The sequence below is a fragment of the Heptranchias perlo genome, chromosome 16 (genome assembly GCF_035084215.1).
Source record: "Heptranchias perlo isolate sHepPer1 chromosome 16, sHepPer1.hap1, whole genome shotgun sequence".
NCBI classification, from domain to species: domain Eukaryota; kingdom Metazoa; phylum Chordata; class Chondrichthyes; order Hexanchiformes; family Hexanchidae; genus Heptranchias; species Heptranchias perlo.
This window is the reverse complement of record NC_090340.1, coordinates 23,766,644-23,829,947: the sequence shown is the minus strand read 5'-3', so window position 1 is coordinate 23,829,947 and position 63,304 is coordinate 23,766,644. Positions and strand designations below refer to the sequence as shown.

Genomic DNA, 63,304 nt, shown 5'->3' with positions numbered 1-63,304 from the left:
GTGCTAGAGGACTGGAGAATTGCAAATGTTACATCCTTGTTCAAAAAAGGGTGCAAAGATAAACCCAGCAACTACAGGCCAGTCAGTTTAACCTCAGTGGTGGGGAAACTTTTAGAAATGATAATCCGGACAGAATTGACAGTCACTTGGACCAGTGTGGATTGATTAGGGAAAGCCAGCATGGATTTGTTAAAGGTAAATGGTGTTTAACTAACTTTATAGAGTTTTTTGATGAAGTAAGAGAGGATTGATGAGGGCAATGCAGTTTATGTGTATATGGACTTTCAAAAGGCATTTGATATAATGTTGCATAATAGGCTTGTCTTCAAGATTGAAGCCCATGGAATAAAAGGGGCAGTAGCAGCATTGATACAGAATTGGCTAAGTAACGGGAAGCAGAGAGTAGTGGTGAATGGTTGTTTTTCGGACTGAAGGGAGGTGTACAGTGGTGTTCCCCAGGGGTCGGTACTAGCATCTGTTTCCTGCCCTTTTGTGTATCAAATGAATCTGGTTTTAACCCTGAAGGTGCCATAACATAAAGATGAAATTAACAAAGAATAGTATTCCATGGGCAAAACACAGCATTTTTTCATTGCTTACCTCCTTTTTCCCCCCTCCTCCCCTCCCTCGCACGGGAGTCTGACACCCCAATTGGAAAAAAAAATTCACTTGCTTCACCCAGCACAAGGGAATGGCCTCCTGAGTCACCATACTCTGTAGGTTGCATGGAACTCAGCCCCAGTCATCTTTAGAATGGTGGAGAGGAGGAGGAGGAGGAGGAGAGGTAGCCAGTTTCATTCACAAGTATATTAATGAATCACTAACAGGAAATCAGCATCACAGCTCTCCCTCTGTCTAGGGGCACAGACAAAAAGAGATGAAGGCATGCATGGTCAGAGAGCTGTACAGCTAGAGTCTGCAAGGATCAGTCCTTGGCCTGGAGCTGGGAGCTAAAATGAAAGGTCAGTTTTTCCAGTTAAAAGTTCCTTAGAAAAAAAGCTAATCCAAAAACAAGTAAGTTAGCTCATGAAAGGGCCAGGGCATGTGGTTTATTATTTTTCCTATATTTTGAGGAGAGAAGCAAGATTGAGTTGAATCTGTTTTGACTGGTACCCTGTATATTCACTTGCTGTCTGTGAAATAGTCTGTGAAATAGATTCATATCTGACCAGATGTTTCTCAGTCTTCCTTTTGAAAAGATTAGGGAAGCACATACAATGGTGCATACAAAAGACGCACTATCCAGTTCAACTGATAAGCAGCCCTATTGTTACATCCCTGGCAATGCTGTCATATAATTAGGTATTGGGCAGTATGACCACTCTCCTGATATGGGAGCGAGAGCAAATGGTATATTTGGACCGTTTCTGGCAGTGATGAGCACCACAGTACCTGAGAGGCAGACTTGAAACTTGTAACAATCTCTAAAGACACGACTGGATTTTGTAGGGTGTGTGCCCTGTTAGGGTGTGGGTAAACCACAGGATTGCAACAAAACACTATTGCAACCCTGCTCCATTATTAATGAACTTTTTAAGCAGCAGAGTATAGATATCATATGCCTCATGTCTGGAGTCAGTCAAGGAAACTGCTCTTATTAACCATGCACCTAGCTATTCGGGCACAGTAGTTGTCACATCCGTGGATGCAGACATCGTGGCCGACACTTTGTTTGAAAAGTTTGCTTGACTCAGGTTCGGGGAAGAGATTTTATCCAACCAGACTTTATATCTCGGCTGGTTGCTTACTTGTGACAACAATGTAAAAACATTTTTTAACATGCAATTTAAAGGATGGCCTTACTAGTTTGGCCAAAAAGCACAGGAGAATCTACAACATGCGCAGGGATACCAGAAAAGCTGATATGACTGCAATGCCAGTCACTGGGAGTATCAGCTAGGTCAAAACATGCTAGCTTTGATGTTAATGATGCTTAACAAACGACCCGTCTTTTAGGTGCAATCATTGGGTAGGGACTAGCTGCAATATATGCAGTTCAGTCATTCAACCCTTTTAAATTTAATACTGCAATTATGGTTGGGTTTCCAGGCCAGTTTATTTGCAGCATTCTCTCTGTTACTTACAATATCTTCATCCCCAGGATAACATTTCTAAACTGAACAAGATCAAAAGAACCACATTGGAAAGAAAGGAAGAACATTTGGCCAAAAATCTACAGTTTTTGCACTGACCCAGCAGAGACTTCAGAATCGTCTAAACTACTTGAACATCATAAACTTCTCGATCGCAATTTCTTCCTCTTACACAAGTTAGATGGCTGAGAGAGACAAAGCGGTAGATTTTCAACATGTTGCTTGGGTGTAAAGCTGGCGTTGAGGATCGGCTAATTTTCATTTCCGCTGATTTCAGCGTTTCTATAACGGGCGGTTGATTAGTAACGCCAGCTTTTATGATCGGCTGGCAGGTTGAACATCTACCCCAATGTGCTTCAGTAGTTTGTTGTACTACTACTACTGAGTCAGTTTTAAATCCTACTGAGCTTGTATGAGGGAATTGGTTCCTGAAGCTTTGTTTTATGATCTTGACCGATTTGCCGCTACAAGGAGCATGTTTGGCCTTTTCAAAGCTCAGATGCTAACCCTCATTTTCTCCCATTTTCCAAATTTGAAACTCTTACTGGATGATATCCAGATTTAAAAGAACAGATCAATTTTACTGATTGCACTATATCTAACTGAAAGATCTAAGTCCCTTACTGAGGTTCAAAGAGAGTGCATGAGATCCATATGGTTGGAATCCTTGGTTTGGCCAGAGCCCCAGCAGAGATGGAGTTGATTGACCTGCAACAGGGTTATGCTTCTGAAGCTTGAAGCTACATTTCTGAGGAAAGAAGCAATGGAATTGTAGAATACTATTCTGTGGCAGTTTACAGTTTTCACGTAAACAGCCAGAAAGATCACTTGTATGTCTGGGTTCCCTTATCTATGACAGGGTTCATTCTCAACAATGAATCTGCACCACTGTAGAATAACAGAGGATCCTGGGACCAGCTGTTCTGAAGAGCAGCATCAGGTTTACAATCAAACCTTAGACACTTATTTTGTTAAAGCAAATGTTGGCACAAAGTTTATAAAAATAATTAATGAACACAGTATACAATAATGCTAAATAAAAAGTGTGCAAAAATAACTTGTGGGTGTAGATTTTTTATTGGTATTTCTTCATGGCATTTATGCTATTGTCAAAAATAAGTTGTAGAATTGTTTTATTGTAGGCCTTGGGATTGTGATCTCAAAAAAAAAAGTTAATGTATGTGCAATAACTCATGGGCAGGCTCTGAATATTCCCCTTGGCACTGCGGTATGAATTTTGGACCTTTTCATGCTATCAGCAACCATCAGAGTCATTCTCGTGAGTCATCTGACCTCCAGTTGTTTCCGGCCGAGCCCTTTTATGCGCAAATGGTCTAGTTCTACTGGAATTTCGGTGTAGATGTAACCAGTGGAAAACAGAATTTTTGCTCTTCATTTCTAACCTTATAACTTGTGAAAAGAGCCAAGATCAGCTCTTTGCTAACGGTTAGAAATGAAGGTTAAAATGTAATCCCATTTGGATAGCGGTTAGCAGGGCTCCACACATGCATGCACGCAAGTAGTTGTGCAGAGATTTACTTGCCTGATCAGAAACTAGTACAAAGCTGGTGGCATAACTCAGCACTGCTAGCTGTACATCACTCTAGGCAGAGACTAGTCTCAAATAAATATCTATAGTATAACAGTCCCGTGATGTACAGAGAAGAAGTCTCCTTTTAGCAGTGTTTCTAGTGTGAAATCCTTTCCTGCCTGAGGTTACTGGGATTAAAATATAGAACAAACTGTTTTTCTGCAGCAACCGTGTCTCCTAGAAGTCATTGCTTATACTTGTAAGAGCTTAACTGTAAATGTGAACGGAAACCAACTCTATCCCACGACAATAGTCCAAAGCACACAAAATCCATTAATCATTTGAATGCAGATCAGGGCGGACTCCAATTTAAGTAACAAGTCAAATAATTTCAAGATTATTCAACTTAACATGCTACGCGACAAACTTTCAGCGTAGTATAAGGACATAAGAAATAGGAGCAGGAGTAGGCCAATCGGCCCCTCGAGCCTGCTCCGCCATTCAATAAGATCATGGCTGATCTGATCCTAACATCAAATCTAAATTCATGTCCAATTTCCTGCCCGCTCCCCGTAACCCCTAATTCCCTTTACTTCTAAGAAACTGTCTATTTCTGTTTTAAATTTATTTAATGATGTAACTTCCACAGCTTCCTGGGGCAGCAAATTCCACAGACCTACTACCCTCTGAGTGAAGAAGTTTCTCCTCATCTCAGTTTTGAAAGAGCAGCCCCTTATTCTAAGATTATGCCCCCTAGTTCTAGTATCACCCATCCTTGGGAACATCCTTACCGCATCCACCCGATCAAGCCCCTTCACAATCTTATATGTTTCAATAAGATCGCCTCTCATTCTTCTGAACTCCAATGAGTAGAGTCCCAATCTACTCAACCTCTCCTCATATGTCCGCCCCCTCATCCCCGGGATTAACCGAGTGAACCTTCTTTGTACTGCCTCGAGAGCAAGTATGTATTTTCTTAAGTATGGAGACCAAAACTGTATGCAGTATTCCAGGTGCGGTCTCACCAATACCTTATATAACTGCAGCAATACCTCCCCGTTTTTATATTCTATCCCCCGAGCAATAAAAGCCAACATTCCGTTGGCCTTCTTGATCACCTGCTGCACCTGCATACTATGCATGCTCTGTAGTGATATCTTCATTACTCTTTTGGAATATGGATTCCATTTTGCTTGGCAGTGAATTTGAGTTTTTGAGGCGGGGTGGGGGGGGGGTGGGATTCTGGCTTCCAATGTTATAACATTTGCTTATTCATGAAGATCAAGCTAACTGATTCATGGGTCACAGATGTGTATTAGACTGTTGGGGAATATGGACGGATGAGGTGGTCTGTTGGTCTCTCTGGCGATGTGCACATATCACAAGATCGCCACAAATTAGTAACTCCGTACTAGACTGTCAGGAATAAAAAGAAAAAATGCCTATACGGCTGCAAGGACGTTAGATTTTTACCTTCTCCCCTCATCCAGCACACCAGTTGAACATTAAAATAACAATGATAAATTAACTTTGTTGCTGTGTGTTCATTAATGGACATCAAGAACCACACGGAGAAAACTTTTGGCAGAGATACCAACCTTCCATGTACAAAGGGAAAGGTCCAAAATGATATTTTCAAATTAATCAGATGGTCCAATTTAATTCATTTTAGATTATCAATAAATCCAGACTTCAACCTGCTTTAAAATCTATACAGAAGTCCTGGAAACAGCAGCCAAGGAAAGCTATGATCAATGAACCCGACAATTAAAGAAATATTTAACTAATTGTCTAATGCATAAGCCCTTTGTTCAAGAAAGTCATGCAGAGAACCAGGAACACATGAAATATTAAACTTCAAACAGTCATTGGAATGGGTTTGTCTCTGTGGTAACGCATAACTTCAAAATCACAATGCTTCAGGTGGCAGTTGATAAGATCTTGTTGCAGTCTTCAAGTGGTGTACAACTATCTGTCAGTGTTAGCATCAGAAACTCCATTTTACTTGGCAATTAATGTAGATTTTTAAAAATCTAGTCTGCAAGGCAATAAAAATCAGCTCGGTGGAATCAATAACATTTACTCCATCAAATTTAATAAATCACTAAATGCAAAATGCGCAATGATGGATTTGTCTGATTTATGGCAATAAATCATAATGTACTTATCCACAGCAGTTTTAACTGCCAGTGACTTATAAATACAACAATGTTAGCACTGACATTTCTTATCCTTAGCATCATAAGGTGGGAACGGTTTCCTGTATTTAAATAAAAAGCAACATAACACTTTTTTTTAGAATTCTGATAGCTAATGTGCCTTCTTAGAATTCAACAGTAAGAAATCAAAATCCTGAATCTATTCAAAAAATGTACTTGTCACAATTGCACGTCAGATGTGTCTTAAGGCAGTGTCAGGGTTGAACAGATATTGGAGTGTAGCTGAGACCAATTATAACATCACCCCTGACAGCTAAGTTCAGGCTGCGCCTCTTGTGCTGTTGCATGGGCAGCCCGGCCTGCATCCTTTCTGTCAATTGTGCAGGCATTGGAGGGGGTGCATGTTCTATTATAGAGAGACAGTACCACCATCTGTGTGCATTCCTGCCATGATATTTGTATTGAGCACTTGTATTAGGCTCAGCCTAACCGCTTACCTGTTGGAAAGCAGACCTAATGTTAGCAATGGGTTCAGTCAAGCCCTCACTGATGATTATCGGTAATTGGTCACCAAGCCTGTCAAAGCCAGAAGAGACAGCCCTCTCCAATCTGGCACTGAAGTAGACTGAGCATCCATGGAAGAAGCACAGATTGCCCTCTATTATAGGGGTCTCTGTTGCAGATTTCCCTGGAGTTACTGCACACTTCATGGTGGGCTGCAGTGAGAAACCATCCTCCGAGGGCCTGTACATCCTGCTGGTGGACTCCTGTACCCAAGCATACAGTGTGATATGGCTCCCAATGCTGCATTAATGTTTGATGCTCTGGATACATCATTCTTTTATAATCAGGACCCATGAGATCTAAACTGTTCAGTCAAGAGAGCAATGTGTTCCTCCTCATTTGATCCTTTGCTGTGTGTCACCCAGTGCACTCGCCTCTGGCGCTCTCTCTTTCTAACAACTCCTAGAGCAGATATCTATGAACTGGTACTTGGGACAGATAGAGGAAGTGAAGTTGCATTCTGTGATATATAGGCAGCATCAGATGCAGTGGGCCCTGTGCCGCTTCCTCCAGCACATCTGCAGGAGGAAGAGAGGTTCAGATGGTTTCCTGACAAGTGGCGCTCATGTCTCTTCAGTAGAAGGAGTGAAATGATGTGGTTCACTGACAGTTAATATGTGGTACAATAGGATGATGAGGAGAAACAGAATGCCATTGTGAAAGTCCAGCTGACACATCCACTCCTCTTTTCGCTCTATCCCAGCTATGGCCTCCCTCCCCAGGATTTGGAACAATTCCTCCTCATGAGGGTCAGAGATCAGAGCTTTGAGGGTTGGAACCATTCACATTTCTTTCCTCCTGTTATGGGTTTCCTTGTCTGTGGGAAAGAAAGCAAAAAGAGACAAATAATTGTTGGTTACCATGACATACAGTAATCCTCAGTTCCTAGCATGCAGCCTATATTGAGTACAATGACATGTGCATGCAATAGAGAGTTACAGGTCAGGTAAGGCTCGTACTGGGGTTAAAGCAGAAAAGGATGTGAGTGAAGGAGCACTTGTGAGCGAAGGCTGCGATTGTAAAGGACACCACACTACTTCATGGGAATTAATCGTAAGCAATTCAAGCACTTTAACACAGGGTGAGGAGACATGCTCAGTATAGTATATTCCTGGAAGATGTAAATGGCTTCTCTTCCCTTACCTGACCTGCTAGGGTCATTAAACTTTTTCCTGTACTGAATAGCCATGCATAGGATGGCTGAGTTCATACTCACTGTCCTGGCCATCTCCTTTCATTGTGAAATCATGTTTCTTATGTGTAGCAAATGATGCGTGTCCCTTTAAGCTGCTGCAGGCCTTAAATTGTACAGCAGCACACTATTTCCCAGAGCTGCCAATCAGGAACATTTCTAACACCCAGAATATTAAAATTAGATTGACTCCAGAAATATTGTAGGGTCAATGCTCGAGACATTGGACTGAGGCAATTCGCATTCTACGCTACTTCCGATTGAGATCGCATGCAATCAGAAAATCTGGACTTTCAATTTTAAAACTAGGTTTAAGTGATATTTAATATAAATATTTTCTAGTGGCCAGATACATGTCAGGAAGATTTTTTATTTGCTTTCTTCTCCCAAGCTTGGCATGTTATGGCATATGTCCCATCCATGATCGGTGGCTGTTGGAATGGTGTGAATGGTACACTTGTCAACCATTTATTTTGCTATTCCAGCACTGGCCTGAAAGTTAAGTTCCCACTTTTACTTTTACAGAAGTCAGCATACTTTTAATAAAAATAACAATGGTAGTACATGCAAGACGCACATGGCACATATCTACATGTGTGACCGTAGTGCCGACCTTTCAAAATAAAGCTTTATAAATAGAAACCACTAACAGAGAAGGGCTATTGTAAAATCTCATTCCAATTTCTCTTAATAATAATAGCCACCACAGTCTAAAGAAACAACAGAATCTTGACTTTTCCTGCCCACTGGCTACATACAGCCACATTAACCAACAAAATGAATTATTGGGACCAGTTAGATTCAAATCAGTACACTAACTAATATGGCTTGCCAAAAGAACAGCTTACATCGAGTCTACAGTGCAGAAACAGGCCATTCAACTCAATTGGTCCATGCTGGCATTTATGCTCCACATGAGCCTCCTCCCACCCCTCTTCATCTAACCCTATCAGCATACCCTTCTATTCCTTTCTCCCTCATGTGCTTATCTAGATTCCCCTTAAATGCATCTATTCTATTTGCCTCAACTACTCCTTGTGGTAGCACGTTCACATTCTTACCATTCTTTGGGTAAAGAAGTGTCTCTTGAATTCCCCATTTAATTTATTAGCGACTATCTTATATTTATGACCTCTAGTTTTGGACTCCCCCACAAGTGGAAACATTTTTTCTACGTCTACCCTATCAAACCCTATCATTACCTTAAAGACTTCTATCAGGTCACCCCTTCAAGGGAATTACCCAATCATCACCATTCTGGCCAGGAATAGTGGTGTCACTAAATGTAGCCTATGTTTCTCATGGACCAAAAAATGAGGCTTGTCTTTTCGTGTGGCACCCCACTGCAACCCAACTCACACACTGTCAACACTCACCTAGCCTGCAAACACAAAACAGGTTGGTCCAAAGATAGGCCGGAGGAATAAAGAGATCAAGTGGGAGGCAGTGTGTTAAAGGTCAGGTGCAAAGCCCAGTTGGAGGAGGCGAGAGGTGTCTACAGCTCAGGAGGCAGACTGTACAAGCCTCCAGGTGAGTGAGTGCCTCCAATGGGAAATCTGACTGTGGGCAATGTATTGAGGGATCAATAGCTATAGGATTCATATTTCTTCAAAGCAGTATCTCAGAGGATATCTGGTGCACACTCCCATGGGATTTAATGATTTCATGAGTGGTTACCAGTATCCAGTTCCTGCTTCCAGTGAGATAGCATGATAGTGCTCCAGGGAGCGTGTTCTCCCTCATGACAACAGCCCTATACATCTGCCTGGTCTGTCCCCTCAGCTGCTGTCAGGTGAGATTGTCTGTTGGCCCAGGCTACTGAGGAGCCAAGCTCACAGTCCATCCCAGAACTCATTGGTACAGAGAGGGCCAACCTCCATCCCAAGATCCTCACAGTAGAGGTCAGTAGCTGTCCATATCAGTTCTTCTGAAACATGTGATGAGTAGCCTTTATCTGTATGTTTAGCTTCATTACTAGATAAACCGGCACTGGAACAGCAAAAATATGCTTTCTGGCTTTGATTCTTTCAATGGCTGATGCCTCCAAGTATAAGTGGTATGATGGGAGAGTGTGACTGGGGTGTTGTATAATGGTGCCCTTGATGATAGCTGTGGTACAATGACAAGAATATGATCTCTCATGACTAAAGGTGTCACAAGTAAGTCTGCTTCCCAGCTCTCTGCCTGCTGCTGTCTGCGATGCTGCTGCACCACCGCCCGAACCCTTCTACCCGGCCCTCCTCCTTGAAGATTTCAATTTGAGGATTTTTTTGCATAGCAAAATTGAGGAGGCTATACAATTCTGAACATTATGCTAGGTGCGTACTGCAGCAAAGCACATGATCTGGCAAGCCACTTGAATCTTCATTTCAGCATGCCAATTGCTTGCTCAATCCTAACACACAAGTGGATATGGGCTTCGTTATAACACACCTCTGCTGGTCCGATGTAATGGTATCAAGATCCAGGGTAGTTTTGGTAACTCCCGTCACCAGTCATCCCATACCTTGCCCTTGAATTTGAAAGTGGGGACAGTAGCTAATGCAGGATAAAAGGAGTTGTAGCTGTTCCTCACATACTTGGCATTAATACATGGGACGTTTTTCCCCACACACCAGTCACATGTTCAAGTAACAAAATGTTCTTTCCGTCGATAAGATGGCGAGAATCATTAGTCAGAGCTCACATCACCATATCTGTGCAGTTGATAGTCCCATCCTACATCTGCATAGCTGCACTATTAAAGGGTGGATGGGGCTCTTATTCCAGCCCTCAATACCCCAGAATTTTTAAACTGGCACAAATGGGGCAGATCTGGTGTCCACCCCAAATTGCAGTTCCTGGGCAGACACAATGCCCTCTTTCTGCCCTCTCACCCCGCCAGAATTTTAATATATTATAGATTATCTGCTATTTTTAGTTCCTTTATGACAGTTTTACCTAGTACACATTCTAAATGTGTTTTGCTCATATTTAAGAAGCAGTGCCATCTAACTAACTGGCAACTTATTTCATTTATGAACCCGATTACAAAATGACTTTTTTTAAAAAACATTCAGGACAGGGCACCAACAAAGAATGGTTCTGTAGATTTTTTTTGTCAAATGCTATTTTATAATACTCAGCACGAGAAATGTACAGAAAGTAACTACTGCAAATATTATGTAATAGAAAGTGTGCATTCTGCAACTGCAAATAGCATCTAGCACTCAGAGTTAACAAAGCTATGCAGTCAATTTATGCATCTGTCCAGCTTTGATTGACATCTCTTTAGGATCAGCACAAAGTATGGGACAGAAACTGAAGGTTTTGCCGAGACATTAACAACATTGTGGTGGTGCGATAAGTAAAGTGAACTAATGTGTTATCCCAAGAGCCACAATCATACTGGTACAAACTGTGATCTGATTTGTTTAGGTGTTTATTTAAGTAAAACAGGAAACAATTACAAAGAAAAATATGAATTATAAACCCACATCATGGCACAAGCTATTCTCTTGCAAAAGAAAACTGGATAATTTTGTTCCATCCTGGGGGAAAAAAAATGGACTAAGTTCCTTGGGTACATATAAAATGGATCATCTTACACTTTTAAATAAAAATAATTCTTAACAAAGTTTAAGTCACATCATATGTTTTTTTTTTACAGTCTGCATTTTCATGCTCTTCAAGCCCACTGGCATTTGTGGTTCTAACTCAAATCTACTATCAAATATTACATTTTCAAATTTAAACTAAATTTGATCTTGATACATTTATATGTCTAAATTAACTTACAAGTATGAAAGTAATATTGATGATAAATCAATCAGCAGAACTTAGAATTCAGTAAATGCAGATGTCATTCTGCATTTACTGAATTTAATCCAGTGGATATTTTGCACAAATAAGAGTCTTTGAAGAATAAGAATCAAGGCTTTAACTTCCTCTGCAAGTTTTGTTGCAACAGTTAAAATAGATACAAAGAAACACTAAACTACGGGATATCATAATTATGCAGGTTATGCACCACTAACTATTTGACTAGTACTAATTCTTGCAATGTTGATGGCTACAATGACTATCGCAAGGGCTTAAATCATGCTTCATGATGAATTCATAACATTGGCATTCAAAGCAGACAAAGCATAAATGACTGTGTGTGTACATATATATATAAAAAATAAAAACTCACACACAAACCAGATCAAATGTCTAGTTAGTATACATAATAGAAGACCACAGTAATAGCTAATAGGTTCTTTATGCCATTGCTTTTTGTTGCACATTCCATGTTTGGTTTAATTTTGTACTGGTAGGCTACAGTTTCTAAAGGCTAGCAGAAAGCTTTGACTTTCATCAGTTTCAATAGGTAGAGATTTGTCAATAAGTGACATCAGGCAGCAATGGAACACAGATTGAGGCTTCATTGGTAGAACATACAAGTAATCTAAAGATATTCATTAAACAAACCGTGGTTTTTAATGTTTAAGCATATTAAAATAACTCAAGGATGCAAAAACATCTGACTTTTTTTTTGAAGGTATAGGATAGTGTGGGGTGGGGGTAATTTTAACATGGAATATCTGCTCCTCCCCTACCCTATCCCCCCCCTCCCCTGTTTGGGTATCCTGAAAAGGTATTGAGGATTCTTCCTAACTGGTAGAAGAAATTTCCAGTCCTAATCTCAATTTCTCTGGATGAATTCTAGTTAGCGAAATTTACCGGAAGAACTTTTGCCCACTGGAAGATCACTCAAACAGAATCCATGAGCAGCTCTGGCACTGACCTATTGAATTCTATTTTGCTTGCAACAGTCTTTGGTACAGTTGTTTACAGCAGATAAAGGAAGAACTACATAGGGAAGGAAGTGAAGATCAATACTAGGAATTTCTCTTGCCCGTCAGGAGATCACCAGCATTTTGGTTCAGACTAGCTGGATGGAGTATGGGGGAACATCTTGGATTGAAACTAGTTCCCATGCACTGTCCTCATTTAAACAGACTTTTAATCTCCAGATTCCAGCCATCACTTTCTGATCAGATTTAAGTTGAATAGAATATTCATTATAATAACCTTTTGCACAAGTGTTAGAGCACTTTTGCTACTTCAAAAAGTGATAATTAAATATTTGCAATATATTGTGAAATGCATTTATCTAGAATTTATTTTCTTAATTTTGAATATTTTTTCTTCAGAATTAAAAGTATGGACATTGCTGTAAATCAGATAGTTTTCCTAGGGATCATTTTAGATTCATCTTAAACAATGTAATTAATGTCAAAGATCCCAGTCTCCTTAGCTGATGTATTGTGTCCAGTGTATGGGGTTTTTTTGCTTGAATTTTTTCATATGGCTATTATGCTTTACAACAGGGTACAGAATGACCAAAGAACTTAGTGATTCTAGCTGGTGACATCATCACATAGCTCCTGGGATAACCGTGAACTTCATGATACAGCTAATACATGGTTATATGTAGAGAGAATAACACATTTCTAAAACTAGTAACTAAACAGACTACTCAATAGACAAGCCTATTTCTCTGATAAGTTCGTAAGTCCTTTTTTTGTTCCTAGGTCTATTGCATATATACAGCCTCAACAAGTTGATAAAGATTGAAACATAACTTGCTAAAACAGCCCAGTTTTTCCCCCAATAATTTAGATTGCACCATCAAAATTGTTTTGAAACATAATTATTGTGAAATTTATCCTGGTTTCCATTGCTGTGAATGCCATTTTGCAAGCTCTCTCTCCCAAAAAGGATCAGCCCGCAAGGACATGAACATTTCTACATAATCATTACTGACTGTAAAAATCAGCTGTACTTCTACAGTTGCCATTTTAAATACAAATGCCCTGGTGTTTAAACCTTGAAGTTATTTTCACCTTTATCATTGATCAGAACCAATGGGATCAAACTCGGCCGGGGGAAGGGGGTGGGGCGGTTTCAATTACAGGCTGGCGATCTGCTCTACCAAATTACCATCCAGGCAACGAAGATTAAAATTCCGACCCCATCATCCATCTCACTATTCCTAGCAAAGTCAACTATGTTTGTGTACTTGTTACCAAATCAGCAACTAATACACTGAGAATTATCAAAACAACTGATTATTGGAGGAAAAATTATCATATTTAGGTTTCTCCCACTTATTTTTGCAAAGCCTTTGGTAAGACTTTCTTGTGCAGGAACCAATTTTTGAAAATGAAATCACTTAATGATGTTGGTAAAATATAGAGAAAAATATACATAATGATAATCTCTTTTCCAGCATAATATCTTGGTTTTGGATTTGTTGAGAGAATAGCATCTGTGATGCTTTCAATCACTGGGCTAAAGTCCTCCGCGGCAGCAGTGATGTATTTCAGGAATAGGTCTTTTGTCTCCAGCATATACTCTTCTCCGTAGTCCTGAAGCACTTCTGAAGAAACACTTCTTATGAGATGGTGGACTTGGTGTTCCCAGTATTCAGCATTACGTGATGCAGCTGAAAGATAGACACAAGGATAGCTAAACAGTATGAACCGACAGAAAAATGTACATTTTTCATTACATGAAAAAATACTGCCTTCTGGCAATGCAAATAAATGAGAAAGATGGGCTCTAGTCTTCATCAATAAATCAGAAAACTATTGTTGATTATGGTCATGAGTAGTGATAGAAAGATTTAGTCCTGAATTCTCTCAGACTTTCTGCTGCCATGCTGCAGTGACTTTGTCAGAAGTGTAATAGAAACCCAGTTTACACACATTAAATGGGGTTTCTGACGCACTTCCAATGAAGTTACAGCAGCACAGCGGCAGAAAGTCTGAGGAAATTCAGGGCCAGAAGCACAAGTTCTACAAGTAATGTAAATGTTAGGAATGGACTAAAATGAAAGTCCATGGATAGGTCCACTGTAGGACATCGGTAGCACTCACACTCACCCTTGTCAATCTGCTTGATTGGCACCACTGCCACTGGATTCAATATCCACCATTGGTGCACTGTATCTGCAGTATGTACCCTTTGCAAGATGCACTGCATCAACTGACCAAGCCAACTTTGACAGCACCTCCCTCCCCTGTGACCTCTACTACCAAGATAAACAAGGGCAGAAATATTACAGGAACACAATCACCAGCAAGTTCTTATTCACCTCGCACACCATCCTGACTTGGATATATATAGCCGTTGCCTCTTCGTTGCTGGGTCAATATTCTGGAATTCCACTACCTAACACCATAGTGACAGTACCATCAGCACAAGGACTGCAGTGGCCCAAGGCGGCAGCAGCCTACCACCATCTCAGGGCAACCATGGATGGACAATAAATGTGGCCTTCCCAACGTCGAGAGAACAAGTAATAAAGTTTAAGGTGGAACTTATCTATACATTACGGTGGATAATCAGGAAAACATTGAGAAATGTTTTCCTTAAAGAGGGCTGCTGGCATTAAGAAATTTCATGTCTCAATGTGCCAGAATGAGTTACAAGGATAGCCCATTGCCACTATACCTTTCTTCTGGAGACCTGTGGTCCAAAATGTCCTCCAAAATTTGGTTCTTAATAAAATTTCAATTATGCATTCATACATGGACAAAGAAAAAAAATCAAAAAGATCCAATATGTTGTATTTTTGGAACAGCCAAATAAAAGAGCTTGGGCATAGGTCTGAGTAAAAGGAAAATAACTACTCTCACCGGCCAACAGAAGCAAAGGAGAACAACCTGCATTTCAAATATTGGCAGTTTTGCTCCATTAGATACAACCGCACATTCAATATAATGCAAATTGACTTTCACTTTCAACTAAGACTTGATTAGGAAATCCTCCATAATACTCTGATTGTAGTGATACTAAAGTCATGCTGGTGGATACTGATGAAGGTCATCGACCTGAAACATTAATTCTTTCTCTCCACAGATGCTGCCTGACCAGATGAGTGTTTACAGCATTTTCTGTTTTTATATCTGAAATAAAAACTTGTTTTAAACAATGGAAATGTGATTTTAACTATGTTTTGTAATGGTCACCTCAGGCAGGACAATTAAAATTTTTGTTCAAGGGTCTGGAGGTACCTTAAATGTTAGAAGCGGGGACCAATTTTCATCCCCGTTTTCAGGTGGGAATGGGGCAGTAACGCAATGAAAATTGTGGCACAGCACTTACTGGCTCATTCCTACCGATGTCTGGACTGCTGCCATTTTGCTGGGGTCCTTTAAATGGGAAGCCCAGGCGCTCGGTGAAAACAGGTGGGCCCCCAATTTGCATGGGCTATGACATCAATAGGACCCGAATGGAATTTTGAGGAACCAATGGATGCAACAAGCGCCGCGCAACCTCCTCCCATTGGTACTTGCAAGAGAGTAGCCTAACCAGCGGTCCTTAAAAGGGGCCACTGATAGCTGTTCAGAGAAAAGTAAGTTTAAGGCATAACATTGATTTCTTGTGCGGTCAGGAGGAGCATTAACTGGTCCTGGCCCCACAAAAATTGAGCTCTGCGGTGCCTGATCCTCCACAGTCCTCCCTTGGGATCAAGTCCCCCAATACCTGCACCGGCTGGCCTCCATGCTGGAACCGCCACATTTTCAGAAGTCAGGTAAGTCAGAAGGGAGATAGCAGAGGCTCTGGCTACAATTCCTCAATCCTCCTTAAATATGCAAATTGTACCATAGGGATGGACAGTCGCCAATATAAAACCTTTGATCAAGAGAAGAATAAACCAGTTAGTCTAGCATCAGTTGTGGGCCAAAGTTTAAAATCCATAATTACTGGTAAAATTAGAGAATGTTTAGAAATGCATGGGTGAATCAAAGGTCAACCCACATGGTCTGTTAAAAGCCAGTCAAGTGTGACAAATTTAATAAGAATTTTTTTTTAAGCGATAAGGTGGGGTAGATTTTCGACCTCAACCCTTGGGCAATAATCCGATGGGATGGCTCACACGCCTTTAACAGAACCCACCTGATTTTCATTCCACTAATTTTAACGAGTGGCCTGACCTGCCCTCTTTGCTCCACCGCCGGACACTGATCTTTCAGCCATTGTCTGCATTTAAAGGTCAACTTCTCCTCTGTATGTTGGTGGTGAACATAATTGCCTATCCCTGCAGCCGTCGGAAGGGAGGGAACATTGGGGAAGTTAGTGGAAAGCAGCTGAGTGGCTTTGGATCAGAGTCTAAATGGAATTTGGCTCTAGGGATTATACTTTACTGTCTTAGGACTAAATCAGCAGATTTCTTTTCAACTGCTGGCACCAAAAATAAGAGACTTGGAAGCAAAACTATTTCTATTAGTTTGCCTCGATCAAGAATTATATAGTGTTATGAATTATGATTATTAAAGTTACTGTTACAAAGTGTGCCCATATATTTCATAAAAATGTACATAGTTGGCTGTATTCATAATTCTTACATTACAGACATTGATCGCTAGCAATATAAAAACTATTGCTATTCTACACTACAATGGGTTTACTCATTTAAAAAAAAAGTAAACAGGCAAATTAAACGACATAAAGTATTTTATAATTTGCCAATAGAAGGGCCTTGAAATAATGAAAACTTGGCGTATGCCATTATTACGGTGCAGAAATAGCAGATTACGGGGCGAGTTTTCTTATACTGTTACAAACTCCACGCCGTAATTTGCTGGGGCATTTGCGTCGGCCCCCACAGCGACCCTCGCCAGCCCACGCGGCGACCCCCGCCAGCCCGTGCGTGCGCGCGGCGACCCCCGCCAGCCCGCCGGCCCCCACGGCGCCCCCCGCCAGCCCGCGCCGGCCCCCTCGGCGACCCTCGCCAGCGTGTGCGTCGGCCCCCCCACAGTTTTCCGTCCACTGGGGAAAAAAAAATCACACCTGTGATTTTCCGATAAGCCGCCCACTGCGTGCCAGGCTCCACCTCAGGAACCGAATCTTGGAAAATTTTCCTCACAGTGTTCAGCATGCGCTCTAACTTTTGATATATGGCCTCAGCGGGTCAGGCTGCCGCTGGTAGTGCAAAGCCAAAGAATGACCCCTTAAAAAGGCGATTTTATATTTTCAAAAATGTTATCACGTCCTACTAACAATTAAATATCACAATTATTTTGATATTTCCTCTGTATGTAGCTTCAAATGAATGAAGCACGCGCAGTGCCCCGTGTGCTTTAATGATAGACATGACAGCCCTTTCCACCAGACACAAAGGACAGGCTCGTTCGGACAGACAAGTGAATACTCTGAGGAGAGCTATTATAGGCGTCTCCCACTGCTGGTGTGAGTGGGTTATGACAACAGCCACTGGTTTGCAACTTTTCATGAAGAAATGGTTGCATTCCAAACCGCAATCCCAAAATAGCAATAAAAATCCTGGAATCCCATGTAGTAAACGCAGAATTTGACTTGCAGTCAATGATTTACAGTGACTGATGACAGTCTTTGGCAGGAGTAAAAAAAATGACTGGAAGTCACCATAATGGTGACTTATTGGTTATTAGACTCTTCCACACAGCTTAAAATTGATTTTGGAACAGCTTGAACTGTTACTGGCCTCCAGGTATTATTTCACATATGAGTGATTGTTTTGATGTCCATGTCCATCATACCTCATGGGATCTGGCATTGAAAGGTCATCTAAATGAATGGAAACATATATAACAAACCACGGGCATCTTGTATCCGGACAGGTCCAATAAATATGCTTATATTGGGGTATGCTTTAAGCAATGGCTCGGTGCTTCAAATTATTCAAATGAAAAATATTAATTATATATTTGCCCAGAAATTTCAGTTTGGCAGCTGCACCGCTGGAAGTGAGTCAGTACCAGGACTTCAACCTGCCCATCTGATGATCTCCTCCCAAATCGCAGGGATGGGATCATTTGCATAAAAGGGGCAGGCACCCATGCCAGTTACAGCACCACTGAGGCAAGCACCCTTGTGGGGGTGATTACCAGAATTTCACAGGGGTCTCGCCAAAGTGTACAAAGAGACAAAAAGGTTTTGTGCTCACTTGCTCCTGGAACAACTTGCTGCTTTCCCAACAGCGATCGATCTTAGAGCGACGGTATTGTGGGCCCCAATTATGGCTGTTGTGTGGCAAGTCCTCCTGCATTAGTTCCATTGAATGTATGCTGGGTGGAACACTCAGGACTTCTGGGGCAGCCCAGGTTCCCAACAGCCCTACTCCCAAATGTGATGTGGGTACGTGTCCCCGTCCTCCCTCTGAAGAGTGGCCTGAAAGGGCAGAAACCCAGATTCTGCCCAGATTATGCCAATTCCACGCCTAAGATAGGTCAGAATTTCTAGCCTATATCCACACACAAGATCACTAAATTGTGTACATAATATATAAAATATTCTAAAGTTGAAAATTCTGTTAGATTTATGAGCAGAAAGATTGAGGGAGTTGCAATGGATTGTCAATTTCAAGTTTCTGTATATAATGGGTAGTAAGCTTTTCAAGATTTCCTGTTTACTTTTACTCCCTCCCTTCCCTGAAGCCACTGACTGATGCAAGCAGCCTTTCAGTGCCTTGCCCATTTGGCCATTCTTCATGTGCAAGCCTGTACAATGAGCCTTTGGCAGGCCATTAAACTATCAGCAACATCACAGCCAAACCCAACACTGTCCATACCCACAGTCCAAAAATCATACTTGACAGCCGGGGTTACTAAGATAGCAACAGGAGCAGGAGCCCTGGGACGCTGAGGTCAATTGTAGCACTTCTCTTACTGCCCCAGCTGAGAAAAGCTAATGGAGCACAGATCACTGATCAAATCTTGGACCTAGGAACATAGCAAACCTCGAGCCTGCTCTGCCATTCAATTAGATCATGGGTGATCTGCACCTCAATTCCACATCCCTTGATAGCTTTACCTAACAAAAATCTTTCGATCTCAGTCTTAAAAGCTCCAGTTGTCCCAGCATCCACTAGCCTTTATGGTTGCTGATCTGTATGCCTCAGTACCACAAGGGCATTTACTCACTGAGCAACTGGCAAACAAGCCTACTGTCCACTTTTAAAAAAAGAGAAACCAAGTTGAAGGGTCAAGGTGGACAGCAAGAATGGAAAAAGAGTAAAAGGAAATAGGAAGTAGTGATTAGGTGACATAAAAAGTCCCAGCGATAAAAACAGAGCGAGAGAGGAAAGAGGTGTAAAACACCTAGTGACATCAGCACAAGGGAAGGAGCTGATTGGTGAGTAGATGGTGAGTGTTTTTTAAAAAAGTTTATTTTTGTTTAGTTTAGTTAATAATAATAAATCGAGGTATGGCAGGGAACCTCAGACCCATCAAATGCATATCTTGAGCCATATGGGAACTCCAGGACGCTTCCTGTGTCCTGGACAACCACTGGTGCAGGAAGTGTCGTCAGCTGGAGGAGCTCAAGCTTCGGATTTCAGAGCTTGAGCAACAGCTGGCGTCACTACAGTGTATCTACGAGGCTGAGAGCTACATGGATAGCTCATTTCTGGAGGTAATCACCCCGCAGCTTAAGAAATTGCAGGCAGAGGGGGATTGGGTGACCACCAGACAGACAAGGAGGAGCAGGTAGATAGTGCAGGAGTCCCCTGAAGGCATCTCACTCTCTAACCAATACTGGTGAGGGAGAGAGTTCCTCTGGGGAGTGCAGCCAGAGCCAAGACAATAGCACCTTGGGTGGCTCAACTGTACATGGGGGTGGGGGAGGAGAAAGGTCAGGAGAGCAATAGTGATAGGGGACTCTATAGTTAGGGGAGCAGACAGGCTTTTCTGCGGCCGCAGACGTGATGCCAGGGTCAAGGATGTCACCGAGCGGCTGCAGAACATTCTGGAGGGGGAGGGTGAACAGCCAGAGGTCGTGGTCCATATTGGTACCAATGACATAGGTAGAAAGAGGGATGAGATCCTGCAGGACGATTTTAAGGAGTTAGGAATGAGATTAAGAAGCAGGACCTCAAAAAGGCAGTAATCTCCGGATTATATATCAGAGAATACAGCAGATGAATGTGTGGCTGGAGAGATGGTGCAGGAGGGAGGGCTTTAGATTCCTGGGGCATTGGGACCAGTTCTGGGGGAGGTGGGATCTGTACAGACCGGATGGGTTGCAGCTCAACAGAGCTTGGACCAATGTCCTTGCGGGGAGGTTCGCTAGGGCTGTGGGAGGCAGGGGGTTAAATTAATTTGGCAGGGGGATGGGCTCCAGGATGTAGCATTGAAAAGGAGAAACAAGGTGCACAAAGGATTGGGAGAGGGGAAGACAGCACTCGAGCAAGATATAGTACAGTAGTAGATGGGACCAGACTGTGAGAGAGTACAAGAAAGTCTAAGATAGGTTTACACTGCATGTCTGTAAATGCACAAAGAGCTGCAGCCGCAATTAGCCACATAGGAATATGATGTGGGGTTCATGGAGACCTGGCTCAAAAAAGAGCAGGATTGGGTACTAAATATTCCTGGATAAAAATGTGTTCAGGAAAGACAGGGAAGGAAAGAAAGGTGGTGGCAGTAATGATTAAGGAGAATATTGCAGTGCTGGAGAAAGAGGATGTCCTGGAGGGGTCAAGGACAGAATCTATTTGGCTACAGGTAAGAAACAATAGAGGTACCATTACACTACTGGGTGTATTCTATAGGCCATCAACTAGAGGGAACGAGATGCAGAAGCAAATTTGATGGGAAATTACAGAGAGGTGCAAAAGCCATAGAGTGCAATAACAGGGGACTTCAACTATCCAAATATAGACTGGGATAGTAATAAGGGGAAAGAGGGGGAGGAATTTTTGAAGTGTGTTCAGGATAACTTTCTTGACCAGTACGTTTCCGGCTCAACAAGGAAGGAGGCATTGCTGGACTTGGTTCTAGGGAATGAGGTGGGCCAATTGGAGCAAGTGTCAGTGGGAGAACATTTAGGGAACAACGAATCATTGTATCATAAGGTTTAGAACAGCTATGCAAAAGGACATAGACCACACGAGGGAGAAAGGTGGGGCAATTAAAGCCAGAGGTCCCTGGATGACTAGAGATAGAGTAAGGTGAATCAGAAAAAAAGGGGCATATGACAGATGTCAGTTTGATAACACAAGTGAGAATCAGGCTGAATATAGAAAGTTCAGAGGGGAAGTGAAAAAGGAAATAAAGAGGGGCAAAGAGTATGAGAATAGACTGGTGGCAAATATAAAAGGGAATCCAAAAGTCTTCTATAGGCATGTAAACAGTAAACAGGTAGTAAGAGGAGGGGTGGGGCTGATCAGGGACTAAAAAGGAGATCTACTCATTGAGGCAGAAGGCATGGCCGAGGTACTAAATAAGTACTTTGCATCTGTCTTTACCGAGGAAGATGCTGCCAGAGTCTCAGTAAAAGGAAGATGTAGTTGAGATACTAGATGGGCTAAAAATTGATAGAGGTACTGGAAAGGCTAGCTGCACTTAAAGTAGATAAATCACCCGGTCCGGATGGGATGCATCCTAGGTTGCTGACGGAAGTTAGGGTGGAAATTGCGGAGGTACTGGCCATAATCTTCCAAACATCCTTAGATACAGGGGTGGTGCTAGAGGACTGGTGAATTGCAAATGTTACACCCTTGTTCAAAAAAGGGTGCAAGGATCAACCCAGCAACTTTAGGCCAGTCAGTTTAACCTCGGTGGTGGGGAAACTTTTAGAAACGATAATCCGAGACAGAATTAGCAGTCACTTGGACAAATATGGATTGATTAGGGAAATCCAGCATGGATTTGTTAAAGGCAAATCATGTTTAACTAACCTGATAGAGTTTTTTGAGAAGGTAACAGAGAGGGTAGATGAGGGCAATGCAGTTGATTGTGTATATGGATTTTCAAAAGGCGTTTGATAAAGTGCCACATAATAGTGTTGTCATCAATACTGAAGACTATGGAATAAAGGGGGCAGTAGCAGCGTGGATACAAAATTGGCTAAGTGACAGGAAGCGGAGAGTAGTGGTGAACGGTTGTTTTTCGGACTGGAGCGAGGTGTTCCCCAGGGGTCGGTACTAGGACCACTGCTTTTCTTGATATATATTAATGACTTGGACTTGGGTGTACAGGGCACAATTTCCAAATTTGCAGATGACAAAATTGGAAGTGTAGTGAACAGTGAGGAGGATAGTGTTAGACTTCAAGAGGATATATGATGTGGAGATGCCGGTGATGGACTGGGGTTGACAATTGTAAACAATTTTACAACACCAAGTTATAGTCCAACAATTTTATTTGAAATTCACAAGCTTTCGGAGGCTTCCTCCTTCCTCAGGTGAATGTTGTGGAAATGAAATCCTCGAACCCTTCGCATTTATAAATCACAGAACAATGCCTGGTGATTACAGATAGTCTTTCCAACTGCCCGTTGCCACGGCAATCACAGTGTGCAGACAGAGAGGTGTTACCTAAAAGGCCACCGAATATACAAACCACCAAAAAAAAGAGGCAGAGACATAGAAAAGACAGCAAATGACCCGTTATATTAAAAACAGATAACATATGTTCGCTGGTGGGGTTACGTGTAGCGTGACATGAACCCAAGATCCCGGTTGAGGCCGTCCTCATGGGTGCGGAACTTGGCTATCAATTTCTGCTCGACGATTTTGCGTTGTCGTGTGTCTCGAAGGCCGCCTTGGAGTATGCTTACCTGAAGGTCGGTGGCTGAATGTCCTTGACTGCTGAAGTGTTCCCTGACTGGGAGGGAACCCTCCTGTCTGGCGATTGTTGCGCGGTGTCCGTTCATCCGTTGTCGCAGCGTCTGCATGGTCTCGCCAATGTACCATGCTCTGGGGCATCCTTTCCTGCAACGTATGAGGTAGACAACGTTGGCCGAGTCACAGGAGTATGAACCATGCACCTGGTGGGTGGTGTCCTCTCGTGTGATGGTGGTATCTGTGTCGATGATCTGGCATGTCTTGCAGAGGTTACCGTGGCAGGGTTGTGTGGTGTCGTCGACGCTGTTCTCCTGAAAGCTGGGTAATTTGCTGCGAACGATGGTCTGTTTGAGGTTGGGTGGCTGTTTGAAGGCGAGTAGTGGAGGTGTGGGGATGGCCATAGCGAGGTGTTTGTCGTCATTGATGACATGTTGAAGGCTGCGGAGAACATGGCGTAGTTTCTCCGCTCCGGAGAAGTACTGGACGACGAAGGGTACTCTGTTGGTTGCGTCCCGTGTTTGTCTTCTGAGGAGGTCTATGCGATTTTTCGCTGTGGCCCGTCGGAACTGTTGATCGATGAGTCGAGCGTCATATCCCGTTCTTACTAGGGCATCTTTCAGCGTCTGTAGGTGTCCATCGCGTTACACCAGTATCCCCCACGATGACGGCATCGCTGTGACAGCATCAATACTCAACACCAACAACAGCCAATCTCCAGACGCCATCCTACAACTCATCCGCTTCATCCTGGATCACAATGTCTTCACCTTCGATAACCAGTTCTTTACCCAAACACACGGAACAGCCATGGGGACCAAATTCGCACCCCAATACGCCAACATTTTCATGCACAAGTTCGAGCAGGACTTCTTCACTGCACAAGACCTCCAACCAACACTATACACCAGATACATCGACGACATTTTCTTTCTATGGACCCACGGCGAGGAATCACTAAAGAGACTACACGATAACATCAACAAGTTCCATCCCACCATCATGCTCACCATGGACTACTCCTCAGAATCAGTTTCTTTCTTGGACATACGAATCTCCATCAAAGACGGGCACCTCAGCACCTCACTCTACCGCAAGCCCACGGACAACCTCACGATGCTCCACTTTTCCAGCTTCCACCCTAACCACGTCAAAGAGGCCATCCCCTATGGACAGGCCCTGCAAATACACAGGGTCTGCTCAGACGAGGAGGAACGCGATGGACACCTACAGACTCATTGATAGACAGTTCCGACGGGCCACAGCGAAAAATCGCATAGACCTCCTCAGAAGACTAACACGGGACGCAACCAACAGAGTACCCTTCGTCGTCCAGTACTTCCCCGGAGCGGAGAAACTACGCCATTTTCTCCGCAGCCTTCAACATGTCATCAATGACGACAAACACCTCGCTATGGCCATCCCCACACCTCCACTACTTGCCTTTAAACAGCCACCCAACCTCAAACAGACCATCATTCGCAGCAAATTACCCAGCTTTCAGGAGAACAGCGTCAACGACACCACACAACCCTGCCACGGTAACCTCTGCAAGACATGCCAGATCATCGACACAGATACCACCATCACCACGAGAGGACACCACCCACCAGGTGCATGGTTCATACTCCTGTGACTCGGCCAACGTTGTCTACCTCATACGTTGCAGGAAAGGATGCCCCAGAGCATGGTACATTGGCGAGACCATGCAGACGCTGCGACAACGGATGAACGGACACCGCGCAACAATCGCCAGACAGGAGGGTTCCCTCCCAGTCGGGGAACACTTCAGCAGTCAAGGACGTTCAGCCACCGACCTTCAGGTAAGCATACTCCAAGGCGGCCTTCGAGACACACGACAACGCAAAATCGTCGAGCAGAAATTGATAGCCAAGTTCCGCACCCATGAGGACGGCCTCAACCGGGATCTTGGGTTCATGTCACACTACACGTAACCCCACCTGCGAACATATGTTTTCTGTTTTTAATATAACGGGTCATTTGCTGTCTTTTCTATGTCTCTGCCTCTCTCTTTTTTTTTGGTGGTTTGTATATTCGGTGGCCTTTTAGGTAACACCTCTCTGTCTGCACACTGTGATTGCCGTGGCAACGGGCAGTTGGAAAGACTATCTGTAATCACCAGGCATTGTTCTGTGATTTATAAATGCGAAGGGTTCGAGGATTTCATTTCCACAACATTCACCTGAGGAAGGAGGAAGCCTCCGAAAGCTTGTGAATTTCAAATAAAATTGTTGGACTATAACTTGGTGTTGTAAAATTGTTTACAATTGTCAAGAGGATATAGATAGGCTGGTGGCATGGTGGACATGTCGCAGATGAAATTTAACGCGGAAAATTGCGAAATGATCATTTCGGTAGGAAGAACGAGGAGAGGCAATATAAACTAGAGGGCACAACTCTAAAAGGGCACAGGAACAGAGAGCTCTGGGGGTATATGTGCACAGATCGTTGACAGTGGCAGGGCAAGTTGAGAAAGCCCTTAAAGCATATGGAATCCTGGGCTTTATAGAGGCGTAAAGTACAAAAGCAAGGAAGTCATGATGAACCTTTATAAAACACTAGTTCAACCACAACTGGAGTATTGTGTCCAGTTCTGGGCACCGCAATTTAGGAAAGATGTGAATGTCTTAGATGATGCAGAAAAAGGATTTACTAGAATGATTCCCGGGAGGAGGGACTTTAGTGATGTGGATAGACTGGAGAAGCTGGGATTGTTCTCCTTGGAACAGAAAAGGTTGAGAGGAGATTTGATAGAGGTATTTTAAATCATGAAAGGTCTAGAGAGAAACTGTTCCCATTAATGGAAGGGTCACGAACCAGAGGACATAGATTTAAGGTGATTGGCAAAAGAACCAAAGATGACATGAGGAAAAACTTTTAATGCAGCAAGCAGTTTGGATCTGGAATGCACTGCCGGGGTTGGGGGGTGGTGGAGGCAGATTTAATCGTGGCTTTCAAAAGGGAGCTGGTTAAGTACTTGAAAAGGAAAAAAAATTGTAGGGCTACAGGGATAGGGCAGGGGAGTTGGACAAGCTGGACTGCTCTTACATAAAGCCGGCACGGACTCGATGGGCCGAATGGCCTCCTTCTGTGCTTTAGCCTTTCTATGATTCTAAGACTGTAGGAAGACAAATACTGAAGGTGGTAAAGGAGTTCCACAATTTTGAGGTCCTGGGAAAGAACGAGTTACAGTAAGAGACTGTGCGATGACACTTTATAGTATCCTACTGTAATTTTTGTTACAATATACATAAAACTCAGAATCTAGAAGAGTTTGGATAAAATATTGTGCTGGATATTTTATTTAAGTATAAGGAAACAGAGTAAAAGTTGCACTGTAACTATCTAAATTTGCATTGTGTTATCCAGGCCAATCTGTAAATAGAGGGTGTCCAATGGATTCAGCGAGTTTCTTGTATTGGCTTGAGTGAAAGGATACCTGACACTCAGGCTCACTGGTGAGGTATTCAGCTTATTCTGTGGGGCTCACTGTTCTCTGGAATCCCAGCACATTCTTCCAATTAATGCTGCACGGCACTGCCAGCTGTCAAGTGATAGGCCACAGATGTGCATTCTGTTCATTTGTTCAGTGTTCAATGGAATGATCATTCAGACATTCCCACAGAATAGACTGCAGCAACCATTAACTTCAGTGCAATTATTTATAATGGAGTTTTGCTTTGCTTGTTGAGTGAAAATCATGGAGCAAAGTTCCATGCAAAATAGAAACAACCACTCCCTTCCCAAAAGCCTTTCTTGCATTGTGCAGCTGGCCTGTGCAAGAGCACTCTGATCTTCAACACTTTGGTTAATTTAACAGGGTCTGGCTTCATGTGTTTCTAAATATGCTCAGATGGCACAAAGTATTTCTTTTCATAAAGAGTCGTTGCCCCTGGAACAAACACTGATAAATATGGAGTCACTTCAGTCCTTTGAAAGGGGACTTGACAAGTGCCTGAAAGAAGAGGACACTTATAGTACATTAGTTAGTTGATTGTGAGACGTCATAGGCAACTGTGATGTTCTGGACCTTGTTTGATTGCTGAGGGAGTCAGAAGACTTTTTCGTAAATTGGCCACAGGTCTCTTGCTCTGTTTTTCTTTTCTCTCAAGGAGGAAAATAGTCAGCAGTTCATAGACTCTTGCAGCACAGGAGGAAGCCATTCAGCCCATCATGCCTGTGCTGGCTCTTTGAAGGCTGTCCAATTAGTCCCACTCCCCTGCTTTTTATTCATAGCCCTGCAAATTTTTCCTTTTCATATATATCCAATTCCCTTTTGAAAGTTACTATTGAATCTGCATCTACAACCCTTTCAGGCAGTGCATTCCAGATCATAAAAATCTGCATAAAAAAGTCTCCTCATCTCCCTCCTGGTTCTTTTGCCAATTATCTTAAATCTGTGTCTTCTGGTTACCGATCCTCCTGCCAGTGGAAACAGTTTTCACTGTTAATGCAAGGGAGGGTTAGGAGTCATGATGTAAAGGGTCTCATTAATCTGATGCAGCCAGATGGCTCTGGTAGCTGGCAATTGTTCTTCAGCACTCTCCACGTCAAACTGCAAATGACGAAATTAGGGCTAAATTTGTTTCTTTGCTAACTTTAGGGTATATAGTTGATTAGCACGCTCTACTGGTAAGGACAAAATACCATTAGAAAATGCTAATGGTATATTTGACCATGTTCAACAATGCCCTGAATATCTCCAGAAATAGACTGATGAATATTTTGATTTTTTTTCCCACAAAAGCCAATGTGTGCTAATTTTGGCCTTCGGATTATTAATGGAACTTGTTGCACAGTCAAAGCAAAGAGTGAGTATTAGTGTGACTAACAGGGGAACAACAAAGTACAACCTATGCTGGCTTTCACCATTATGCCAAATAATACCTACCTGTTTTATAGGGTCCAGGAAGTATGATGCAGACTTTCACTCCCCAGTGGCTCAATTCCAGGCGTAAAATATTTGTGAATAAGGTGAGTGCAGCTTTTGAAGCTCCATAAGCCACTAAATAGAGAAACGGAATCTCTCCTGGAAGGAAACAGATGAAAGATTAGTTACATTTTTATTAAATAAAATGCCAGATACTGTACAAGATTTTTGATTCATGACTTATCAATGGATTTTGTTATTGGATATTTTTGAACATAATTATTATACCCTTAAAACATGTCAATGAGATCACCAATATACATGTAATCATTTTGTGTATATTATTAGGTGGCTCATATCGGGTTGTTTATTTTAGTATTTTACTATCTAGTACAGTCAGTATAGACAAGTTGTAATTTTAATTTAATTTTAAAAGATTAGTTGTCAGGGACATGCATGAAGCACTGCACAGTCAGCTGTACAGTGGCAACAACTGCTTAGCTGTTGCTTAAATTTTAAAATTCCACTACAGGAAGGGGACAATATTTTAAAGATGTATAAACGGTAAAGCAGTGCATTGATGGATTAACACACTGCCTCGTGTAGTAGCCGATTGAAAGGCAGGGGGGGATGGGGACGAATTTCCTCAAGAGCTTCTCCCGCTCCATCACTGTAACTTGGGCAGAGATCCCTCCATGGCCTTATCCATCCCTATCCCTCACCTTTTCTATAAAAACTATCTGCAGCTCAATTCCACTTTACATAAATAGCACTAAGTAGGCTAACAAGATATCAAAACGGTCCCTGTAAATAACCATCAACCATTAAACAGTTTGCCAATTTCATAGACATGTGACTCCAGGACCCTTGTTAATTACAATTGATCTGACGCGATGTGAACAAATATATGTCTCCTTCCACATCCATTCTTCAGCTAAGCCTGGGGGTTCAGCATTTATTTTAATAAGATATTGTGCACTTTGTACCAGTGTGTTTTGCAAGAGACTAGCTAATATCCTGTTCAGCCTCACACATGACAGCTCTTTTTTTGGAGGCAAAATTGGATGGGGGTGCGGCTTCTAATCGATTAGCCGATCTGCCGGCTCACAGTTCTGCAAGCATCCACTCTCAACCAACAAGGTGCCACTGTTTTTAAACTGGTATAATAATATTTTGATTACTGATTTGGCAGGGTGAACGAGGAGTATGAGCTGATAAATCAGCAGTTGGATCAGGTGGTGAAAAAAATGACATTTTAAACCCATCAACCCGAAATGAAGTCGGAACCATAAACACATTTTGTCACGCATCCTTTGGCATCTATTACATCTCTCTTGAATTTGGTTTTTGTGTGCATATTATTCATTATAGCTTACCCACTGGACTGGAAACATTTACAATTCTGCCTTTGGCTCTGCGTATCAAAGGAAGGAGGCCCTTTGTAATAGCTATTGCACCAAAGAAGTTAACTTCCATGCAGCTTCTGTAGTTTGACATGGCCGAGAGTTCAGCATCACTAATGTTGAAGCACATTCCGGCATTGTTGACCAAACCCCATAAACCTGAAGAAAAAGAGTACAATAACTTCTTAGTGAGGCTGGTGTGTGGGTTCATGAGACTGTGCAAGTCTGAGGCTACAAAAGGATAACTTTTTAAATACTTTCTCTGCATCTAGTTTGGAACTACTGGATGGAAATTCCTGGGCTGTGCATTCGCTGTTTCTGGAGATGCACTCCCTGGGAGTGCCAGATCTCAGTCACTCCTGCAGAGTAAAGTTTTGTTCCATTTACAGTCAACATTAAACCCAGGATTTTTTTTTACATCTTGCACATTTTTTTCTGAAAATTTAAGACCTAAAATGGAGTCTGCTAAGTTATTGTGGCCAACTTAGCCGGGCTCAGGCTTGTTTTGGAATGTGGCCCTTATTTGTTTCATGGGGGTGTCAAGAGTAATATTGTTACAATATAATCCCTCTCACACCCCATGTAAAAGGCTCCCCCTTGTAGCCTCCTCTCCTCCAGCACCATGGATCGATCATTCCCCAACAGAGAAACCAGAGAGGTGACTTGCTCCCAGGATTCTGCCGACAAGATATTTGGAGACGTGCGAGAGAGGAGTTGGTTCAACTTCCCCTTTAATTTTCCCTGCCTCTTCTAGTGAAGCCCCTCGACAAAAAAAAAATAACGTGCATCCTTTTACTCCATGGCTCAGGGAGCTGGTACACCAATACACTGCACCGCTGGACTGCACTGACCCAGCCCAATTATAATATTGTAGTTTACAGCTGTGATACTAACTTTTTGGTCATGGCCACATTCCCAAGCAGTGACATCCTTGAAAGCCATTGTTGCTCCAACATGCTGCACTATGGAGTAAATGGATCTGCAGTCCCAACGCTGAGCTCCTGATTTCAAATATACCACCCTGAGAAGTCGCAGACACTACCTCAAAGACAGTGATGGGGTTGGGGCGGAATGTTTTGGGGATGAGAGCTCCATGAAAAACTGCATTTGTTAAATCTATAGGTTGTACATGCTTTGTGAATGCCAGGATAGCCTTGATCCCCTAATAACATCCCTTTGCTTTCTGTCACTGGACAGCAAGAGAGAACTATACCAACTAGGTTGGTCATGAGTGGAACTCCAGAGAAACATGGTGCAGCAGCTCTCTGAAGGTTGTAGAGGGTAGTCACATTGGTCCATGGGAGTACCAAAGCATTATAGTTTACAGTAAAGTTATTGGACCACAACCATTCTAAACAAATTAGAAAAAAAAAGTATTGTTGTTCCACTAGTTACCAAAGAGGTTTAAGAACTAATGGGAAAATGCCATGACCGTCCCATGTTCTTTTAAAGTCATTCTTCTGGTAAGAATTTTAACCATAACAGTTACGGATATGAACAGGTCGATAATTCACTCAGACTGAAGAACAAACCACAGTCTGATCACCACCTGTACTGTGTGCTAACACATGCATCATGCTGTGCCATGTACAAAAACAAAACCCCCTCAGACAGTTCAGGACACAAATCTTGCAAGGGGGCGGGGAATTCACCAGCCTGTATCAAAGCTAAATCTAAAAGGATAATTATCTGACGTGCTGTTTGTTCTCTGCCACCCAACCTCAAAGCTTCTATTTCCGTTGGAATACCTGTTACCATGGCAATGTAGTCATGCATATAGTTTAAAAGTGTAAAATGACTAAACAAAATACTATCTAATTTACTTTTGTCTCAATAGTTTTTTTGGTCTAAGGGATGGTGTTTTTGCAGAGAAAATGTTTGGCCCAAAATTCCAAGATTTGTTTTGGAGCAAAAAAAGTTGTGTAGTTCTGGCTTAGAGAACTGGAATTTGGAGCGCAAATTAGATGTGCCAGCTCTACACCCATTCTAAAATACACAGTAAATTACAGTAGAAAAACCTAATCAATCATAGAAGGTTATGAGTCCGCGCCGGCTCTATGCATGAGCAATCCAGCAAGTCCCACTGCCCTGCACTATCCCCGTAGCCCTGCACATTTTTCGTTTCAAGTACTTATCCAGTTCCCTTTTGAAGGCCATGATTGAATCTTCCTCCACCACTCCCTTGGGCAGTGCATTCCAGATCCTAACCACTCGCTGTGTAAGAAGTTTTTCCTCATATCACCTTTGGTTCTTTTGCCAATCACCTTAAATAGATGCCCTCTGGTTCTTGGCCCTTCCGCCAATGGGAGCAGTTTCTCTATCTACTCTGTCTAGACCCTTCATGATTTTGAACTCCTTTATCAAATCTCCCCTTAACCTCCTGTTCTAAGAAGAACAACCCCAGCTCCTCCACATAACTGAAGTCCTCATCCTTGGCACCATTCTAGTAAATCTCTTCTGCACCCTCTAAGGCCTTGACATCCTTCCTGAAGTGTGGTGCCCAGAATTGAGCACAATATTCCAGCTGAGGCCTAACCAATGTTTTATAAAGATTTAGCATAACTTCCTTGCTTTTGTACTCTCTGGCTCTATTAATAAAGCCCAGGATCCCATATGCCTTTTTTAAAGTCTTCTCAACTTGTCTTGCCACCTTCAAAGATTTCTGTATGTGCACCCCCAGATGTCTCTGTTCCTCATCCCCTTTAAAATTGTACCATTTAGTTTATATTGCCTCTCCTCATACTTCCTAACAAAATGCATCACTTCACACTTCTCTGCGTTAAAATTCATCTGCCATGTGTCTGCCCATTTCACCAGTCTGTCTATGTCCTCCTGAAGCCTATTACTATCCTCCACGTTGTTGACTACATTTCAGAGTTTTGTGTCATCTGCAAACTTTGAAATTATACCCTGTATACCCAAATCCAGGTCATTAATATATATCAAAAAGAGCAGTGGTCCTAACACTGACCCCTGGGAACAGCACTGTATACTTCCCTCCAGTCTGAAAAACAACCATTCACCACTACTCTCTGCTTTCTGTCCCTTAGTCAATTTTGTATCCATGCTGCTACTGTCCGTTTAATCCCATGGGCTTTAATTTTGCTAACAAGTCCATTATGTGGTACTTTATCAAATGCCTTTTGAAAGTCCATATACACATCAACCGCACTATCCTCATCAAACCTCTCCGAAACTTCAAAGAACGCAATCAAGTTAGTCAAACACTATTTTCCTTTAACAAATCAGTGCTGACTTTCATTTATTAGCCCATACTCTTCCAAGTGTCAATTTATTCTGTCCCGGGTTATTGTCTCAAAGTTTCCCCACCACCGACGTGAGGCTGACTGGCCTGTAATTGCTGGGTTTATTCCTGTCCCTTTTTTGAATAGGGGTGTAACATTTGCAATCCTCCAGTCCTCCGGCACCGTCTCCATATCTGAAAGGAGGATTGGAAGATTGTAGCCAGATCCTCTGCAATTTCCACCCTTACTTCCCTCAGTAACCTAGGATGCATCCTATCTGGACCGGGTGACTTTTCTATTTTGAGTACTGCCAATCTTTTAAGTACCTTCTCTTTATCAATTTTTATCCTATCCAATATCATTACTATCTCCTCCTTTACTGCTATAATGGCAGCATCTTCTCTAGTGAAGACAAATGCAAAGTATTCATTTAGTGACTCAGCCATGGCCTCTGCCTCCACAAGATCTCCTTTATCCTTAATCCATCACACACTTCCTTTGACTACCCTTTTACTATTTATATGTTGTTTATAAAAAGACTTTTGGGTTCCCTTTTATGTTAGCTGCTAATCTGTTCTCATAATCTCTTTGGCCCTCTTATTTCATTCTTTAGATCTCCTCTGTACTTTCTGTATTTAGCCTGGTTCTCTACTGTATTATGAACCTTACATTCATCATAAGCTTCCTTTTTCTGTTTCATTTTAATCTCTATATCTTTAGTCATCCAGCGAGCTCTAACTTTGGATTCCCTTCCTTTCCCCCTCGTAAGAATGTGTCCATTCTGTATCCAAACCAACTCCTCCTCAAAAGGCCTCCCATTGTTCAATTACTGTTTTGCCTACCAATTTGATTCCAATCCACCTGGACAAGATCACTTTTTAACTCACTGAAATTTCCCCCCCTCGAGTTAAGCATTTTCACATTTGATTGTTCCTTATCCATTTCCATAACTATTCTAAACCTAATGACATGATCACTGTTCCCTAAATGCTCCCCCATTGAAATATGCTCTACCTTCCCCACTTCATTCCCCAGAACAAGCACAGTTTTCTTCTTGGTTGGGCTAGAAACACATTCTTCCAGAAAGTTCTCGAACACATTTCAGTAATTCCACCCCCTCTTTACACTGTTACTGTCCCTGCCTTCCCATGTATGTCCTTATAATGGAAGCAGAACAGGAGCAGGAGGAAGAGGTAATGAGGGAAGGCACAAAGGATAAGGCTACACAAATAAAGACCACCACTTAGGCAGTAATCTTCCACCAGAGACTACAGTGCCCGCCACTCTCTCGATGATGCCTCAGAAGAGGTCAGCTTAAGGAGACAACAGTTCATAACTGTCTCCCATTGCAAACTGACCTCCAAGTATCCTCCCAAACATAAAGAACAGACTTTGTGCAGAACACTGGACTTCACATCATGGTGATTTTACTGTGCGTATATTAATTTACAGCACTCTTCTTATTACCACTGTGCCTCTCTCTCTGCTGTGCTTAAACTCCGCAGGGGTTTTCCACCGCCCCCACCCCCCCCACGCCCAAACCGTCGGAGACATTGCAGGCTGGATTTAGAACAGCCTGCACACCTCTGCAAATTTAAAGTAGCTGGCCCTGCAATTTACAGCGAGGTCTGGCCCCACTTCAGTTCCAATGGTACAGCGGTGCTGTTGGAATTCTGGGCCCACTGTCTCAAAGTTTCTTCCAAAAAGTGGTAGACAAACCAGATATGTCATTGCCCTTCTGTAGTGTTACAACAATGATCACTAAAATTTATTCCTTTCAATTTATGCACAAAGAGTAAAAAAAATTCCATGTTTCCAATTAACATCAAAATATTCTAGATACCATAAAATCTGGTGTACAAGTCACTCCTATTTCATATAATTGCCATTCGGCCAAATAATATTTTACTAGTATATAAGCCACCCACTATATTTAAAGCACATGAAAATACGCATAATGATTTATAGATCACATACATAAAGTGGGTGGGAAACCAGACTCTGGGGATTTGTGGCAATCTGTTTGCAATCCCAGCCTGTTTCCAATCATTGTCAAGATGTGCACAATGAAACTCGCAGGCTCTATGCAGAAGATATTATATTAGAACATCCACTGCACTCTCTCATTCTTTTTAGGTTTGGTTACTTTGTTCTTGAACAAATAAAATTGTTTTGAAATCATGCCAAAGCCAGATAATTTGGACTGTAGTGAAATCTGATTTGCGCTTACCCTTTTCACCAAGCTTCTTCTTCGTGATTTGCAAGGCTCTGTCGATATCCTCGGGTTTGGTGAGATCCATCTGAATTAAGGTAAGTTGTTCTGAACACATCTGTAGCAGCTCCTTTGCTCCTGGCCCATCTTCATTCAGCACTGTAGCAAACACGTCAAAGCCCAGGGAGTCAAAGTGTTGAGCCATTGTCTTTCCAAAACCCGAATCACATCCTAGAATTGCCACATTGCAGAAGAATTTATTATATTTATGAATAACAGGCAAGTATTGTGACAAGTAACCCAACTATTTGACCAAGCTTTTGGTCACTCCTCCTAATATCTTGTTCTTTGGCTCAGCATCCATTTTTGTCTGATTACACCTTGAAACATTTTCTGCGTTCAAAAATGTGCTATATAACTGCAAGTAGTTGTCTTATTAAAGTATCAAATTCATTGCATTTTGTACAATATTTACCATTTAAAGAAATATGCAAGAAGTGATGTTACAATGGCAGAGATATCTGATTGAAATTGCCAAAAACTCTATATTCCCTGCAAAAAAAAAGAGGCGATAGTCAGCAAGCTCTACGGGGGGCAGCAAAGTGGAACTAAAATCCAACGCCACAAGTGCTGTGCTACGCTCTCTCCTGAGAGGCCCACGTGCTGAGCAGCCTATCCACCATGGCCACTGCAATTAAACTGATCACGAGCATTCAACTGTATTGTAGTGGGGTGCAACTACACTGCTTCACAAGCACCTCCACGCTTAAAAATTACATTTCAAGTACCCTAGAGTCACCAAGAAAAGAAAGGCGTTAACAACAGAAAGAAATAGTGCTTCCATTTTTAACCGAATTGAAATGGTTGACTCACCACCTTTCTCCTTAGTCAGATGGGACTAGGGAAGCTGGCTGCACTCACAGTAGAGTTCAATCAGACAGGAAGCTGGCTTTCTTTAACATCTTTTGTTGACTGACCTTTGTTACGTGGAGAATTACAGAGTCTACAGCACAAACAGGCCATTCAGCCCACTGGTCTATGCCAGCGTTTATGCTCCACACGAGCCTCCTCCTATCAGCATATCCTTCTATTCCATTCTCCCTCATGTGCTTATTTAGCTTCCCCTTAAGTGCATCAACTGTCAACTTCACTCTTGCTCCAAAAGTACCGAGCCATAATTTGCTGTAGCAGGGCACCTAATGGCATCTGCCATTAGTTAGACATGCCCTTGCACATTTTAGGTTCTTAAATTTTTTGCGTGGCAAGTTGCTGAAAGTGCAAACTGATAACGAGCAGCGAGGGAAATGGGGCATCTGGGACCTGAGTGAAGAGGGCAAGGATCTTAACCAGGTTGAAGGAATGAGACGCCACACTTGTAATAATTAATTTTAATTGCCAAAGAGGTTGATTGGCAGTAATTAAAACATATCACGTCATTAAAAGGGTACTTAGACAAGACTTAACTGTTTGAGTTTAGTTTGTATCTACTGCGCAAATAAAGCAACTTCACGCCATTCAATGGTCAGTCAGACAGCGAGATGCCGTTTTCGCGAAGCTAATGGCAGAGCAACGCAACTCAGACAGCAACTTTTGGGTATTTGACTTTAACTGCGCAATTGCCCTTCACCTGAAGTTGCTGTAGCATTTGTGCATAAATAATGCAAGCATCATTAGCCTCACCGTTATTGACAGCAAATCCTGGCCCAATGCCTTACAATAACTAGGCTTCCTCCACAGTCCACCATAATGGCTTCTTTCATTGGATCGTGCCCAAAGGCAACGTTGTCTGTGCGGTTTTATTTTTCCGTAACAGAATCCTCTGCAGCCAGTTGAGCACTTTTGACCCAACTTCATCCCGACATTTGCTGCAACTATTAAAACTGCTGCCATGATGGCCTCTAGCTCATTGCTGCTGCCGGCTCTGGATTGTCATAAATCTTATTGTTCCTAATGGGGAGCTAGCTATTGCACTTGGGCTTGGTGGGGGGAGCCGACTGCTTCAGGGTTGGGTGGAGAGTTTGCCTCAATTGTGCTCGTTTTCAATCTGCCACTCGAACGTCCCATGGTGAAGATGTTTCATCTGGCTGGGGGAATTTGGTGGAAGACAATAACATCTTAGCTTGCTTAACTCGAGGGCCAGTCATGCATTCTTAATGCTGATTCAGAAGACATCTGTTGTCTCCCTCTCTCACTGCTAGAGGATATTAAATGATAAACAGCTTGGGAGAGTAGGCAAATAGAAAAGGCAGCATTGGTGAGACATACAAGTATGGTGGGTGGGAAATAGTTGAGCATGTAACACAGATGGCTATACAAGGTGTTCGGTAATTCACTGCTATTTTTTAAACAAAAAGATTATGCTACAGCATATGAGAATTTTCACTATTGCATTGACTGACTTTTTTTTGTACTCAAGCAGAAATCTCAGTAATTGCGATGTTTGCAATACTTTGAATATTCAATGAAAATGTAAAGGCATGACCCGGAAATCTACAAATTATGTGCTTAGCAAAATGAAGGTCAAGTTGGCAGAACAGGCTCGAGGGGCTGAATGGCCTACTCCGGTTCCTGTGTTCAAGTTCTTCATGAGGAAGCAGAAAGAAAATCACCTATGGACCTTTGGCAAGCACTAAAGAGGGTGAATCCAGCCATCAAGGTCCAGTCAAGCTGATCCAGTCACCTCTATAGATCAGAAGTAAGAAGCACCTGTAAATTGGAGTCCAAGATCTTTATAGTGCAGACACCGTGTTAGGGAGTAGAATTGCATTATTGCTTAGGCCCGGTCTCTAGGGGCTGCCCTGCAGGATGCCCTGGACTTGCCACTCATTCCATGATGTTCTGAAGGTTCCCCATACCTACACAGATGTTGGGAGCAGTTTTGTTGCATCTTCTGTGACAATTCCTGCAGGGAGCACTAAAGATTCTCAAAAAAGGACTGCGTGAAGAGCTTTCACTAATTACTCAGTGCAGCTCGATATGCAGCCTCTTCCCTCTTGTGGCTACTCATCTGATACCATCGCCAATGTCACCTCCTCACTGTTGTTCAGTGCTCCATCCAGCACCCCCATCTGACTCCCCCTGAAGTGGATGTTTCTGTACAGGTGCTTGTGGGGTCTGGAGTGCTTGACAGGTGCAGATGTGATGGGGGCCATTTCCTCTTCCTCCCTGGTGCCAGAATCCTCATAATGGGAAATCTCTAAGACAAAGAAAAGGGACCATATTAACACTGGTTATGTGGCCTAGACAGTTCCCTGCAGCAGAGGGACAGATGTGGTAACCTCTTAAGTCACTGAATGAATGTAAAAAGCTAGCAAGAAGAGTGTGTTGAATTGAGGCCTTACCTTGTTGGGTTGGCACATTGCCATACACCTCTCCCGTGTTCATTCCCTCGAGGAAATCTGCCCCAATTATTTGGAGGACCTGCTCCTCACAATGCTGCAGCACCACAGGTTGGCTGGCCCACCATCAGGGCTGAATATGGTTGTACACAGCCTTCTCTTGAGAATAGGATAAAGAGGGTCTTTGAACATTAAGAAGAAACACAAGAGACAGCCTACATTCTAGCTGATGTGCAGAAAGCATGTAAGTTGTCAGAATCACCGAACTGATGAGAAAACATGCCAGAGTTGTGCGAGTAAAAGGAATTGAGGAGAAACTTCTTTACTCAGTGGTTAGAATGTGGAACACGCTACCACATGGAGTGGTTGAGGCGATTAGCACAGATGCATTTAAGGGGAAGCTAGATAATTACATGAGAGAGAGAGGAATAGAAGGATATGTTGATAGGGTGAGATGAAGTAAGGTGGGTGGAAGTTCGTGTGGAGCATATACACCGGCATAGACCTATTGGGCCGAATGACCTATTTCTGTGCTGTAAATCGATGTAATCCCTTCGCAGTCACCAAGTTGGAGGTGCAGCTTCCGATATTTAGAAGGTTTAAGATGTGAGAGATGAGGCAGGGTCTTTGCACATGTAGCAGCATACTATAAACAGTGCCTGATGCATGCATAGCACAGCCGTCCCCTTACTTTTAGTAGGCACCCATTAGTCTTCCCAACCTTGCACTCTTCCTCAGTCCAGAGAACTTTCCAGATTTAAACTGTAATTAAAAATTTGCATATAAATCTCCCATTTTCCTTAAATTTGAGTGGACAGCTGCTAATGGAAAAGTGTTAGCTGCATCAATCTAGCTGCTCCTAACAGGCTGGGAGCAGCCAGAATCGGCAGAGGAGAGCAGGTTGAGAGCCGCCAAAGTTGCCCCTAGGACAGCAGATACACAGAGACAGAAAGAATGAACCACACACAGAGCAAGAGAGGGAAAGGGGAAACCAAAATACACACGAGAGAGAGAACAACTTAACAATTTACAGCTAAAAATGAACTTGAACAAGTTGCATGCGCTAACAGGCTCATGATGTAAAAATAAAATCATTTTATTTGAGTTTCTGGATATTACTCCAAAACCTTAGGTGTGCTCACCTCTACCAAGACCTACACAAGTAGATGACATATGCTGGAGATGCTGAGTGGTGCTCCACAAACCAATTTATGTCATGTCATATCTTGACGTGCATCAAAACCATGTTATTAATTTATTTACAGACACAAGTCTGACTCCCTTCCGGCCAATAAACTATCGTGGTGAGTAGATTCAGGTTGTGCACAGCTCAGTGAAATGGGTCATACCCACTGGCCTCAGTACAGGCTAAACATATATTCCTGCACATGCACAGCAGCACTCAGAGTTTGAGAAGCAGTCATGGGGTCGATTTTATGAAGTAACACTGCCTGCAGAGCTTCAAAGGACAGGAATGCAGATCAAGAATTGGGGTGCAGAGGTCAGCATGTCATGGACCCCATAAAACTTACCCCATAGTGCCACCATAACAACTTGCACTTATATAGCGCCTTTAATGTAATAAAACATCCCAAGGAGCGTAATCAGAAGGAGACATTAGGACAGGTGACCAAAATCTTGGTCAAAGGGGTAGGTTTTAAGGAGCATCTTAAAAGGAAGAGAAGTGGAGCGGCAGAGAGGGAATTCCAAATCTTGGGGCCTATAGCTGAAGGCATGGCTGTCAATGGTGGGGCAAAGGAAGTCGGGGATGCACAAGAGGTCAGATTTGGAGGAACACAAAGTTCTCGGAGGGTTGTAGGGCTGCTTGTGGTTGTAGAGATAGAGAGGGGCATAACCTCACCAGTGCGAGGATGGCAGACAATATTTGATGCATCTCATCCGTAATAATCGTACAAGATCTCAAGGTTAAGGAGGTCCGTTAGCCCATTTGATTTTACTCTTCCAAAATACCAACCCATTACAGAACTCTTCTTCATAGCATTCCAATGTCTTGGACGCAACCACCATTTGTCAACCCATTCCAGCCATTGATCACACTGTATAAATAAATGCTCTCTAGCATCTTTCCTAAGCTTGCCCTTTACATCCTTGAACCTATGCCGTCTTGTCCTACTGCCCTGGGGTATCAAAGTGCGGTACTGGGTTTACTTTATCCCATTCAATACCTTACATACCTCTATAAAAGGCTAAATAAATTGTCAAACTGTTTAATCACCTCATTCGTACCTCATTGAGCGAAACTATGGATCTTTTACAAACTATGGGGTAAAATTTCCCCAGGGGTTCTCCCACCGTTACTTTGGTGGAAGATCAGTGCAAACCGGAGAAATGTTGTAAACAGCCATTCCCGCTGATCTTCCGCCGAAGTTATAGCAGGAGATCAGGAAAACTCCCCCGGAAATTCTGCCCCTATGAGGTTCTGTGATTGAGGTACAATGGCACCTCTTGGTTTTTTTTGTTATGTGTTGTAGATTAATTATCTTTCTTTCAAGTGACACTTAATTTGGCAGTACATGAATGGAACATAGCTTCAAACTACACTTGAGAAAGGTCTAAACACAAGCCAGATGCAGAGATGCCAGCTGCTTAGATCATTATTCTGAACAGGAAACCATATGATATCTGTCTACATTTATTTCTTTGATCTTTTGCCAGGTTATTTTTAGATTGAAGGGGGATTTTATTTTAAGTGAAAACATAAAAAAATGCACTTTTAGCCATCTGTAATTTTAATTTTTTTTCAAAAAATGACTATTAAAAAAGGATCCTGCTTTTGTGGTCTATGGACAGTGTAGTGAGCATTTGATTAACTACAGCATAAACATGAAAAGGAACCCAGCAGGCAAAGTCATTCTGAAGTAACAGTCTCAAGCAAGCATATTGATTTAATGCTTTAACATCCAGATTTGGGCAACAAAATCCAATTTGCACAGGACACCAAAGATTAGTTAATAATCGGCCCTATTCTTACAGCAGGTCCCTCCATTTTTTGGCTCTTTTTCACCAGAGTTACTCAATGCGATTGTTATACTCCAGCGTGTTGTCAATTGAGTTTCTAATGTGAGCAATAAGCCCTTGTTCTGCTGGCTGCTCACATCGCGATTGAATGGGGGGCAAGGCAGAGCTCTGTGCTTACCTGCTAACACATGCACAGAACGTCAGTAGCTGGCCAACAACCATTCGGGGGATTCCTACTGATTGAAAAAAGCTCACTGGATAATATTTGTGTTGCCCCATTATTATAACCCAACAATAGCACAAGCAGAATGCAATTGCAGCTGATGGTCCGGTGCCAACACCAGAGTCCATCTCTTGCTGGCGGTTATGCCACTTTTTGCATCAATGCAAAGTCATAACTCACTTTGGCACTGTGCAGCCCAAAAGACTGCAATACTCCAAAGCCAAAATATGCAGTACAACGATGACGTACTTAAATCATCTATGGTACTCCCATAACATGGAACATTCCAGAAAGAATAGAAATAAAGAACTGGTACGTTATCGAAGTGCGATGTTTGCAACTGGAGATAAATTCACATAGGTGTACTGTCCATGGGAGATAGATAGGTGATAAAGTACAGAGGACGTGCTTGGTGAAGTATTTAACACCAGCATCACAAGAGTCAACTTGAAGTCAGCAGAAAATGACCACATATACAGCACACTGAAGTGTTCATGTGCACAACAGAAATTATATTACTGCAAAGTCTCTACTCTCTGTGACTAAGATGCAGTAAAATCAACAAATGTCACTGATATGTTTTGCACAAGACTTTAAATGGAGTAAAGATTCATTGCTGTGGGAGACAATTGCAAATGCACTGATTATTACTCTTCATAAAAAAGGGGCACCTCACAAGTTTATATACTGACCACATAGGATAAGTGCAAACGGTTTCATTTATAAACAATTTCCTTCTCTTCAGCTGCAGTGCATCCCTAGTGTCCCAAAGTGAACTTTTCCCCTGTGGTCTATGCAATTAATCAGCCATCAACAGTCCACAGTCACACAGTAAAAGCCTCAATGTGTTCATGAGAGTTGGAAAATTTAGCTGAGCCAAGTTCATTTTTTTTAAAGCTTGAAAATGAAGACGCCTCACCAGCCCATCATTGATTATATCTCATTGTACCTTTCTGTACTTCCCCATATCTCTGCCTTATGCCAATGAGCAACTCTTTGTCTAAGGCAAAAAAGTGTATTTTATTTTCAGGTTTACTTCTAGTCAGTTCAAGTAACAGATTAAGCAGCGACGGTTAATTTAGGTAAATGTTTAAAAAAGGTCCTCGGCTCCCGATGATTTTTTTTTGCAAATGAACCAATGTACTTGAGTCTCAAAGATCGTGAAGATTCTAGTTTGATTTATGGCCTGTGCTGTGATAGTTGATCTCAGCAAAAGGCAGAATGAAGAAGGCATTACAATTTTCCTCAGTATCTTGGGCTATGGAGGGAAGAGAAAGAAAGCAACCGAGATTCCCTCCAGTGACGTCTGCTGGAAAATGTGTTGTGTGTATGGATGTTGGGCAACACTGGCCTAGAAATTCAGGCACGCCCAGTCTTAGTCCCTGCGCCTGAACAGTGAAGCCCAAGTTATACCTGATGATGGGCCGCATTACCATCGAGCTGCAGTCAGTAACAGGCAGCTCGTTGGCAAAGTGGGATTGAAGATCCGGCAGCGGCCCTCGGGTAATCGATGATGGGGGTGACCAGGTCAGAGGTAGCAGTGGCTGGTGGAAGGACGGGAGCATATGCAAAGGGCCTAACACCTATTTCAGGCATGGCCACTGCACACCGAGTTTTTGGCCTTTACCAACATGGAGGGCAGCACAGTTCAGGTTCATAATGAGCGTGAGCTTCTTTCCCACCATATTGGAGGCCTTTTAGCATCCAGAAAACAGACGCTGCGCAGACGAATTTCTAGGCTTAGATCAGATTCAACACTGTCTCATTGTCGACAGGCTACTGGACACTTATTCCCTAGGCTTACATGTCAGGAACTGCCATTTGGAGGGATTATGTATTAAATAATGGACTGGTCCTGGCCTTTTACCAGTTGGAACTAGGTTCAAATGCAGCCCAGATTGATGGGTGAAAATTTCCTTCTGGTATGTCCTACTTAAAAATAATTTGGGCAGGTACTAAATTTGGAAATTTGGTATGAAGAACCAATAGCATGATGAAGCCACTATCGGATGATCTATATATGCTTTTAATATTTTGAGACAAGCCCTAAGTGTCTTTAATCTTAACTCAAAAATAAAAAAATTGCAATAATAATCCAGTGCTAAAAGTCTTATATAAAAAAAATCACAATGTCCTCGACATAAGCCTGGATTTTACTCTCAGAACAATTTCCTTAAAACATCGTGTAGGGAACCAAAAATGAATGTTGATCAAAGCTTATTTGGAAGTCAGATATTTCCTTATACACAGCCCCCGCCTCATTCTTCAATAGGTCTGCTCTATGGGCCGCATGAAAACATTCAGCTCCAATCATCAGCAAATGGTATTAGTTGTAAGAGACACAATGGCTTAACTGTTACAGGACTCAGGCGCAGATGAAAATAAAAACCTAGCCAGAAAGAACAATGTGGGAGGATATTTCTGCCAAGAAAAGTTGCTGGACGAGTTTTGTGTTGTTAATCGACATATGAAACAAGTGTACAAACACCATTCGTAACGCGTGCCATTATGGGGTAGATTTTGCCACCCAGTCACAACATTTGCATTGCTGATTTAAAAATCGGGGGTTTCTATAACAGGCGGCCAATCTGCAACACCTGTTTTATACCCAGGAAGAAAGTTGAAACTTTATCCATACTTGCATTCGCAATCACATCTCCATAAAAAAATGAATCCTTTACTCTTAACCTTTCCCCTCCAGAAGGTGCTGACTCACGTCAGGATTATGGTTCCACAGCACCAGCTACCCTGCAGCGCTTGGCGGAAATTACCATTCTTCATGTGCAACTTTAGACAACGAGCGTTGGCAGACTTTTTAATCATGGGGACCATCACAACTGAACCACATCCAGTCCTTGCTTAAGGTGCACAGATATGAACTTACCAGCAAAACTCACTGGGTAGTGATCTGGAGCAGGAACTTTGAGTGATTTGTTTTCCCTCTCCCTTCTCCAGGGATGCAGAGGTCTTTCGTCGTGCTGCTGAGATTAGCTAACTGAGCGCAGATTGGGGATCAAACCAGAGAGCTAAGTATTTTCCAGTACATTAAACAAAGTGACTTCCAACTAAGTAAGATGCTTATGACTCAGTCTTGGAGAAAAGACTTGGGGTGGAGGAGTAGAGCTGCCCAGAAACATCTGTCATTTCAAAATGGATATCATAATAATCTCATCTGCCTTCTTAATAGTTATTTATTCTTATATGCCCCCTACCTGGTTGAACAGTATGTTTAGAATCCATGCAACGATCAAGATCAATTAAAGTATCTTTCAACATATCTACACTATCCCCTTGCTGATCTAATTTAAATGCTTGTTAAAAGCAAGCTCAACACACTCTGCGAGTCAGTGTGCTCCCTGGAGGTTTACAACTTCACATTGCCTGGGTGACAGAGTGGGCCTCCTGCCCTTCACCGAACTCATCCAATGTTGAAATTACCCCCCCCACCCCCTAATGTCTTTGTTTCCCACACTTTACCTCCTTTGCACATGAGGGTAAATGTTCATCTTTAAATGATCTCAGCACAGAGCTTCTTGCGCCAGAAGCACACAAGAGAATTCCGACAGGCACCCCATAGTTTCCATCCATCAATTTAAAGAAGAAAGTTTCCCCTCCCTAAAATATTTAGGCACAGCTGCTTACCCTTCCTGCTGGAAGCAAGCAGGTCCACTGTTATCTGTCCTTGGTGCATTTATTCTGAGGCAATTTCTTTTCACTTTCTTACTGATTATTTGCAATTTCTGTCTGGACTGGTAAATGCATCTATGAACTATGCTGCCTCTCTCAGTGGATCAGCTGGTTAAAGGAGAAGGAAAGTCTAGGGGAGCACCTTTTATGCAAAGTACTCTCCTCCCGCTTAATAGAGAAAAATATACTTCTGAAAATAGGTTCGATTTTTTTTTTTAAGAAAAACAAGCATTAGTTTTCTTACCGGCATGGAGAGATTACAGTCATGCATCCCTCAATCAAGCCGGTTCAAACGGTGTTGACAATAGGGAGGATCCAAATGTGGCCAAAAGCAACTCCATAGTAAACAGTCTGAGGGCCATCCTAGAGCTGCTCAACCCAATGAAACCAAGCTACTAGCTGGGAAATCTCATCAGCAGCCCATAGAACAGCTTCCCAGTGTCAGGCCTTTCTGTAGTGACTCTCCAGGAATGGTGCCAACCTAAAATTCCCCAATGCAACTATGAAATATTTAATCATGAAATCTCAGTTGACATCTACCAACACTCCTGGTACAAGATTGCGAGATGTTCTTTACCCTGGTCAAACATACTGTACAAATAAGCTTCTGACATGTACATCTTCAGAGTGCAAATTACACCTGGGCCTCTAACCTGTTTACAAGCTTGCGAATGGTGCCATTGGCTCCTGTATTTGTGAACCTCAAAACATCCCAAGGAATGTCAATAAAATGCAGTGATATGGTCCAAACCAAACCAGCATCCTTGTCAAGCTCAACGTGTTTCTCTTTCCTCTAATACCATGCAGTTCCTGGACTGTATTTAAAAACATTTGATATTAGCATGTGTGTGATCTCCACCAGTTCATGTAGGGTTTCAATGAAAATAAAAATTATTTTTTGAAACTTCATACAGAATAAATCTCACACTGGGTATTATATCAAAAGAAAGGGTTTTCCAAGGAGATATGGAGACAAACAATCTGTCATTGATTTCCTGAACTATTGGTTGCCAGCACACTGAGTGAGTGAAATTGAAATCAAATATGTTAATTGTTTTATGTGATGGAAGTGAGTGAATTCAGAACAAATCCAAGCAATACACCACACAAACTACACGTATCAAACCGAGAAGCAAGGGCACAAACCAGAACTTTAAAACATTTCCTACCAATTTCCCCCATATATAAAAACGTCTGGCAAGGACACACTTTGTGTTCCCAACGGGACAGAATACAATTGTATCTTCTTGTACAGTGTGTTCTGCAGTTGTCTCTAATTTTGGCAACAGTCCTGTTTTACTACTAGACACAGATCAGTGAATATGAATATGAAATCCCTCCATTTTCTCCCAGGCCCTTTCACCAACTGCAGGCAAAGAGTGAGCAGCTTTCCTGCTTCCAGCTTCTGGCAACAATCAGAACTGACCACCAGGAAGGATATGAAAGCAGCTCAAGGATGACATTCCCCCCTAATTCTTCTTCCCTATTGCCTAATGGCTGAAGTTGGGAATTTAGCAGAGTTTGCGGGGGGGGGGGGGGGGAAAGGAATATTAAAGCCAGGTCCCACCAATCTGTGGTGTTTTGTATGTTGGATCGCTGTGACAGGAGATTATAATGCTCCATTGAAGGGTCACAAATATTTTTTGTCACTGGCTCTGCTACAAAGATAAAAATGACATTTATGAACTTATCTATCTTATGTTGTTTCATGAGATGGAAAGGTTCTTTGTGCTGGGCCGTAACCTGCGGTGATAAGTTACTGTCTTGTTGCCACACTTGACTCAGTCCTGAAGTTGGGAAGGAATGGATTCAACATCTAGTACTCCTGTATCAGTCTGGATCATACCAAAGTGTTGAAGAGCCCTAAAGATAAATTCAGCAATGGGCAATGACTGCAACTCTCCAAACACATACAAAACTTGAAGGATAATTGTTCAAATTTCATTAGAAGATTCCTTCAATAATGTAAACTTCAGGCCGAAAATTATAAAACTAAAAAACCACATCTACCACGGTGCCCTGAACAAGACAGTCACCAAGCAACACACACAACTTCCATTTCTGATGAAAGGTCGTTGACCCAAAACGTTAATTCTGTTTCTCTCTTCAGATGCTGCCTGACCTGCTGAGTATTTTCCAGCATTTTCTGTTTTTATTCCATTTCCAGTGGTCCCCACAGAGAGAGCAAAGTCTCAGAGGACTTCATAGTGCAGATGGAAAACATAGGTGGAGACCAAGCAGGAAAGGGGAAATGGAAGTCAGAGAGGGGAGCAGGCACACAGCCAAGGGGAGGGGGTGGGGGGGGAGGGAAAGTCAAGCTGGAGGATTTTAGGGAGGCAGTTTGGAGGACTAGCCACAGTGGCTGAAAGTAGAGGAATTGGAGAAGAAGAAATTATATGCTACTGGGGATGCAGGGTATGCACACAAAGATGACTGACTGAGGTAGAGTGGGGCGTGTCTATGGAGGGATTTAAACATGAGGATGAGAATCTTGTCATTAATTCGCTGGGGCATGGGAAGTCAGTGGAGATGGGAATACAGGAGAAAGAACGAACTTTATATCACATCTTTCAAACCTCAATGTCCCAAAGCACTTTACAAGCAATGAAGTACTTTTGAAGTGTAGTCGCTGTTATAATGTAGGAAACACAGCAGCCAATTTGCACACAGCAAGGTCCCACAAACAGCAATGAGATAATGACCAGAATCTTTTTTTAAAGAAGTGATGTTGGAGGAGAGATAAATATTGGCCAGGACTAGAAGTCTCCAGCTCTTCTTCGAAATAGTGCCATGGGATATTTTGCATCCAGAGAGGGCAAACAGGACCTCGGTTTAACACCTCATTCGAAAGATGACACCTCCGACAGTGCAGCACTCTGTACTAAACTAAAGCGTCAGCCTGGATTGTGTGCTCAAGTCTCTGGAGTGGGACTTGACCCCACAACCTTTGGGCCCAAAGGTTGTGCCCAACATTTGACCAAGTGTGGCACCAAGGAGCCCTAGTAAAATTGAAGTCAATGGGAATCAGGGGGAAAACTCTCCAGTGGCTGGAGTCATACCTAGCACAAAGGAAGATGGTAGTGGTTGTTGGAGGCCAATCATCTCAGCCCCAGGACATTGCTGCAGGAGTTCCTCAGGGCAGTGTCAGAGGCCCAGCCATCTTCAGTTGCTTCATCAATAACCTTCCCTCCATCATAAGGGCAGAAATAGGGATGTTTGTTGATGATTGCACAGTGTTCAGTTCCATTCGCAACCCCTCAGATAATGAAGAAGTCTGTGCCCACATGGAGCAAGATCGGGACAACATCCAGGCTTGGGCTGATAAGTGGCAAGTAACATTCGCGCCAGACAAGTGCCAAGCAATGACCATCTCCAACAAGAGAGAGTTTAACCACTTCCCCTTGACATTCAATGGCATTACAATCGTCGAATCCCACACCATCAACATCCTGGGGGTCACCATTGACCAAACTTAACTGGACCAGCCACATAAATACTGTGGCTACAAGAGCAGGTCAGAAGCTGGGTATTCTGCGAAGACTCACCTCCTGACTCCCCAAAGCCTTTCCACCATCTACAAGGCACAAGCCAGGAGTGTGATGGAATACTCTCCACTTGCCTGGATGAGTGCAGCTCCAACAACACTCAAGAAGCTCGACACCATCCAGGACAAAGCAGCCTGCTTGATTGGTACCCTATCCGCCATCCTAGACATTCACCCCTGTACTAGCCACAGTACACACTGCGGCAACTTGTCAAGGCTTCTTCGACAGCACCTCCTAAATCCGCGACCCCTACGACCTAGAAGGACAAGGGCAGCAGGCACATGGGAACAACCCAACCTGCACGTTCCCCTCCAAGTCACACACCATCCCAACTTGGAAATACATCACCGTTCCTTCATTGTCGCTGGGTCAAAATCCTGGAACTCCCTACCTAACAGCACTGTGGGAGAACCTTCACCACACGGACTGCAGCGGTTCAAGGGCAATTAGGGATGGGCAATAAACGCTGGCTTTGCCAGCGATGCCCACATCCCATGAACGAATAAAAAAAAACCTTCTGACAGAGGTGAGAGCGCTACCAACTGAACCATGGCTGGCACCCAAACAGCAGACACCCTGGTGGCGTTCTGGATCAATTGTTGTGTGTGGAGGGTGGAGATGACCAAGAAGAGTGTTGGAGAAGCCAACTCCCATTTATTTTATCTCCTATGGGTCCCAAGTAGAATTGGCAATTTTCTTTATCATAAATATTTTCTGTGAATTTAGTTCCTAGCATGCGATGGGACACAAGTGCTGGGGAATGGAACATTTCTGCTTTTGACACCAAACACTGAAAGTAAGTATGTACAGGTAAGCTCCACCTACACCGTCCAAAGAAAGTGCCTGAACAATACAGCCCTGCTGCACCAGAACAATATTTCCATTTCTCGTTCTAGCCATCTTTGTGGCCTCTTTGTGTGATACTGCCAATTTACTGTCAGTTAGTGCAAAATTATGGGCAGTTTTATATTCTGGACTCCTGCCCACTTGGAACTAGATTGAGGTTGCACAACCACATTTCACTGAAGGGCCCAGACAGCTGTCAGAGGGACCGTCACTGCATTAGACTGAGGTGGACTCAAATATCTCAGGAATGAAAGAAGATTGCTTTTAGTAAAAGTGTCATGAGGTTTCAGGGAATAGCTGCAGCCGTAGCCCAAAAATCCCACTGCGTTACGATACATTATACAGAATGCAGGTTTCATCTGTTTTTTAAAAAAAATAAACTTGTCAAACCTGTTCTCATTTATTCTTATTCTATTTCGAAGCTGCTCAGTTTCAGGAAGACAAATGGCCAGAATTAAACTCCAGCAATGAACTTCTTGAGTGTTGCTCTCAAGCTACTCTTTGATCCACTCCACCACAGAATTTTTGAAAATCAATTTCCTTTAAAAAGTTAATGTTTTAAAGTACTTGCACCATAAGAATTAAAGAAGAAAAAAAGTCGACTGCAATGCTAAGTACTGAAGTGAATACAATACTGGTTTTATAGCGTTCATCCTGTAATCTGATCTTAATTTCCTTTGTAAGAAACTGATATTGTTACCGTGCACAAGTCTATGTTATTATCACTTTGAGGGCAGTTTCCCCCCCTGAAAAGCCGTTTTAATTTTAATAAAAACTATCAGTTGAAATGACATTAAGGCAGGGTTCCTGAGAAATCAGTTCACAACCAAGACATGCGATTATGTTCAAATAATTGTCCAAAGCTACCCTAATTGCTGAAAAGGTGATATGTGGCATGATACAGAGCATAAGGGCCTTGTACCCTTGTCTATGCTAGATTAGCTAATCTCAGCTAGGCAGTGACAGAACATCATGACTGGCTTCAGCATCCCTGGGCTAAAAAGAAGTGGGGGGGTGGGGGGGGGAATAAAGAGAAAACCACGTACCATGGACCCCAGCTGGAGAATGAATGTGGATGTTGGGAAAGTTCAGCTGTGATCCTGATGGAATTTCGGTGCCTGTGTATCAGTGAGGGAGCATCCTGGTGTAGGTGCTGGGAGGAGTCTGTTGGGAACTGTCGCTGGAGATCCTGCTGGACTTTCCAAAGTTGGTGGGGGGGCGGGGGGCGGGTGGGAGCGGAAGAAAGGGGGGCAGGTGGTGGTGGAGCTTCCCTAATTTTAATAATCAGGCCAGGTGCCTGCGCCAGGCATCTCTTGGATGCCACTATTTGGGGGGTGGGGAAGCTACAGGCAGGCCCGTATGCCCTCTCCTCCTTGGGTGTATGAGCCTGCCAGCGGATTCCCAGACTGGAGCCAAGGAAACTCGTGGCCTGGGAGTCCACTGACCAAGACCCCTCTGATGCAGGTGACCTTGTTTGGAACAGACAGAGGTTCCTCCCCAAACTAGGCCCCACAGAAACCGGCAGTGAAGGTTGGAACCAACATATCTGGGTTAATTTCAAACCTTTCTGCCATACTTCTAGCGATAGTGCACTGGCAGAGCTGAGGATTTTCAGCTCCCTCATTGTGTAGGTTAACATTTGATTTTATATAGTGCCATTTCACATTAAATGTTTCACACAAGAAATTGGTTCTTCTTTTCCTGAAGTGCAGTGACTTATGTGAAGACCCAGAGCAGTTAATCTTCACCAGCAATAACCCACAAACAACTTTGAAATGAACAGTCAATCCATTTTTAAATGGTTTTCAGTTAAGGACGGAATGCAGGATGTGACCCCAGAGGGCCTGCTCCATTTCAAATAGTGCTGTGGAAACTTTAATGTCCACCCGAACCACAAGAGCATCAGCAGGGCAGTACTGCCCCAACAATGCAGCACTGCCTGTACTGGAACACCAGAATCAATTGTGGGCTCATGCCACAACCTCCTGACCCATGGGTGTTGTCAACTGAGCCAAACTGCCAGCATGAAGAATGGCACTTGGGCAAGGTTAGATACCCACCACTCATCAGCACCTTCAGGCGAGGAGCAGAAAATTGGAAAACACTTGTTTCAACACTGACTTTGTGGCATCAAATCTACTTGATCCCCGACATCTATGGCATAACTTTGAACTTCACATAAAATCTATCTGCTTTGATAGATATTGAACAACCTCAGGCATTTTTAAACCAACAATAAAATCTGTCAGACCCATCATTACAACCGAACACACAGCACTGTGAATAGGAACATAAACTATTTAATTATAATCACTGTTCCTCATTGTGTCGTGGAATAATGACGGACACAGTGCAATGGATCACTTACAGGAAGATTGGATGATTAAATAGGACATTTCTTTGAAGTGTCAATCCAATTTTAAGTAAATGGGAAGATTTAACTGCCGAGTTCCCAATGAGCAAATTTTTGTTGTTGTTACATGAACACTATTGACTAATACAACAGTTCTGAGTGGTGTTAGCAGAGAGTCACTCCAAAAGGTCCCAGTACAACATATTATTGTTATATCAGATTTCCAGAATTCTAAGCTTTGGGTTTGGAAGAATTCTCCCATTACTCCATTTCCAACTATTATTTACTTTCTTGCAAGAGTCAGAGATCCTTCCTTTGTTATTTCTTTTCAGTTTACATTTTCTTTACATTAGTTTGATCATTTTAAGAAAAAATCTTGCCCGCTCAAGGAAAGAAAGAAACTACAGTGTTTGTAAGGGTTGATAATATCAAGTAAAATGCAACATACTATGGTTGCACAAAGACTACACAACAAAAGGAGAAAGTGCACTTGTGTCTGGGTTTCATCATAATAGAGCTTCTTTTGACAAAGTAAAGCCAAGTGATACTCGGTCACAGATCTCCCAAGTACTCACACAATGCTGGTGTCTTCAGTTAATAATTACCATTAGACTACAGTGTTATGGTGTCTGCTCTCATGTTTATATTGCAGAACCACTTCTATTGAAGGCAGCTTCACATAATGTGGAGGGTCCTATTGCATTGAATTTGCTTTGCTTATATTCTGGAGCAGAATTTAGAGTACTAACGGCAACACAAATAAACTACGCCTACACAGGCCATTATCAGTGAGTTTCTCCAAGCTGGAGACATAAAAACTGCATCAATAACCTTTATGGGTGGGCTGAGAGCTCAATCGTCCCATCACCATCCATGCAAGTCCAAAGTGTTGATTTCCGAGTTAGTTTATAAAAGGCAAGATCTCCACGAGAAGGAAATCAGGAATAGAAACAAGGCTATTTATTTCAATTCTTGAAATGATATGCGTGGATGAAAACTTTATACAGAAAGTATTCCTTTCCTCCCATCCTTATTCTAAATATCCCCATTAATAGTCACTCTCAGCCCATGGATAGCTGGGATTCAATAATTGCTAATACATATTAAAAAGATCCATTCTATTCAGTTCAGCACATGTTGAAAATATGTTTCAATTGGCTCAATCGTCCCAGGCCAGTCTCAGGCAGAACCAGATTGTTCGCAAGCTCGGTGCCCTATTTGACCCTGAGCTGAGCTTCCAACCCCATATCCTCTCCATCATCAAGACCGCCTACTTCCATAGCAAGCATCCATCTCTGCCCCTGCCTCAGCCCATATGCTGCTGAAACTCTCATCCATGCTTTTGTTACCTCCAGACTTGACTATTCCAATGCTCTCCTGGCCGGTCTCCCACTTTCCATAAACTTGAGCTCATCTAAAACTCTGCTGTCCATATCCTAACTCGCACCAAGTCCCGTTCACCCATCACCCCTGTGCTCACTGACCTACTGACCTGTGCACCCAGTCCACCAACACCTCGATTTTAAAATTTGGCTCAGTGTCAATTGTTTTGTCTGATAACGCTCCCGTGAGGCACCTTGGGACATTTTACCAAGTTAAAGGCGCTATATAAATGCAAGCTGTTGCTGTTGAAACAATGAACTATCTTGCGTAATTCCCAAGCATCCCGTTTCTTGGGATTTCCCTACATTTTATTCAGTGTATCCCTAATTAGTGTGGTATGCCTTAGATTGAAAAAGGTGACTTTTCGTAAGGTTTTCAACCATTACAGTAACTCCAGCAACACCCTGCCCCTCAGGTCCACTGCCATCTGCTACTAGTGCCCCTCCCCCACCAACATGTTCTCCTATTAACGTTAGCAGTTTTCACAAGGAAGGAGAATGTGCAGAGCGAAACGGAGCTGCAGAAAGAGAACGTGACTGAAAAAAGAAATGCAATGGAAAGTAATAGACTCAGACATCTACACTCTATGGGAGGTACAGGAAGCAGAGAAAGAATGCAGCACACAGACAAAGCAGGGACATGAGATACAGTCAGCAGTTCACAAAGTGACCCAGAGGAAATTAAAATAATACAATGACATGAGGAGAAAGAAAGATAGTGGAGAAAGGAGAAAAGCCAGTGATAAATAAGAACTGCGAAAGTGGAGAGAGCAATACTAAGAGCAAATGAACTCGAAAGAGCACAAGATAAAAAGATAATTAAGGGCGGAGAGGTGAGCGGGAGCCTTCTTCTGGATACTATAGGCAGGATTTTAACTGCCAAGTCCGGGTGGGCTCGGGGCGGGGGGGACAAACAAAATAGCATTTTTATGGAGCGGGAGGGAATCCCGGCTCCAACCTGCTGAAAAACACACACGACCCAGACGCATCTGGGATGGATCAGGAAACCGCCAGCAATTAAAGCCGGCAGGCCGATATTTAAACAATGAATTAAAGAACTTAAACTAGTTTATACTGTGTATGGAGGCTGGGACACGATTTTAACCCTGCCTCAACATGTTTCCCGAGGTGTTGGAAACAAAGGCAGATTGCAGCCAGCAGCCATTTAAATCATTGTTTGACAGAAGGGGCTAAAAAGTGAGTTTTTGCAGCAGGGCAATCAGTTCTCTCTGACAAACCTTTGGCTGGGAGTTCTTTGTGTTTAGACTGAGATTTCTTTGTTAACACTAAGAATTCTTGTGTTTACACATATTTACCTAAATTTTGGACCCTCTCAAACTGACATCAGGATTGGGGGCAGGGGGGGGGCACAACGGCTGCATTCACCAGTACGACCAAGGGGGAGGAACATCAGCATTCTCACCAGGCACGGCATGCACTTCTGCACTTGCAGCTCAACAAGACACAAGTGCGCCACAGGGACCTGCACAAGAGCAGAGAGGGGAACAACCGAGGGCCCAACGTCACAGGAGGCACTACCCACGTGAGAGGGACTACAGACAGAGGCTCAGCTTCCTGGACCTCTGAGGAGCAGTGCCAACGAAAGCTCAGAGTCACCAGGTGGTCGCAGACATCGGCATGCTTCTTCATGCAGAGCTGCTCTTGTCTGGGTCTGGTGGCATCACATTGCCTGTGGCAGTTAAAGTCACCACTGCCCTCAACTTCTTCACCTCCGGATCATTCCAGGGCGCCACCGGCGGCCATCACCAGGATCTCTCAGTCATCTGTCCATAAGTGTATATGACAGGTAACGTGTGTGTCTCGTGATTGTTTCACAGTGTGTCCCAATACGTCAACTTCCCCATAGACAACATCAGCCAGACTGAGAAGGCAGTGGGTTTCCACTCTGGCACCCCACAAAACATTCCTACAACCATTCTAAACACACCCGCTGGGTGGCATCAAGACTCACTGTTCACAATGAAGCACATGAAGGTGCGCTATCACCAAAGGGACCCAAGAATAGGCAAGATGTGACAGTGGTGGTGAGAATTATAAGATTTAATGTGCTTGGAACAAAAAAGAGATATGAAAAACATGACAATCTGTCAAACACCCTTGTGATTACAAAACCTTAGCCTTTCCCTTCCTACTACTTCTACGTGGTGCACCCCCTGTGGTTGCAGCAGAGGTAGTGGCAGGTTGCTCATGTTCATGCCCAGACTTGCGATTTTTTGGGCCTACGCCCTCTGGGTTTGGAGCCTGTGAGGGCTCCGCCAAAGACTGCTCCACCTGCACCTGTGCAGGGGCAGACTTGGCCATTGGGAGAGGAGGCAGCATTGCGGGTACTGGTTGAAGGGGGGGAGGGGCAACGGATGAGACAGGGAGCGCTTTGATTAGCGTCCCCATTTCCAAGTCTCCTTTCGCCATCATCCCTCTCCTGGGCCAGGGCCACATCACTCCTACTGCCCTGCTGGACAAGAGTTTGGGGGACATGTGTGATGCCTTGGAAGGCCACTTCTAAAATATTTGCCGGCCTGTTTAAGGCAGCAGAATGTCGTTCACCCCAAGTCCGCATGGCCATTGTCAGGGTCTGAATGGACTCATTTGTGAGCAGTGCTTGAAGCTCAATGGAGGCTAGCCTTCCCTCCATCGCAGATATCCCTGCACTTACCTGTGCCACCATTCCACTAATGCAAGAGTTGGACTCCTCCATCCTCTCCGCTATTGGGGAGAGTGCGTGTGGCACCTGTTCCAGTACCTTGCAAATGTGCTGCTGTCCCTCGATCATTCTCCTTTTCAAGGATGGCCCCCAGGGTTCAGCATCTGCGTCCAGCTGGGCAGAGTCTGGATAGGAGTGCTCCCACCGACGAGGACTCTCCACAGCTGCCCCTGCCACCAGTGCTTGTGCTCACTTGTGTGTGGTGACTCACCAGGTGACAATGCAACGAACTCAGTACTAGGACCCATTGAGATGTGAATCTCTGCACTGGTGGAGGGCTCACTAAAATGTGACGATGCACCCTCAGAGGCAGGGAGCTCCTCTGAGGAATAGTTCTCTTCCATCACTTCAGTCCTTGAAGGGCCAGGAAGAGAACAGAAGGTAATATTAAGAGTCATCAGTTCATGATATGTGTGATGAATGTTTGTGGGATGCCAGTCTTAGCATCCCTGAGGGACAGGCACTCAACCGTGCAAATAAATTCCAAGGCCTCCTCCTCCGCCTCTGTGCAGAACACTATTTGTTGTGGCCCCTCTCCAGTCCTTGGCCTCTCCCGTGTGTTCTGAGCTCTCTTCTCCTACAAGGGGAGAAAGTACAGATGTATGAGTGAGTGAGGGTGAAGTGGTCAGCCAATGGATGAATTGCTTTGGGTGAGGCTGACAATGAGAAAGAGATGCATCAGAGGGTGACTATCAGGATTGGGGTGAGTGGTAGTGGTGGGTTCACAAATGGGGAGGTGAAGAAATGCTCAGAATGTGAAGGTAAGTTGACGATGAGCTTTACCTGGGTAAGAGGTGATGTGATGAGTAGGCTTCGCAGTGCAGAGTATGGGGTGGGGGAGGGGGGGGGAAGGTGATGTCCGCCACAGAATGCAGGTGATTCAGTAAGTGTACTCACTTTTGCTGACTTGGTTAGGTCATTGATGCACTTCCTGCACTGCACCCAACTGCGGGATGCGTTGCCGTTGCTGGTCACCTCCTCTGCCACCTCGAGCCAGGCCCTCTTGGTTGCAGAGGCAGGGCCCTTCCTCCTGTCCTCCAGGTAGAATATTTCTCTCCTCCTTCTCAACCCTGCCAACAGCACCTCAAGTGAGGAGTCACTAAATTTGGGAGCAGGCTTGCTCCTATGATGCTCCATTATTGGCAAATCCTACTTTCTTCAACAAAAGCCATTGCATCAACGGCCCTTTAAGTACTCCAGCTGACAGCAGGTCATGAGGGTGCGCAGTCCGCCCGCTGCCCAGCTTTCAGATGGCAAACCCGGAAGCCACGTTAAGGACCATCAATTAGGTCACGATCACATGGGGAAAGGTAGGGATTTTTTTTTCCTCTTTGGGTTTCCCAAACGCCCATTAACCCCCCTGCCGACATCCCACCAGCATATTAAAATCCTGGCCTATATGTGAGCAACCTCGGAAACATAGTGGAAAGAGTTCCACTGATTGGATTTACTGTTCTGCTGGAAATAGCATTCTTTTAGAGTGCTTTTATGATTCCATGAAGAAATAACAGGGGAAATCTTCCTATAATCATGTTGCTGACACATAGCAACAAGAAATCTTCCCCCAAAAACAAACAAACAGAGGAGAAAGATGGTTTAAGTAGAAAACAGCACAGGAAAAAAAGCAAACTGAACAATGGAAACAGTGAAGAGGAGAATAAGTCTGTTCATAACTGGCACTTCAGGACCACTTTAAAGTTCATTGCCACCTTCGTATAGAGTTGTGCTGCCCAGCTAATTTTTAAAAAAATATATAGCTGGTGCAAGACGGCTGATGTTCCCACAGCAGCAGACAGAACATCTGCCCCAATCTGAACCTTTCCTCAATGGGACTTTAACTGTTGCTGAGGTTCTCAGTTCTGTTAATGATCATCTGGAATGTTCCCCCCACCCCCCACCCCCCAAGAATCCTAAACTCTAACAACAGTATCCTTGTAACATACTTCGGTCATCAAACAACACTGTCACCATGGGGCAAAGTGCAGCATCATTACTTTTGTCATACCTGCTGTATTTAGTAAGTAATCTGATTCCGTTGACATTGGGTAAAGTACATCCAGCAATACCATAATGAATCCTATTGATAGTGAAAACTTGTTTGTATCAAGAGGCAACCAGTTTAGTGTTACAGACTACAGTCTGAAGAGCTGGAGAAAGCAGTGAGTTAGAAGTTGGATAGTGGGGAAAACTATTGCTTCAAATTGAATTTGTTTCTGCATGTTGTCAGCCTGACATGCTAATGATGGATTACTTTTATCCTCAAGCTTGTTACTCTGTCATCAACTTACTGACAGGAGATGATTTATTAGTATATGATATATTGGCTTTGGAGGGGGTGTAGTGCAGAGTCACCAGAATGATACCATTACTAAAAGGGTTAAATTATGAGGACAGATTCCATAGATTCGGCTTGAATTCCCGTGAGTATAGAAGATTAATGGGTGATCTAATTGAGGTGCTTAAGATGATTAAAAGATTTGACAGGGTGGATAGAAACTATTGCCTGTGGTGGGTGAGTCCAGAACAAGGGGGCATAATCTTAAAATTGGAGCTAGGCCATTCAGGGTGATGTCACGAAAAACACAGCTTCACACAAAGGGTAGTGGAAATCTGGAATTCTCTTCCCCCAAAAAGCTGTTGAGGTTAGACCAATTGAAAATTTCAAAACAGAGATTTTTGTTGATACAGATCAGCCATTATCTAAGAATGGTGGAACAGGCACAAGGGGCTGAATGGCCTACTCCTGTTCTTATGATTAAACAGAGCTTATAAACTGAAGTTGACTTATGAATACACAAAATTTGCCAAATACTGGTCATTGTGGGTCCTTTTTGACTTGTTCACTTAAAATAATGGTAACACAAATGTGTAGAGGGGCAAATGCCCCCTTTATGTGGGGAAAGTGCCATTTTTCAAGCCCTGCCCTCACTGTGAGTGTATGGTGTTGATTTGTAGACAACCAATAGGCAGCAGCCAGAATAACTAAACATTTAACGGTTTGGAACACACTTAAAAAAATAAACACCAAGAATTGCAGTAGGGGAGTGCCCAATTCAATGGTGTCTAATCCCTGTTGATCTAGTCAAACAGTGCCAGTTTTTCCTGCTTGCATTGATGGGGATGAATGGAAGAGGAGGGAGGTGGGAAAAGGGAAGGGAAGAGTCCACTCTGTATCTGGTGATGAATAGATGAGTATGTGTAAATTTTTTGTTCCCTACTGATCAGGGGAAACTCCTCAGACCTTTGATTTCAACTTGTGAAACACTCAAATTTCACGGGCACGTAACACAAAAAGAATATTCATCTTATTTCATTACAGGTTCTTTGAAATAGCAACCACAATGTCTCCACTACAGACTGGTACCAGACCAGTTTCATTTGGTTTAGTTCTGATCAAATCTGCAAAATTGCTTCCCCTGAGGATTAGATCGACTATTTTTTTGAAATGAATACTTTAAAGTATTTTTAAACATCAGAAAGCTAATGAATCATGAAAAAAACATAGGTAATTTGCGTTAGGTCTAAACACAGCGTGAAGCAGTGTCTTGTTAAGAATCGCTCTACCAGAGTTCCAGCATATTGAGAGTCCTCAAAATATTCCTGCCTTGTGCAGCTCAACAGATAAATCAGAAGGAAGTACCAAACCTTAGGGATCATAAATGTATTCCCACCAATGTGGGACTACGGCACGGACGTTAAAAGAATGAACACGATACAACTCATGTTTTGGTATCATTTTAGAGCACTAGTTGCTGACTCTAATCGACTGAAACGCATACTTACTGAGACTTCAAAAATGTCCATTCATAATTCGAACTGATAAGCTCTCAGTGTTACAGAATACATTATTTCTATTTTCTAACTGATAAATATATTTTTTTTAAAAAACTATTTTTGGGTAGTATTTTTTTTTAATCCATTTATTTCGTTTTCAGTAATAATTCAGGATGCCTCTTACCTGTAATGAACACAGCCTTTCCCTGCACAGATAACTTAGGAGAGGAAAGTGACTGATAGGCAAGCAAGCATGCAGCAGTGAAAATAAGAACTCCTGACAAGCCTGCCAGATACATGCAGCAGACCCTCTCCAGGGCGATAAGGAGAATCGCATAAATGACCAGGCGATAAGTCAGTTGTATTTCAGACATGACCAGTCTCAGGAAAGCAGCAATGCCTAACACTGTGATAACACACACATAAGCTAAAAAGGAACTGGAATATCCCTCCATTGGTTCTGACACACTTGCAGCCGGTCCAAGAGTCGACTGATTCAAAGACGGTATTTATATACTGTTCGAAGGGGCGCGAGTAGTCCCCCAAAGGGGAGGGGCTCTGGAAATATGCACCAGTTTAAATAGTTAAAAATATTTTTTTTTGACTCGGAAGTCTAGTATGAAGTTTGTCATTATTAGAGACAGCCTGATTTCAACTATTCAGCCAAGAGCGTTGCTAATACCCTGATTAGCGAACTCTTAAGTGCCCCTGGTACGTCGCTTTCATGTTTAAAGAAAAGAAATTCGGGCTGAAAGAGTAGGTTACCATTTCATGCTGAACTTTAACCTGAAAAGGTACACAGAAACTTCCCAGCACAAGAAAGCCACAACTTTTTAAATTAAAAAGTGAGCAGTGTATATATAATGTACCACTCAAGTGTAACATTCAATATTTCGATTTTAAACAAGAAAACATTGCATTCCACCATGAATTATGAGACGTCCCTCAGTTCCTGGTCGGAGTGGAAGGGGAGGCCAAATAATTGCAAAACTGCTTGGAAACGGGGTAGTGTGCAAACCTGAAATGTGATATTAGGAGAATACTACATTTTAATAGCACAGCAAAACGTGGTTAATTCGATTTCCTGTACTAAGTTAAATGTAGCCTATGATTCAGTTTAACATCTAGAGGCCACTTTTAAATCCTTAAATGTATTGTAATTCTTGATCAAAAGGCTGCATCTGACCACATGTTGAGGCCATCAAACTCTCAATTTCCATGAAACCTTCCGGCAATAAAAGCTAAACCTAAATCCACTGTCCTCCACTGTCTTCCTATCTAACTGCTTTTCTTTGCAGGGCGATGACGACTCCTAGCCTGGTAAATTCAAATATGGTTCAATGGATCACTCAGCTCCTGAGCTAAGAATTTACCAGCACTCTATCCAAACTAATCGAGATCTGCTGTTCAGCTGCCTCTGCTGCTTCCTCCCCTTTCCCTTGCCCACCAAACCAAACCCCCAACAAGACTTCTCCCTGTCCTAGCCCTCAACCTGCATCTTTGTCTAGTTTCTCTCCTAACTCCCCTCGTGCCCTCTCCAAGCTCATTAGGAGTAAAATTCATCTTCAGCAGGGGCGCAAAATGGGTGATAGGGGATCGGCTGCCTCTAATGCACCCCACTCGATTTTCTTTTCAACTGAGGTCAATGGAAGGGAAAATCTGGCAAGGTATATGAAGGGTAGTCGATCTGCTACCACTTGTTTTGTGTCCTTGCTGAATTTTACCCCCATCTTCAGACCGACCTCGTGCTCCATTGACTCCATTCCCACTAAACTGCTGACCACCTAACTTCCCTTCCTAGCCCCCATGCTAGCTGATATTAAAAATGTTTCCCTCTTCTCCAGGTACTTTTCCTCCCTTTCCAAACTGCCATCATCACCCTCCTCCTCAAAAGACCCACACTCAATTCCTCTATCCTTGCAAGCGACTGGCCCATCTCCAACCTCCCTCTCCAAAGTCTTTGAACATGTCACCTATCAAAACCATGCCCATTTTTCCCATAACTTCATGTTTGAATCTCTTCAATCAGGTTTCTGCCCCTGCTGCAGAACTGCAACGATGCTAATCAAAGTCACAAATTACATCTTCTGTGACTGTAACCGTGGTGCTCTATCCCTCCTCCACCTCTCTGCAGCCTATGACATAGTCAACCACATCATCCTCCTCCAATGCCTCTCTTCCATTATCCAGCTCAGTGAAACTGTCCCCACTTGGTTCCAATCTTATCTATTCATCTCCAGCATTGGCTCCTTCCCAGCCCTATACAGTTAACTCTGTAGTCCCCCAGAATCAATCCTTGCCTCTCCTCTTCCTCGTCTACATACTGCCCCTTGGCAACATCATCTGAAGACGTGGTGTTACATTTGTGTTGTTGAAACCCAGCTGCACCTCCTCACTTGTCTCAACCCCTCCACTGTCTCTGTGCTGTCAGGCTGCCTGTCTAACATGCTGTCACGAATGAGCCAAAATTTCCTCCAGCTAAACATTGGGAAGACCAAAGCCATAGTCTATGGCCCCAGCTACAAACTCAGTACCCTTGCTATCGATTTCACCCTCCTCCCTAGTCACTATCTCAGGTTGAACCACACTGTTCGCAACCTCATCGTTCAACATGAGCCCGAGCTGAGCATCTGACTCCATATCTTCTCCATCACAAAGACTGCCTATTTCCACCTCTGTAACATCGCCTGCTTCTGCCCCTGCCTCAGACTATCCGCTGCTAAAGCCTTCATCCATGCCTTTGTCACCTCCACAGTTGACTATTCCAATGTTCTTCTGGCTGACTTCTATTCTCCACTTTCCATAAACTTCAGCTCCTCCTAAAGTCTGCTGTTCATATCCTACCCTGTTCATTCATCACCCCTGTCCTTGTTGACCTACATTGGCTCCTGATCGTCTAGTGCCTCCAAGTTAAAATTCTCATGTTCATGTTTAAATCACTTCATGGCCTTGCACCTCCTTACTTCTATAACTTCCTCCAGCCCTACAACCTCCCCCCCACCCCCAACAATAAACTCAATGTTCCTCTGCTGGCCTTTTTACTGAGGTAAGGAGAGATAGACACTAAACCAACGAAGGAGATATAAGGAAGGATGAGCAAAAGTTTGGTCCGGGAGGTGGATTTTAAAGGGAATCTTAAAGGAAGCGAGGAAGGTGGAGAGGTGGAGGGATTTCGGGAGAGAATTCTAGAGGGTGGGCCTAGACAGCTGAAGGCATGACGACCAATGGTGGGATGAAGGGACGGAGGGATGCACGGAGGCTGGAGTCAGGAACAAAGAGTTTGGGGGTTCTGCGCCGGAGGAAGTTAAAGATACGGAGGGTTGAGATCATGGGGGGATTTAAACATGAGGATGAGAATGTTAAATTTGAAGTGGTGGGGCACTTTGTAGGTTAGCAAGGACAGGGGTGATGGGCAAACAGAACTTGATGTGGAAGTTTATGGAAGGTGAAGAATGACAGGCCAGCTGGAAGAGCGTTGCAACAATCGGCCCCAATATTAACGGGGAGCTGGGGACGGCGCGGGTGAGGCTGAAATTTGCCGAAGAACCCGACAATGCCGGGGATGTGGCGGCCCCGCAGATCTTAATG

The 63,304-nt window shown here is 43.2% G+C and overlaps 1 protein-coding gene across 1 annotated transcript; it reads right to left on the bottom strand.

Moving 5' to 3' along the window:
• Window positions 1-13,673: 13,673 nt before the first annotated feature.
• hsd11b2 (hydroxysteroid (11-beta) dehydrogenase 2) lies at window positions 13,674-60,209 on the bottom strand. The gene is made up of 5 exons (XM_067997449.1): window positions 59,901-60,209; window positions 34,886-35,098; window positions 29,384-29,569; window positions 28,029-28,166; window positions 13,674-14,011 (listed from the first exon to the last, which is right to left on the bottom strand). The coding sequence occupies exons 1-5, from the start codon at window positions 60,169-60,171 to the stop codon at window positions 13,674-13,676; spliced, it is 1,146 nt and encodes a 381-aa protein (XP_067853550.1). The 5' UTR covers window positions 60,172-60,209.
• Window positions 60,210-63,304: the final 3,095 nt, after the last annotated feature.

Bases quoted from the DNA above. Each gene is read 5' to 3' on its own strand.
- hsd11b2 (XM_067997449.1), bottom strand. From the start codon at position 60,171: ATGGAGGGATATTCCAGTTCCTTTTTAGCTTATGTGTGTGTTATCACA. The intron at 35,099-59,900 runs GTAAGAGGCATC...TGGCAATTCTAG, and splicing joins AAAGGCTGTGTTCATTACAG to GATGTGATTCGGGTTTTGGA. The intron at 14,012-28,028 runs GTAGGTATTATT...TCTATCTTTCAG, and splicing joins TCCTGGACCCTATAAAACAG to CTGCATCACGTAATGCTGAA.